General features: G+C 35.4%; 1 long non-coding RNA gene across 2 annotated transcripts; it reads right to left on the reverse strand.

The window, feature by feature from the left end:
• Window positions 1-7187: 7187 nt before the first annotated feature.
• LOC115301584 lies at window positions 7188-30914 on the reverse strand. Of its 2 annotated transcripts, none has more exons than XR_003913204.1 (4): window positions 30635-30914; window positions 22826-22949; window positions 14636-14697; window positions 7188-7456 (listed from the first exon to the last, which is right to left on the reverse strand). It is a non-coding gene; the product is annotated as an uncharacterized LOC115301584 (long non-coding RNA). The 2 variants fall into 2 exon arrangements; XR_003913194.1 differs by lacking the exon at window positions 30635-30914 and adding an exon at window positions 23462-23574.
• Between the last annotated feature and the right edge of the window lie 41175 nt (window positions 30915-72089).

Raw genomic sequence — 72089 nt, forward strand, 5'->3', positions numbered from 1 at the left:
ATAATGTGAAACAATGCTCAGCAGCATGTCTTTAGGGAAATGTGAATACAAACTGCAATGAGATACCATTCTTACCCAGAAGGAAATAAAAAAGAGAGGCCATATAGGAAGTGTTGTGAAGATGTGAAAAAAGGAACACATTGCCTTATCACTGATCGGTACATAAAATGATGCAAGTGACTGGGCAGTTCCTCAGGATGTTAAAAATAAAGTTTCTATATGGCCCATGAATTCTAATGTTAGACATATATTCAAAAGAGAATAAAAATATATGTTCACATGGAACATATACACAAATGTCCATAGCAGCATTATTCTAAATAGGCAGAAAGTATTTATCAACTAGTAAAGAAATAAACAAATGTATTTGGCAATAAAAGGGTGTTATATTGATATCTGCTACAACATGGATGAACCTTGAAAAACATCTTAAGTCAAAGAAGTCAGTCACAAAATACTAAATTGCATGATTTCATTTATATGAAATATCCAGAAAAGACAAATCCATAGTGACAGAAAGTAGGTTATTGATTGCCAAGGGCTGAGAGAAGGAAGGAATGGGATGTGACTAGTAATGAAGTGATGGTAAACACTATAGAATTACATAATGGTAATGGTTGCATACGTCTATGGATATATTTTCAAAATCACTAAATTTTTTAAAAAATTATGAAATTGTGCACTTCAAAGAAGCTAATTTTATGGTATGTGAACTTCCTTGTTGCTCCTTTCTCCTTAGTGCTGATTTCCACCTTGTTCCCATTGACTCTGCAGCCAGTAGACATAGGAAGCTAAATAATGAGGACATTCAAAGAAAGGGAGATGTTCACCTGAATCATCAATATAACATTTCAAAGATAATGCATCTGTATACAAAAAGTAAAACACATAAAGAAAGAAATCTTGGGAGCAAAGATTCAAATCTATGCATGGTCTTCATAGATTAATATCATTTTCTTCAACAATTAATCATTTCTTATTGTTGATTGATATAATTTTCTTCAAATGTTTATCATTTTTTATTGTTTAAGGATACACAGATCAAGACATTTTCTAGATTGTGTTCATTCATACATTTCTGTGATAAATATAATATTTCCTGGAATCACACTGAAAATAAGGAATCAAGACACTGAGAAAAGGAAAAGGAACTCTCCTTTGCTAAGACCAAAAGGTCACCTCATACAATCCTCTAAAGACCTATGAGGTAGGCTTTGGTATGCTAATTTCATATGGATGAATACTCTCTGACTTAGATGGTCAGAAGGCCACATGGCTAATAGCAGAACAAGAGGTCATCGTTTCTCACCCTTGAAACTAATATTTTTACAACAGCTTTACTGAGATGAGCTTTACTGAGATGTAACTCTAAAACTTTCTTGATAAGTGAAAAATATATTTGTCTAAATTGAAAAACTGATACTTTTTCTACTACACAATGATGGTTCGCTTTAGGTGAAATATGACCACAAGAAAAAAGTATATAATTGCACCAAGGACAAGTTAAAATACAGTTCATATCTTAGATGTTAAGATTCATATCAAAAGTAATGAGGAAGGCGTATAGAAATGCACCAGATTCTTTAAATTGGGCCGTCATAGGGTTAAGCCATTGTGGCTGGAGGTAAACCAGTTTCCTATGGGACCCATGCTTCACATTACCCCACATGACAAACTTCTTTACAAATTTCAGACCTCTCTCTTATTAGCTATGTGACTTGGGGCTTAACATTCCAAAGACTCCATTTCCTCATGGGACTGGTGCAAGATTTTGATTAAATGTTTATGAGGTATTTTTTTCTCTGTCAAACATATATTGGGGTCTCACTAAGGGGAATTTCTTTCCCCTCTCCTTATTTTCTTTGCTCTCCTTAAAATATAAGTACTTCTGGGAAGTATAGAGCATTAAACAAATTTTAAGATGATATGAATTCTCACATATAATACCTCTTAACAATGAGGGGTATTAACAGTATAAAGGCTTTAGCTCCCTAAATGGAGGCAGAGTGAGAGGGTGGAGGGGAGACAAAGAGACAGAGAGAGAGAGACAGAGACAGAGAAAAGGTCAAGAATTATGCAGCAGGGGCACCTGGGTGGCTCAGTCGGTTAAGCATCTGACTTCGGCCCAGGTCACAATCTCACAGTTTGTGGGTTTGAGCCCCGAGTCAGGCTCTGAGCTGTCAGATTCTGCTTCAGATTCTGTGTGTCCTTCTCTCTCTGCCCCTCCCCTGCTCATGATCTGTCTCTCTCTGTCCCTCAAAAATAAATAAGTGTTAAAAATTAAAAAAAGAAAAGAATTATGCAGCATAAATGGAGGGTAAGCTAACTAAGAAATACCTCAATTTAGAATGTGGTGTATCTGGGGATACCTCTTCTTTTGAAGGCTAATTTTAAAATGAAGCCCAGGCCTTCAAGACCTTATCAAATCTTTGTTTCTTCTTTTGTTAAAACAAGAACTAATGATGACTCTGGGAAACTAGAGATTAGAGTAAACAGTCTACCTAAAATATTGAAATTAAATATAAATAGATAACAATAACTATGCTGGTCAGGAGAGATTTGTCTGGAGAAAAGGAATTGCAGTGTGCCTTCCAGCTCCTATGTATGTCATATCCTCCGTGTTGTTTAGCCCCTAATGAGACACACACCTACGGCAATATGTAGCATTATCAGTAAGCTCACTTAGTCACTCTGTTAACTAACCATCTAGCTGATATAAAGTCCTGAGTAAGGCTGGGGTAGGTGATAATAGCAGAGAGTGAAGAGATTCATAAAATACTGTTTTTACCTTTAAGGAGCTAAAGCTCCAATAGATATAAAATACCTTATCACAACCTCTTTATGACCATTGCTGAGTCCAATTTTAGACTGAGAATTATAACCATGAAATATAGACCACATTTGTACAGGTTTTCAGTTGAGCCTAAATTCTATGACCAGATCCATACTTCAGGCTTTTAGAAATTGCTATTTCTGTTCAGTATCAAGTTGTCTATGTTCTTGGTAGTTAGGAAAAAATGTTTTCTTAATTAATAAAAGAAAAATAAAACTCAAAACATCATTTTAAGATCTTGACATGGAGTTTATGTATCTCACAAGAAGTAAAAACCTCTTCACTACAGGGGCACTGGGCGGCTCAGTCAGGTAAGCATCTGACTTTGGCTCAGGTCATGACCTCACAGCTTATGAGTTCGAGCCCCACATCGGGCTCTGTGCTGACAGCTCAGAGCCTGGGGCCTGCTTCGGATTCTGTGTCTCCCTCTCTCTGTCTCTGCCCCTCGCCAGCTTGTCCTGTCTCTCTCTCAAAAATAAACAAACATTAAAAAAATTTTAATCTTTAAAAATAAATAAAGAAAACCTCTTTGCTACAAAAGTCCTCCCCCAGCACGGAGAGAGAGCACCAGCCACGAGAATTTATTGGAAGATGGTAAGGCTTACACGTGACATGTTGGTCAAGAACTTACAGACTAAAGGTACTTGCTCCAGAAGATGCCTAAAAAGTTTTAGAGTAAAGCAAGCAAGTAAACAAGACATAAGAAAAAAAGTCTTCCTGGAAAATTCTAAGTAAATTAGAGAACAGAAGAAATTTGACCTGAGCTTCAGCATTCTCATCTGAAATAATTTTCTGAAAGGAAGATTTTGTTTTCTCTTTGGAGAAAAATCACAAGCACGGTTAAGTTATAAATAGGAAATCCTTGAGTAAAAATCTACCGACTCTTCAAGATAATTGGAAAGTTATTTCAGCCGACTTAATTTCAGAGAACTAAGTTTATAGTTTTTCCAAGATAAAAATAATTTGGTTGACCTAAGACTTTTTAGGTTAAACTGTCAGCTCTTATCAGATGAGTTTGCTACCTTTAAATTCAACCGGAGGGGTTTTCTTGTAAAATATTTGCTATTAAGCAGTTGTGGTAAAGGAGAGATGATAGAGTATATATTTTTTTCTTCTGGCAATACATTGAAAAAAGAACTAAGTAAAAGAAATCTAATGCAAAATAAAAAACAAACAAAACAGAAATTAAACAGTGTACAAGGGGCATGATTCACCACTCTTTAGTTGTAGATTAATAAATTCTTTAGGGGAACTGTTTTCAATATAAGCCCTTTTATGATAAAATATTAAAATTTTAAAGAAACTTTCCAAGGTACCATGAATTTTCATTAAAATCTTTCAAACTGATGAAATATATTAAGCTATCTATACACAAACACTAATGCTGTTTAAAACAAAACCTAGCAATTATCTTTAAACCTTCAGAGTAATAAAAGGAGGGGAAAAAAGAACCATAACACAAAGCACTGCCACATTCTAAGTGCTATGAACTGAACGCAAAATAAAGATGCAGGTGCGTCTAGTGAGGATCATGCACAACTAGCCTTCACATATAGCCAAGGTACCAGCTACAGGTGATATGTTAATTTCTACCCCAGCTCCATTAACTTATTGACCAAAACTCTGCTTTCAAAACAAGCCCTTCTTCCATTTCAAGGTACAAGACAGGACGTGATGCCATGCTGCTTCATAACCTTCCCTCACCCCCTGATATCCTACCTGGCTTCTGACCCACTGAAATATTGCTCATCGGCTCCCAGTACGCTTTCATAATGCTGCTCCTTTGTCAGTGCAATTTCTCTAACTGAGAATCTATAATGTTCCTGTTTCCAGAGCAAGGAATCTCCGTCCCAAATCTTGAAACTGTAGACAGGAGCTAACAGTGAGAAAAACTTACAAATAAACTTTAAAGAGGTCATGGTTATTTACACATGCTAAAGAATAGCTCTTTGGCAGCTCTCTTTGGTGAGGAAATTAGATAAATTTGAAACCTTAATATATACATGTGAAATATTAAAGACAACTCTCATGGAATCTGCAGTCTCAATTTCAATATTGAAAAGGAAAAAATGACTCACAACAAGTAATACAATACAATTCTAAAATATCTTTAGTTTCAGATTAAAATTAAAATGAATTTGCTACAGCTATTCCATATTGCTCTAGAATTTATTTTTAATTATAAAAAATATATGTGACATGAAATTTAACATTTTTATCATTTTGAAAGTGTACTGTTCTGTGACATTAGGTCCAATCACAATTTACATCACTTCTATCCATTCCTAGAACATTTTTTTTATCTCAAACTAAAATTCTTTGTCTATTAAATAATATCTCCTTATTCCTTACTCCCTCCAGCCCCTAGTAACCTCTAGTATACTTTTTGTCTCTATTAACTGTTTTTCCTAGGTACCTGATATTAGAGGAATCATACAATATTTCTCCTTTTGTGACTGCTTTATTTTATTTAGAACAATGTTTCCAAAGTTCATTCATGTTGCAGCATGTTTCAGAATTTCATTCTTTATTAAGGCTGAATAATATTTCACTGTATGTACATATCACATGTTGCTTGTTCACTCATTTGTTGATGCACATTTCATTGTTTGCACTATGTTGCTCGAGGTAAGGCAAAAAGAGTCTATCAGCATGGTGCGATCATCTTTTTTGCTATAGCCCTACCCTCTCTTCCCACAACCCTTCCACAGAGGACCCTGGAGGAAGTACAGTCACCCTGCACATCCTAGCATAGGCCAGACTTTCATTGCAAGGTCACTTGTATGGCAACTTTATGAGTAGAACAGAGGCTTACACAACTTGCTCCTCCCCCATTTCTTCCTCTCTGCTACTAATGGATGGGCCTACTTCCTGCTTCTAACCTGCTTCTTAGAAAACATTTCCACCAACGTTGTTCAACAGATTCAACTTAAGTCTTGCATCCTTCTTCTAAATTTTGACTCGGTAAGGTCAATCTTTTATTTAATGTTCTTTCAATCATATAAAGGATCTTAGCTAACTTCTGACCTTTAATAAAATTGAAAAAAATGGAACTTGCTATGCCTAAGTTAATTACATTTGCTCTAGCTCCAATTGCTGATCAAAAGAAAATGAAGTTCTGTATTTTGCTGCACTACACACTAAGAAAATATAATTCTGACGTAAGTAGTGAGACCTATCTTCCCCTATTCATAATATAAATGAAGGTTAAGAAATTTTCATTTTAACTTTTCCCTTATTCACCAAAAAGACCTCTCTCTAATCCATTTTCAGATGCAGGATTTCTAAAGTACAGCAGCTGTAACTCTGAATACCTAAGTTCTAAATTGTGTCTGTCCATCTTGACACTGTGCCCATACACTTCAATTCTGCAACGGTAGTTTACTTAGAGAATGGGGAATATGTTGTTTGTGATCTAAAGTCTCTCATAAGAATTATCTCTTTGGGCATTGGTCAAGTTGATTGTCTGAACGTCCCTTAAGATCTTTTCTCCTTCCCTCCTTTGTAATATTTCAAATTAATTAACTAAATAGAGCTCTATAAAAATATACAAGTTATTCTCACAGACCTAAAAACATCTTTCTGAATCCATGATGACCCAAGTTACTGAGATTTATCATAATTTTTGTAAGCTCTTTTTTTTTTTTTAATTGGGAGAGAGAGAGAAAGAGAGCACGTGAGGGAGAGGCAAAGAGAGAATCTTGATGCAGGGCTCCATCTCACAAACTGCAAGATCGTGACCTGAGCCAAGACCAAGATTCAGACACTTAACCAACTGAGCCACCCAGGTGCCCCCTGATATTTATTATCTACATAGTTGATTATCTACATAGTTGTCATACAACTGCTCACAAACACACCCACTATAATGTTGACCAAGTATCTAGAAACTCTGTGACACAGTCGAGTGGACACATAAGATGAATCATCACAGACCGAGTATGTCGGAAGTGCAGGATCTGTTCTGGGGATATTCGGTGTGTCTGAGAAGAACAGATGTGGGAAAACTCCTGCCTCAGCTGGGAGATGAACACAAGGAGTCAGTGCTGGGGGCGGAGATGTTTTTGGTTTAAGGTTTTTTTTGTTTGTTTGTTCTTAAAATGCTAGAGCCAACTGATGAAGAAAGATCAGTAAAATAGAACCCTATAGAAGAATACTGAAAGCCAACTTTGTGGCTGTTTAATGTCATTTGTACCGCATAAGGGCAGGAGAAAGGAAAAAAACAAAGCCATAAACAAAGGCAAAACTGAAATAGAGTGGGAAATAGAACTAAGTGTATATATGTAAATATTTTATTCTCTGTACATATATTTTATCATACTTTAGATTCACAGGAAATAAAATAGCTTAGCCATTCACATAGAACTCTTTCATAAAACAATAAATATGGTTCAAAACTACAACCAACCAAAAGACAAAACTGACTCGTTATGAGGCTGATGTAATCACTGTTGTGAGCTTCACTATCCTGCTCAACAGGGAATCCTGGGGACTCAAGTTCTGACTGCTTCCTGCTTTGAAATACGGCTTTTCTGGGGTTTTTTTTTCTATTGAGACCTTGCTGTTCCCTCCAAATCTCTCCTCATCCCCAACTCCCTTCTTCTCGGAAGACAAAACTTCAGCCTGAAGAGAGACAGAAAGGAAGCCAATTGTCAATTGCATTACATCCAAATTTGCATTACTCCTAAGCGTGTAACAACAGGATTTTCCTATCCTAAATAAATACTTCACACACACACACACACACACACACACACACACACACAATGTATTTAAAAACAGGAAAAATATTTATTTTTGTCCTTTATACTCAAAGATGTTTGAATCTTTAAGTGAATTCACATATCACAACTCCATCTTTCCTTTTGTAAAATGAAAGGATACCAACACAAATGTAGTTTTTCTCAAGCCAGTCATTTGAAAGCTGTTGTGGTTCAATCATTTCTGAAGAAAAGATATTAGCGTTTGCTTTAGTCAATATTCATGGTAATGATCAAAGACCTCATTTTATTCAAAATAAGCCATGTATTCCATATGATCAACTTTCAGGAAATATTCACTGATTTATTTAAGTGAGTGCAGGGCTTCTACTAAATAAAAGCAATATTTTCAAGCATCCTTTATAGCTTCATAGCAAGAATTATGAATGTACCCTCAATCCATGTGGAATATAGTAGTTTAAGAATTGCAGTTATTATCAGAGATTCCCTCTGAGAAGCAGTAAAATATTGTGGTTAGGTGCTCTAGACTATAGAACAAGACTGAATGCCAATTTTAACCTCTTGGCCTCAACTTCCTCACTTTTAAAATGTGGATAAGTATCTATTCTGAGGGAGGTTGCAAGTATTAAAAGATATATATATATATGGATATATTGCTATATATAAGGTTTTATATTTATATACTTTATTGCTAAACGTTCTATATGTAGCCTTAATACTTACAATAGAATGCATACAATCTGTGTAACGGTCACTGTTACATTTCTGCTAGGAGAACATAATCAATGAATTTCTAATGAAAGTGTGTCATCTCGGGGAACCTGGGTGGCTCAGTCGGTTAACTGTCTGATTCTTGATTTCAGCTCAGGTGATGACCTCACAGTTGGTGAGCTTGAGCCCCACATCCGGCTCTGCACTGACAGCATGAAGCCTGATGGGTATTCTCTCTCTCCCTCTCTCTCTGCCCCTCCCACGCTCCTGCTCTTCTCTCTCACAAAGTAAATAAACATTAAAAATTTTTTAAAATAAGTAAAAGTATGCCATCTCTACAGCGGTCTGTCCAACAGCGCTTTCAGTGGTGATGGAGGTGTTTCGCACTGTGCGAGACAGGAGCCACTAGCGGCAGGTGGTCAGTAAGCGCTTTGAAGTGTAACTTGTACCACTGAGGGAACTGCATTTCTAAGCTTATTTCATCTTACTTATATTTTGAATTTAGCCACATGTGGCTAGTACCTACCCTGTTTGACAGTCCAGCTTTAGAGGAGTATTTAAAAAGGAAGAACATTAAGGAAAAACACTGTAGCCTAGCTCAATTATTCAGAGACTGATTAGCTGTTCTGTAGAAAACTTCACAAAGAACAGACTGTGTCAGTCTTAAAACAGATTCTTGGACATTTTATTCATTTTCGTGACCTTTAGTATATGACAAGTTTTCTAAAATGCTGTGAGGAAAACAATTAGGCATTAGTAAAGCTTAACTATTGAAAAAACCCAAAATGTTATATAATAACCTCAAAATACTGATTTTTTTTCAAAATATGTATCCATAAATTTTTTAAATCAGTTTTACAGATAACGCAGAAACATCTGTGATAGGAATTATGTATTACTGGAGACTTCTTTCAATCTACATATATACTATTTCCTAACTGCTTCAGTATCTATTTTGATATCTGAAAGAAAATATATCTTTATCCTATGGCTATTATTACTAAGAAACTAGGCAAAAGCTAATTAAGAAAACCTAGTGGATATTAGGCCATTGGAAAACTCATATATTTCCATCACTGGCTAGTTCTTAAGGTGCTGCAATAGTATTTTACTTTTAATTTATCACCTAGAGGAAAATTAAGGTCAACAACATTTTCAACAGTTAGGGTAAATAAGATGACTGTCTAGAAATGTAGGTTACTGTTTGATATTGCATAATAGAAACTGTTTCTCTAATACAGAAATGAAAATCCCAGGATTCATAGACTGAAATATATTTACATACAGTCTACAAGTAAGGGCTTAGTTTTTACCCCCTGGTTAATTTTACCATATAGATCTGACAGTGCTACAACACTTGTTTCTTTCCTACCTAGTTTTTACCATTGATTAGAGTAAATAGTAGAAAACAAATGCATCATTGCAAAAAACAAATGCTGGTATGTTCTCAGAATTTTTTAGCTTGTATTGATACAATAAACAAAAGATATAAAAGTTCATGTGCATAATTGGTCAGAGTTTACTGACTGAGTTGATGTTAGTCACAAGAACATTCTTTGTTTCACAATATACGCACCTTGATAGTAATCACTTTCCCACTGTTCATACAACCTATCTAACTACAGAATGCCAACTGAAAGCAATCATAAGGAGTAAGAGAAGCTAAAGAAATAAAAAAATTAATTAAAACTATTTGTTAAATAAATAATAAGAGAGACTATCTAAAAAAGAAATAAAAATTTCAGTGATACAGCACACTCAAACAATGGAAGCCTAAAGAAAGTTACATATTCAACATGCTGAAAATAAATGACTGCTCTATAATTTTATATATACTTAAAAGATTATTAATGAATGAGAATTAAAATGTTTTCAGATTGAAAGTAAAAGATAATATTTTTTACCTAAAACAGTTTCTCATTACTCATATTTGAAAAGATCATTTTGTTAGTTAAAAAGTTGGATCCAAAGATAGAAATAGAGTTTCCAAAATATATTATTTTCAAGCAATATGAAAAATGTACCTATATTAATCATGGATCATTCTATAACCTTAAGGTTAGAGAAAATCTAATAATCTCCAAACATTTGAAATCATACAGACTGTATTTCTTTTTTTTAAAGTTTAAAAATTTTTTCTGTGTTTATTTATTATTCAGACAGAGAGAAACAGAACATGAGTAGGGGAGGGACAAAAAGAGGGAGACACAGAATCTAAAGCAGGCTCCAGGCTATCAGCACAGAGCCCAATGCAGGGCTTGAACCCACCAACCATGAGATCATGACCTGAGCTTAAGTCAGATGCTTAATGGACTGAGCCATCCAGGTGACCACCTTTTTTCAAACTTTTTAATGTTAGATTCTTTTTTGTGAGAGAGACAGACAGACATAGTGTGAATGGGTGAGGAGCAGAGAGAGGGAGACACAGAATCCTATACAGGCTCCAGGCTCTGAGCTGTCAGCACAGAGCCCAATGCAGGGTTCTAACCCATGAACTGCAATATCATGACCTGAGCTGAAGTCGGACCCTTAAGAGACTGAGCCACCCAGGCACCCCCCAAACTGTATTTCTCTATCACGGTATAAATTTATTGGAAATCATCATCAATGGAAATATAACTTTGAAAATGTTATATGCTTAAAAATTTTATGAAATAAACTTCTGAGTACACTGGGAGACAGAAAAAAATATTAGGCAAACTAGTAAATACTTAAAATTGCCATCAAGTACATTTAGAGAAAATTAGAAAATGACTGTTAGAAATTTTAGTCTCAAAATTGGTTTGAGCATGTAATCAAATAATTAGGGAAAGAGCTTAGTAAATAAACAAAAAATTGAAATAATAATGGGAAGAATAGTAATTAATGCACAAAACAAACAAGACAAAGATAATGCAGAGAACTTCAATGAGTCAAAGATGACTTTTTGAGAAGACGAATGAAAGAGAAAAACCTCTGGGAAGACCCTCAGTTCACTTTACTGATGACATGCGTGTTATTTTATTGGTATTAAAACTAAATAGATACTAGAGTATAAAGAAAAATGAAGTTCAGCCTTATTACTGAACATATATGAAAAAATTCTAAAGCTGCTTTGGCAAACTGAATCCAGTGGTGGATTCAATAGACAAATAGAATAAATCATAATGAGGAGCACCTGGGTGGCTCAGTCAGTTGAGTGTCTGACTCTTGATTCTGGCTCAGGTCATGAACTCTAGAGTTCATGAGGTGGAGTTGTGCATTGGGCTCTGTGCTGATAGTGTGGAGCCTATATGACGTTCTCTCTCCCTCTCTCTCTCTGCTCCCTTCTCTCAAAATAATTACATAAATAAATAAATAAATAAATAAATAAATAAATAAATAAATATTTACCCAATAAAAGAATAAATCATAATGAATTACTTTCTGGAATGTAAGGAACAATTAGCATTACAAAGTCAAAAAGAATTTTTACTGACTAGAGTAGAAATGATCATTTCCATAGAAGCAAGTAAGGTATGCAATAAAATTACATCATCATAAAAAATATAATTTTAGCTAAGGAATCAAATGAGTTTTCCTTAAACTAGTACAGAGTAATAGAGCTCAGTTGTGCTAGTTATCTACCCATAGAAATATAATTATAGCTTTGCACATATCTGCCCAGCTAGATAATATTTCTCAACCATTCTGGAAGTTCAGGGTCACCATGTAACTAAGTTCTCACCAACACAATGTGAGCAGAAGTCATATATTTCACTTCCTAGTTGGGCATTTACATATTTGTTGGGCCGCTTCTATACTCTCAATCTTTTTTTAAGAAGCTTTAATGAGACATATTGATTTTCAAAAAACTGCACACATGTAAGGTATGCAATTTGATGAGTTTGGGCACACACCCATGAAACCATCATCACATTCAAGGTACAGCATATCCACTACCTCTGAAAGTTTTCTTGGGTCCCTTTGTTGTTTTTTGTTTGGTTTGGTTTGGTTTGGTTGGTTTGGTTTTGTGTATGGTAAGATAACATGGGATCTACTCTCTTCACATTTTCTAAGTGCATAATACATTACTTTTTTTTCAATTTTTAAAGTTTTTATTTATTTTTGAGAGAGAGAAAGACAGACAAAGTGAGAGCAGGGGAGGGGCCGAGAGAGAGGCAGACACAGAATCTGAAGCAGGGTCCAGGCTCTGAGCTGTCAGCACAGAACCAGATGTGGGGTTGAACCCATGAATCGCAAGATCATGACCTGAGCCAAAGTTGGACGCTTAACCGATTGAGCCAACCAGGATCCCCTACATTATTGTTGACTATAGGAACTATGCTGTACAGCAAATCTCTAGAATTAATTCATCTTGAGTAACTGAAACTTCATAATAATTGAACAACTCCTTATTTCCCTCTTACCCCAGTCATTCAAATTGTCAAAAGGTATATTAAAAGGTGCTCATCATCACTGATCATCAGGAAAATGCAAATCAAAACCAACATGAGATATCATCTCACACCAAGTATCATGGCTATTATAATTTTTAAAATGTCAGTGAGTATGTGGAGAAATTGGAGCCCTTTTACACTGCCAAGAACAGAAAATGATTCAGTTGATATGAAAAATCATATGGAGGCTCTTCAAAAATTTAAAACTAGAAATATAATTAAAACTTGAACCTTGTGATCCATCAATACAACTTCTGGGTATATGCTCAAATAAGGATCTCAAGAAGATTTACGTGCTATCATGTTTATTGCAGCACTATTCACAGTAGCCATCCCCAGAAGAGTGGATAAAGAAAATACAGTGTATACATATATTTTTAAAAAGAAAAAAATATGCCATTAGCAACAACTTGAATGTACCTTGAGGACATTATGCTAAGTGAAATAATGAAAAGATTTCATAAATAAGATTCTTAAACACAAACAATAATATTCCTAATGAATCTTGTCATATTAAGATGAAAATTCATTTTCTCAAGTAACAAAATACGGAGTGAAATATGGACCAAAGATTCAAACTAAGACCTTTGTAATACATAAAACATAGGACTTAATTAGTATTTATGATAAATAAGTCATTCATATAAATCAATGAGAAAAGCACAAATAAAAAAGAATTCACAGAAGAAAACTGAATATCCAATAAACATGAAAATATGTTCAATTTCACTAATAGTCAAGAAAAATGTCCATTAAAATAAGAACAATGATGGAGTGTCTGGATGGCTCAGTCAGTTAAAGCAGCTGACTTCACCTCAGGTCATGATCTCATAGTTCATGGGATTTGGGCTGAAAGGTTGGAGCCTGCTTTGGATTCTGTGTCTCCCTCTCTCTGCCCCTGCTCTCTCTCTCTCTCACCCTCTCTCTCTCTCTCTCTCTCTCAAAAATAAATAAACATTAAAAAAAAAAGAATCAGACACTTAACCAACTGAGCCACCCAGGTGCCCAGGCATTGGTGTTATTATTGAAAGAACAGATTCTGAAATCAGATTACCTGAGTCCACTGTGTCTTTAACACTTACTACCTGAAGGAACATAAGCAAGTTAGTAACAGCTCCGTGCTTCACATCCCTCATTTTTAAATTGAAATATTAACTCAGTAGGTCTCTATGAGGATTAAATACTATGGTTATATTACATATTATATGATAGAACATTGATGAACAAAATAATACATACAAAATTAAAGAAAAACAAAGACCATGGGATGTGCCATCAGAGAGATCTAATCTGATCTTTGTTATATGGAAATCTAGTCCCAGATAAATCAATCTATAAACATCTAGAGAGATATGAAGAAGTTGAAAGGGATCCAAAAATTAAAATACAAATAAAAGGGATAAAGGAACCAAGAACATAATGAAAAAAGGATGGGCATAGAAAAATAGTCCCTCAAGACAATTAAGGACTTATTTACTAGGAGGTAGAAAAATTAAAAAGCCAAGAAAATATGTTAATTCTGGTAAGGAAACAATGGATCAGATTTCTTTAAGACCAGAGATAACTAAGAAAATTAATTCATATTAGAGCAAAAATGATTAAGATTGGAAACATTACTATCATCATCATTATTATTCACTGAGCACCTATTAGGTTAGAACATATTGAAGGAGGCTTTAAACGCAAAAAGAAGTATGAAAGACAGAGGCCTCCCGGGTGGTTCAGTCACTTAAGCATTTGACGTTGGCTCTGGTCATGATCTTGCAGCTTGTGAGTTCAAGCCTGACATCAGGCTCTGTGCTGACAACTCAGCGTCAGACTCTGTGTCTTCCTCTCCGCCTGTCTTTGCCCCGTTCGTGCTCTCTCTGTCTCTCAAAGACACACACACACACACACACACACACACACACACACACACACACACATTAGAAGTATGAATCATAGTCACTGACCTCAAGTATGTCTCACCAAGCGAGGACTTGTTGCTTGTCTGATGGTTTTAGAACAGAAAATCCTGTATAATGGGAGGGAGAATAAAGAATAAAGAACAGCAAAAGTCTCCTTCAATTCTATTGTATTTGTCTTTGTTTCTCTCTCTTGCATACACAGCCTATAGTTTGAAAGCCAAGGTTTTAAAACGTTATCTATATAAACATCAGTTGAAAAATTGCAGAAAATGCTGATATTTTAGCCTCCCAACCCCAGAGATTCTGATTCAGAATTGGGTTAGAAGGAATGCTGAGCAGTGGATTTTCAATGAGGAACAATGAATTAACAAATCCTAGAGACTGGGAGACTGGGAGACTGGAAGGAGAGTGTTAATAACTTCTACCATAGGCATCTCCATTTGCAATTGTTTATTAAGAATCCATCTGCTTATGATTTTGTCTTTAGTTTTGCATGAACATGTTAAATTTGTTATGTCAAATATATATGGATACAGGAAATACTTTTAAGAAACAATTAACTTCTTTCCCAAAGAGTTTGTGAGCAATGGCAAAGAGTATTTTTTTAAACTTTTTTCTTGATGTCTTTTAGCTTCAAAATGAAGTTTTTCTTACTAAAAAGAAATTGGTATGTTCTGGGCTTGAATCCTCAATAATTTGGAGGGCCTGTATGCTCAATTCTAAATTATTTAAGGTCATCATATTCCCCAAATAGGATGCATCACATAGGTCTCATAAAAGCACAGAACTTCTCTGCCCTAGGCTGGGTGATTATCATTCTCCGTGTCTTGCTCACTGATGGACACAGTGGTAGGGACTCAAGGGAACATCCCTTACCCTCTCCCACCCCAGTGTCCTGTCCATGCTGCTTCCACATCCTCAACCATCTCTGTATTTCTGTGCTCTTATTTATGTGTTATTTATTTTTCAAGACTCACCCTGACTGATCTCTTCAAGTGCTTGTCTCTTTAATAAAACCCTCCACCTCCTATTAAACTATCATCATTTTCATATCATCCCTCACTAATTTGGAAGTTCCTCAAAGGTGGGACTTTATAATATTCATGTATGTAACCTCAATATTAAGTTTAGTAGGTTCTCGGCATTTACTTAGATGAACGAGTTAAAGTTGGAAGGGAACAGTGATGCTATTTAAATACAACAGTGAATCCTCCATGTAACCATTTACTAACTGACTCATCAAATAGTTGCTAAGCCTCAGAGCCTGGAGCCTGCTTCAGATTCTGTGTTCCGTCTCTTTCTGCCCTTCCCCCACATGTGCTCTGTTTCTCTCTCAAAAATAAACATGAAAAAAATAAAAAAATAAATAGCTGCTGAACAACTATATGTGCCAGACACTATTCTAACCACTAGTGGTCTAACCATAAACAAAGTGAAGAAAAATATCTAGCTCCCTGGAATTCACTTTCAAGTGGAAAGAGATAACCAATAAACAAATGAATAAGTAAAATACCTAATATGGTAGACAGCAATAAGTGCCGTGGAAAAACAAAGTAGGGAAAAGGGACAGAAAGTTTAAAAGTAATATAATCAGAGATGGTCTCACAAAAGGAATTGTATTTGAGTAGAAAATTGAAAAAAGTGAAGAAGTCTACCTATTGAAAAAGACAGTAACACAAAGACCCTATTTCAAGATTGCCACTCGTGTTTGTGGTGTCAGCTAGGAGGGTGGTGAATTGGAACAGAGTAGAAAACAAGAAACGTCAAAGAAGATGACCTTTAAGCTAATCTACAGAAATTTGGGAGAACTTTTAAGTTTCATTCTGAATAATATGTAAAGCCCTTAAAGTGTTTAGGGCAAGAGAATAATATAAGTTGACTTCTTACCACGGTTACTCTGTCTTCTCTACTGAGAAAAGATCCAAGGGAGAAAAGTCACTGACCAGATTAAGCAAGAAGAAATCATTACAAATATCCAGGAAAAAGAAGACAGTGGCTGAGGCTAAGAATGATAAATATGGGTGTAGGTTGGTTTGTTTCTGAACTGGATGTGGGGAGTAAGAGAAAAAGTGAGAGATGAAATCAAAGAGTTTTACCCAAGCAACTAGAAAACAGTGTTGACATTTACTGAGCTGGGCAAGGCACAGGGCCAACCAATCAGTTTTAGGGGGGAGTTCAGTTTGGCATCCATATTGAAGTTGGATGCCGAATAAACAGAGTCACCAGTCTTGGCAGATAATATACCTTTGGGAGTCATTGGCATATCAATATTACTTAAAAACATGAGATCAAAACTTAGAAATGAGTCTAACTAGAATGGGAAACTTAAGAACTGAACCCTATAATCGAACCAGCATTAATAGGTTTGGTAGATGAGAAGAAGGCAGCAACGATGCCTGGGGAAGTAAGAAGTAACCAGGAAAGTGTGATGTCCTAAACCAAGAAGAGAGATCACCTATGTCCAAAGACACTGAAGGATTAAGTACACTGCGGTCTGAAAAGCACAAGGTGTAAGCAGTGGGCAATCCTTGAAGACTTAGACAAGAGCAGTTATCACAGAGAAGCAGGACCAAAAATGTGACTAAGGAAGACTTCAAAGAAAATGGGAGGAGAAACTGAGGACAACAAGTAGACACTACTTCTGGGAAGAGTTTTGCTATAAACCAGTAGTTAGAATAACTAATGAGTAAACACTTTTGGTTTTGTTTGTTTTGTTTTAATAAGGGAGGTAAGTAGTATATACATATATATGATGACAAAAATATAACATAGAGAGAAAAATGATGATGCATCAGAGAGAAAAAAGAACTGCTGCTACAGTGTTCTTAAGTAGGCGAACAGGAAAGGATGTGATTCACAGATGGAGGTGCTGCCCTGTTCTAGAAGGGCAGACAGTAGATTCACTGCAAAAGGAGGGAAGGAAGAGCAAATGTGCCCAGATGCAGTACATGGGTAGATGTAATAGAATGAGCTTATGTATGATCTCTGATTGCTTCTTGTTTCTCAGTGAAATAGAAATTAAGCTCATCAACTCTGAGAGTGAGGATGATGAAAGAGGCGTTGAAGATTTCAGAAGAGAAGAGAAACTATAAAATAGCTAATTAGAAGAGTTTAAGAGTGAACATAGCAGATTATAGCAAGACGGTGGCAGAGCCTAAGGGGTTCACCAGAGATTAATGATGAGAAATTTAAAGTAAGCCTCGTTATCATGAATATGTGTTTTTCCTCTCACAGTGGTCACCTGTGTGAATGGAGGTGCAGGGTAGATGGAGGGTTGAATTTAACAGCAGTGAAGTCATTACAATGAAACAGAAGAGGGGAAACAGAATACTGTGTGTATGCAAGTGAGTTCATCATTAGCCCCAACCATTTAATATGCTGGCTGGAACCTACAAAACTTGTTGAAAAACGCAAATTCAGAAACTGTGTTCACCTTTTATATCTTCATTTAGAATACATTATATAGAGCTACGATTTACTTTTTACTTTGTCTAGTCCAAAGGGATTTCTTTGCATATCCTTATTCAGAAACAAGTGCTAATAAAAGAAGATTGTGCTTTGTTGTTATATAAGAACAGAGATACATAATGCAAAACAGTAATTGTTAAAATTTGAAGCAGAAGCAAGAGAAATAAAGATCAGTGGAGGTACATTTTTTAAAATACAACCCAAAACAGACTCCTGAGATCATGCAAAGAAAATAAAGGATTGATATTTAGTATTTATTTAAAATTGAGGGACGCCTGGTGGCTCAGTCAGTTGAGCGTCTGACTTTGGCTCAGGTCATGATCTCACAGTTCGTGAGTTCGAACCCCACCTCAGGCTCTGTGCTGACAGCTCAAAGCCTGGAGCCTGCTTCCAGTTCTGTGTCTCCCTCTCTATCTGCCCCTCCTCCCCTGCTCATGATCTGTCTCTCTCTGTCTCTCAAAAATAAATAAATGTTTAAAAAATTTTTAAAAAATAATAAAATTGAAGAGGATATCTGCAAATAAGATAGTATAAACTATTATAATGCAATTGTGTTGTATAATCAGCAAACTGCTATAATTAAGATTGACTTAAAATTCACAGAAGAATCCACATTTAAATATTGTTATTTTCCAGGAAAGAATGCCATTAAAATGGTGTAAAATTAAACACATAACATCCAGAAAGAAATTGTTCTGTCACATAAAGATACAAGCTCTTCATCACCATCATTAAAATGTGTTAATACCATCTGTTCATTCAGACAATCATGAAAATTTACATAATATGATGAAACAATGCTTGAATCTACATGTGATTTTATAATCAATGCCTAGGAATGAAAAAAACCAAAAAATAGCTGGTTCAGTATGTGAATATTTGTACAATATTTATTAATATTAGTTTGTAATTTGATACTTGTTTCTATGACAGTTGGTAATAAGACTTGGAAGGATCCTGTAGCCGACCACATTTACCTTCATGGTTCTAGTATTCCCACAATCCCCCCTTCACCACTATGCTCATCTCACCTCCCGCCCTGTCAAAATTAACATATATGTCACCTAATTGTATGTTTCTTGAGCAAATGGTAAAAGTATATTTTTTACATTTTTGTAACTTCTGGTGGTCTAGCCTAGTTTCTTTCTTTCTTTTTTTTAATTTTTAAAGTTTATTTATTTTGAAAGAGAAAGATAGTGGTGGGGGGAGCAAAGAGAGAGAGGGAGAGAGAATCGCAAGCAGGTTCTGCGTTGTCAGCACAAGATATGGGGCTTGAACCCACAAACTGCGAGACCTAAGCGGAGATCAAGAGTCAGAGGCTTAGCCAACTGAGCTGCCCAAGTGTCTCACATAGTTCCTTTCATAAAAAGGGCAGCAGCCTACATCTAACATATAGCTAATCTAGCTAACCTATACCAATCAACCAACGTATACCTACATCACAAAGATCAATAAGCATGGATCCAAATTCAGAGTTAATGGTTTTATTTTCTAGTTTTCAGATGTAGGTAGGTGGTTTGTATGGACTAAATTGCAATCCCCCCAAATTCTTATGTTCAAGTCCTAGCTCCTAGTAGCTGAGGATGAGACTGTATTTGGACACTTTAAAGAGGTGAAGAAGTTAAAATGAAGTTATTACAATGGGCCCTGATCCAATACTACTAATGTCCTGAAAAGGAAAGAAAATTGGGACACCAACATGTACACAGGAAAGACTTGATTAACCATCTGGAAGCCAACAAGAGAAGCCTCAGAAGAAACCAACCTTGTTGATACCTTGTTCTTGGACTTCTGTCTTCCACAACTATGAGATAATACATTTCTGTTGCTGAAGCCACCAACTCTGACATTTTGTTACAGCAGCCCTAGCAAGCTAATACAGTTGTCAGTATAAATTTGGTTATGTTTTTGGTGTATTTATATTATTTGCAACCACTACCATAATCCAGGTTAAGAACGTTTCTAGAAAACAAAATATTTCCTCATGCTCATCTGTAGACAATATCCTCTCCCATTTTCATTGTTAGGTATATTCTAATTTTATTTCTGTTTCAGTAGATTTATCTTTTCTGGAAATTTCAAACAAGTTGAATTACACAACTTTTGTGTGGTTTTCTTTTATGAGTTTTATTATTGCACCTTTTAGATTAGGTCTATGATCTATTTATATTAAATTTGTATGTATGGGGTAAGGTGGGTAGATTCAGTGTGTGTGTGATTGTGTTTGTGTGTGTCTGTGTGTATCAGTATCTTATTGTCCCAGCACATTTGTTGAAAATCTATCATTCTCTCAACTAAATTCCATTGGTATTTTTGATGAAAATCAATTGACCAAAAATGTATAGGTTTGTTTTCGGATACTCTTTTCTATTCTCTTTATGTTTACAAATAAAAAACATGATATCATAACATCTTACTTAGCGTAATTTCTAGTAAGTTTGAATTCAAATAGTATAATTGTGTCCACCAACTTTGTTCTTTTTCAAAATTGTTCCCCATTCTAGTTCCTTTGAACTAGAGAAATACAATGCACAGGTGGGAGAGGGGCAGCGAGGGAGGGAGACACAGAAACCAAAGCAGACTCCTGACTCAGATCTGTCAGCACAGAGCCCAAAATGGGGCTTGAACTCAGGAACTGCCACCCAAGTGCCCCAGTTTATGCCTTTCTAAGAATATGCTTATTTTGTCTGTTTTCTGACTTGAAACATCAGTTTTAAACACACTTTTTCAACACAAAACTACTTATTTCCTTAAAACCATTTTGATTACCTTAAGGTCAATAGTAATGCATTCTATTTCATGCTTGATTTTGGTAACTTGTCTTCCTTATTATCTTGGTGAGCTTAATAAGAGGTTTGTCAATCTTTTTTGAAATCTAAAAAATACTTTTAGTTTTACTAATTTTCTTTATACTTCTGTTCTTATTTCACTGATTTCTGTTCTAATCTTTATTGTTCATTTTTCTCTTTTTGCGTTTTTCTTGCCTTTCTTTCTGTAGTTTATTAAGGTAGAAATTAGGTTATTAGTTTAATACGGTTTTTCTTTTCTCTTATAGGTGTTTAGAGGTATAGCTCTTTCCCTAAGCATTGTTTTGAATGTATTCCATAAATTTTCGTATGCTATGTTTTTTGTTTTAGTTTATCTCAAAATATTTTCTAATTTTCCTGTGATGTTTTCTTTGGCCTATCAATTATATAAAATTTCTAACGTTTAAAGTATATGTAAATATTTCAGCATTTCTTTAATTACTTTTTATTTGACTTCTGATTTAATTCTGTTGTGATCAGTAGACAGACTTTGTTTTATTTCAGTCCTGTTAAATTTATTAAGACTTATCTAATGGCCCAGTACATGTTTTATACTGAAGAATGTACCATGATTATTGAAAATAATGTATTCTGTGGGTGTTCAGCAGGATGTTGATATTTCAGAGACATCAGGTTGATGCTCTTGTTTCACATCTGTTGTATCTTTGTTAACTTCTAACTCTCCTACCAATTAATGAAAAATACTATTGAAATCTATTGATATATTATTTTTCTATATTTTCCATTTTCTATCAGAAATATATTTTTGCATTTTTTATACTTTTCCTTTTTTGTATTACATGTAGATTTATAATAGCTATATATTTCTAATGTATTCACTTCTTTTATGACACCATGTCCTTTTATCTCTAATAATATTGCTTGTCTTTTTTTTCCTTAATGTTTATTCATTTTTTTAATGTTTTATTTATTTTTGAAAGAGCGAGAGAGACGGTGCGAGCAGGGGAGGGTCAGAAAGAGAGGGAGATACAGAATCTGAAGCAGGCTCCAGGCTCTGAGCTGTCAGCACAGAGCCCGATGTGGGGCTGGAACCCACGAACTGTGAGATCATGACCTGAGCCGAAGCTGGACGCTCAACCGACTGAGCCACCCAGGCACCCCAATGTTTATTCATTTTTGAAAAAGAGAGAGAGAACATGAGCAGGGGAGGGGAAAGAAGAGAAAGAGAGACAGACAGAGAATCCAAAGTAGGCTTCACACTGTCACACAAAGCCCAGAGCCCAGTGTCGGGCTGGAACCCACAAACCGTGAAATCATGACCTGAGCTGCAGTTGGACACTCAACAGATTGAGCCACCCAGGCGTGCCAACATCACTTGTCTTAATATCTATTTCTCCTGATATTAGTATAACCAGACAGGTTTTCTAGTGATAAATGTTTGCATGGTGTTAACTTCTTTATCTTTATACTTTGAAACTATTTGTGCTTCTGAATCCAAGTTATGTCTGTTGTAGACAGCATATGGTCAGATTACTTTTTTACCAAGTGTGACTATTGTTGTCTTTTTACAGTGTGTATCCATTTACATTTTATACAAATTTATGTTTGACATTTGGCTATTGTGTCATATGTCATATTTCATGTCTATATTGAATTACCATATTTTATTTAGTGTCATCTTTTCTGTTAACCATTTCTATATTTTACCATTTTAATTATTGTTTTTCTAAACTTATTTTTTGAGTAACTTTCTTATTTTAGGGATTACAATATACGTGTTAACTGACCACAACCCACTTAAAGGTAATACTGACTTAATTTCAATAAAATATAGCAACTTTGTTCCAATATAACTTCCCCCCTCATTTGTGTTATTATCATCATACATATTACATGCATATATTTATATATCATAAACAGCATTAAAGTATTACAGGTTTTGCTGTATGAGTACTTGTGATTTTTTTGAAAAATTAATAGAAGAAATAAATATACCAACCAACGCAGGAGTGTAAGTTTATTTTCTTTAAGTCATTCTCCCAATTTGGTGTCATGCAGGTAAGTAGTGGTCCCAGAGGAGACTAGGTCATCACACCAAGTAAGGTGCACAGCAAAGTTCAGGCCTGAAGAGGGGCAGGAAAGGAATAGGTAGACAAGACAAATAGGGCATTAGATAAGCTGTCAGGCCATCAGTGTATTTCCAGTCTCAAAAAGAATTTGCTAAAGGATCTCAGATTGAATCTACAAGTGGAGAACTTCAGTAGACCTGGATACAAGAAGCTGGAGAAGGGACTTTTTGGAAAGACTACACAGTTAAACTTCATTTAGTAAATTATAGAAACATAGACTGTCTATTAAGCTGGAATATGTTTTTCATATAATTTTGTGCTGTAGTTTTAAACATTTATTTAAACTCTTTGAATCCTTTCTACATACAGTGTCTAAACAAAGATTTGCTTTGTAAAAGTATAAAAAGGCCAGTATGAGACTAAAGCTAAGTGGTCTGAAGGTCCGGGATTTCCCACATGTGATGAAAACCTCTTCATCAGCATGTAAGCCTTCCGGAAACAAAAATTGAAAATTAGTGATTTCAAGCAAACTTTTTCCTTAATAGATGCAGAAATCTATTTCTTACCTAGGTAGTTTTTCCAAATATAGCATTGCTAGTCAATGGAAGGCCTGAAAATATAATTCTTAAGACACAGTGTGGGGGCGCCTGGGTGGCTCAGTCGGTTAGGCCTCCGGCTTCGGCTCAGGTCAGATCTCACGTTCGTGGGTTCAGGCCCTGCATCGGGCTCTGTGCTGACAGCTAGCTCAGAGCCTGGAGCCTGCTTCGGATTCTGTGTCTCCTTCTCTCTCTGCCCCTCCCCCTCTCATGCTCTGTCTCTCTCTGTATCAAAAATAAATAAAACATTAAAAAAAAAGTTTAAAAAAATAAAAAAGACACAGTGTGTTCAATAGTTTTCAATATACTGTACCATCAATTAAACACAACACAAAATACTGACTAATAGGCATTTTTGATATTTAACATATAAAATGCATATTGGGGACAGTGGAATATCAGTGTTGCTGCGGAATTTAGTGTGAGTATAATGGTCAATAAATATCAGTAACAAAAAACATTTAGAGATTACTTTGACAAAGTACAATTAAAAAAATTTAGAAATATTTCTTGTACTTTTCTTTCAGATCTCATTTTACTACTAATGGTATTGCAGAATGAGAATTATCAAAACTACTTTATGTGATTCTATAATGCCGGAGTATATTTTTACAGGAGAAGGTTCCCGGCCATGGACAATCCATTATCTTCCTGGATGTAAGAATCTACAAGACAGGATAATTCTCACTTGTCTCTCTATCTTTGTGCCTGCTCACACATGTGACGTAAACAGGTATGCTTTTACTTATTTTATGAAACAGCTCTGTAAAAAAGGAAATATTAACATTATATACGATATGGTTTCATTTAAATGTGGAAGCTAAAAAAACAAGACAAAGAAATAAACAAAGCAGAAACAGACCCATAAATACAGAGAACAAACTGGTGGCTGCCAGAAGGAAAGGAAGTGAAGGGCAGGCAGATGGACACTGGTGATTGGAAGACACCAGCTTCCGGTAGGTCATGGGGGTGAAAGTTACAGCACAGGGAGCCAATGGTATTGTAATAGCATGTATGGTGACAGACGGTAGCTGCACTTGTGGTGAATGTAGCATAACATATAGATTTGTCCAATCACCATGTCTCACACCTGAAACTAACACTGTGTGTCCACTATGCTTCAATTAAAAGAAAAGATACTGATCCTCCTTCATTATTAAGCGAACTGATAAGCTTGAATATAAACTAAAAAATAAATAAGCTATCTTCCCAACATATGGCTGGTTGGCCTTGTGGTAAAAATGAGCATTAAGAGAAAAAAATAAAATGATTAAATGTTACTAACTAGATGGACAGCAGCAATAAACAGAAATTTGAAAAACTTCTTCTCCTGGCTCTATCATTATTTCCAGTTCTTAAAGCATAGTTTCTAAATTATGTTTTAAGTATATAAAGGTAGTATATGAAAAATTATTTTTAATATCAGTAATAAAAAGTGCATGCAAATAAAATACTTTGTTAATATTATCTTGTAAAAACCAATCCAGTCACCCAATCCATCCATCCCTTGATAGAAAGTATATATTGGCAGTATGGTAAAGAGAAATGCTTTTCTAAAATCTATATCATCTCCAGAGATGTGCATAACTTTTTAAAGTACTTCCATAATAATAACTGATGTAAATGATTATCTATAATAGTACTAAGGGAAGCTCTAAATCATGATCTGTTCTGATAAAATATTGTTCCAATCTGTTCCTATATATTTGCTAGTAACATCTTGATTATAAAATTATAAAAATGATAATGTGCTTTGACCATTTTCCATAATTCCAGCACAATTTTACATTTTAAAAATTAAAGTTAGTATTTTAGCAATGAACAATTGTCTTTGAAATACTCATGTAGAAAATCAAGTGGATAAACCATAAATTTTTGGATTCTGCTTTCAGGCTTCTGACTAAATTAGATCTAACAGAGAGGTTATGATATTCTCACAAAGGAGAAGAGGCCCTTAGGGTTTATTTGTTCACATTCTTGTTTTCCCAAATGAAGTAAATACTGTCACAGTTTGTCACTTTACCATAAGATTCTTTTGAAATGGAACATATAAGCTATTCTTTGAAAATACACAAAGAAAATTGAAAGTAAAAGCAAAGGACTTTTCTAAATGTTCTTGCAAAGTTCCTGCTGGTAGAGAAATGATTTTCATAATATGTATGAAGTTTATATTTCTCTTAGGGATATTCTGCATTGGAGAGAGTAAAAGAAATCATATCAGTGAAAAATTACAAAATAAAAACTGGTTGGAAATATCCAGGAGAAATAGCAATAGTCTTAAATTCTACCAAAATTAAAGTTTAAGGATTTTGTTTCCTTCCTTTCTTCCCTTCCTCCTTTCTTTCTTCCCTTCATCCTTCCTTCCTTCCTTCCTTCCTTCTTGGCATTCTTTTACTTTTAAATTTGTACCACAAGATCAAAATATCATACAGGATGAACTACAAGTAACTCAATTTAAAAATGTAAGGTTTAAAAGAAAAATAAGCTACCATTTATAATAGACTTGAGCAGGAGACATATTGCAGTTAAGAAAATGTTACAATTTTTCATGTCAAAATAACAAAGGGAGATAACACCTTATGGATTTTATTGTAAAAGTGAATTACATATAAAATTGAATTATGACAGGCACACACAGGTCTGTCATTAAAGTATATAAAATAATCACACAAGTATAACTAAGCACTGATCACTATTTGTCTTAGAAAGATTAGAAATACCACTTGGAAACCTAAGCGTGAAATGTATAAATGCATAACTAAAAGAAATTTCTTGGAAGTCAAACTGTCCTATGGACTTATATAATTATGTCAGAAATAATTATCTGGTTTCTACAATTTTTTTCCTGTGAGTTTCTGTTCTTTAGACACATAATAATACCAATCATTATTACTAAATTAAGTTACAATAAATTCATAAATTACTTACATATACTTATTTCAAAGAGAGCAACTTCCTAAGTACTCATTTGTAAATTTCTTCAAAATGTAAATTTTCTTCAAAAATTTTTGAAATAGAGACTGAATAGGAGGAACCAAGATGGTGGAGAGGAAGGGAGCTCTGTAAACTTCGTCTGCCCCATCGATCGAACTGAGAAGGTCATTACTCTCATCTGCAAGAGCAGAAGGAGAAAATACGGACTCCAGAAGGAAGAGAATCTCAAGGATACCTGAATATATTCTCCTATATCTCATCCCTACCTCTCCCCTCAACTGGTCATACACTTTTAGACTGTCCACTGTCCTTTGTTGTCTCTGACCTCCTTTATTTTTTTTCTCTTTTTTTCTTTTTTTTTCTTTTCTTCTCTTCTTTTTGTCTCTTTCCTCTCCACTTTCTTTCTTTTCTTTCCCCCTTTTAATGTGTTTGTTTGTTTGATTTGTCTGTGCATTTGTGTGCTACTGTTCCTCTGTGTTGGTCTGACTGTTTTCCTTCTTAGGGCTACACCAAGAAACAAACCAAAGTGTGCATGACAGCAAGTCCCAAATATTGCTGAGTAGGGAAATAAAATATTCAAAGGCACAACAAGAGAAACTGAGAGACACCATTAAAAGAATATTTCCTGAAATGACAGGCCCTGGACAGCCAATAAGCCTCCTTTAACAGAGAAATACTAACAGGTGCACAGTGCACAACGAGCCTTCTAAAGGTGACGAGACAGAAAACTAGCAAAAATGACAAAACCAAGGAACTCTCCCCTGAAGAACCTCCAGGAGGAAGTCACAGCCACAGAACTGCTCAAGGCAGATCTAGACAATATACTGGATCAAGAATTTAAAAAAATTGTTATAAAATTAATCGCTGGGGTTGAAAAATTTTTGAAATAAAAACCATTCAAAAGCAATAAGTTCCCTGATCATTTCGGATAAATAAATAAAAGATCTTTCCCTTTTGAGCTTTCATAACAATTTATCTGTATCTTCCTAATGGTCCTTAATAGTATCTTATTCAATTATATATATAAAATTTATTTAATTTATTAATTTATTAAATATATATTCAATTACATATGTATATATAGTTTATTTAATTTAAGAGAGAAAGAGAGTGTATGCATAGTGGGGCAGAGAGAGAGAGAGAGAAAGAGAGAGAGAGATTGAGAGAGAATCCCAAGAAGTCCTCACGCTGTGAGTGCAGAACCCAAAGCGGGGCTTGATTTCATGAACTGTGAGATCATGACCTGAGCCAAAAGCAAAATCAGATGATCAACGGACTGAGCCACCTAGGTGCCCCTGAGTTACATGTTTTTAATATGCTTTAACTCTTCAAACATACTGTATGAACTAATTAAGACAGAGACCATGTAATTTTAAAGCATTTCTCCCATATTAGAAAAGAAATCTAAAAAGTATTTGCGATTGACTGCCTTCTAATTTATTGGATCTGAAATTATGATTTTTTCAATATTGTCATATTTTGGACATTCATTAAAAAATAAATTATTAGGGATGCCTGGGTGACTTAGTCAGTTGAGGGTTAGACTCTTGATTTCAGATCAGGGCTTAATCTCAGAGTCATGAGTTTAAGCCCCATGTCAGGCTCCATGCTGTGAAGCCTATTTAAAAAAAAATAAAAATAAAAAAATAATTTTATGAAATAAAATGCATTATAAAATTTATTGTCCAACTTTATCAATTTATAGAATAAAACACTTCCCACCTGTTCTTAATTTCAGGAAAGGTAGCAGAAGAAAAGAAAAAAGTTATGAAATTTGATATTTCAGAGGAACCCAAGGAAATTTATCTTAGCAAATGAAATAAGCAAATAAATTAATATTATAAAAGCCATAAAAGGTAATTTGGTAAATGTATATCTTCTCTATCTTCAATGGCTTTTAGTCTTCTAGGAATAATATTCTAGATTTATATTTTACATGATAATTTAAAAAATTTAAGATACAATAGTTTCTAAATATTAGTGACAGTTTGGCTCACAGATACAGAATAATTACCTTGTTTTAAAGATTCATAATCTAAAACCTGAATGGTTTTATGTTATTATACAAATCCTCACCTGACATATTGCATTTCTTGAAACTACAAACTGAATCATATTATTTAATGGGTAACCTTTCTCCAACTTTGAATATTTCTGAAGTCTAGAGGTATATTTGGGTAAATACAGAAACAAATTAAAGCACTTATTCCTGAAGTCTTGGTCACATTTTAATAAATTATATCACCAGGGAGATTCTGCATTGAAAATTCAGCAGTATTGACTATTGCAGTCCACATTAGTGCATGTTTCTTGGTGGAAATTACTGTTGCAAAAGAAAAGAGACAAAGATGATATATTCTCCCATATGCTCGGATACTCCAGGAGATGCTGTAATAGATGCTGTTGTGTGTCTTCCAGATTCACTCATTCACTATCTGTGACTAATGTTGCTTGTTCGGGTCACAGACAGCCCCTTCTCTGAGACAACACTGTTGGCTTACGAGATCGCCTATTCATAGAAGATTATTTTCCCTTCCTCTCCCCATGTATAGCCCACAGCAAAGACTGACAAGGTACTATAAAAGACTGGCACCCTATGGGGTGATTTATGTGCATCAGACCAAATCCAGACTTCCCCTGAAATCACATTCTTGCTGGGCTCTCTCCAGTTCTCTACTATGCGTCTTCTTCTCCTTATATAGGGAGGAAAAAAACAAAACAAAAAGCCTTAATTGAAGTCTATGTCAAGCTCTGTTTCTGGGGAATCTGACCTAAAACAGCTGTCATTTGAGAAGCCATTCTCTGTGAATTTTCCCCTCACCAGCCTTACATAGCTCTAACACCCTCAGGATCCACTTCAGCACATGCTCCCTAGGTCCTTCCATATTCGTCAGGTCCTCTAATTCTTTATGGGTTATTTCTTCCTAGATTTGGGCCTGTAATTTCCTTTTGACAGTGTTGACTTTTGACTCTAATTGTCAGGTTGGAGAAAAGGGCTCATATGGTAAGAAGGGGCTGCTTCTGGTGAAAAGTAGAATTCAAGATAATTTGGGGGTCCAAGATTCTGAGATTTGTCATCCTAATGTGTCCATCTCAGATTGTGGGTCTTATTCTTCAGCCATCATGGCTCTGATCTGGCACAGAAGATCTGAGAAGTCAGCAAATTTTAGTCTTGTTTGCAGATTTGCCCCCCTTATAGTCAGACCATCGCCCAGATTTTCAGCAAAGTCTGCCAGAAGCTGTCAAAAATAAGAGGTTGTCTAAAGCTGCCAGAAGGCATCTGACTTCCAGAAACTGTCCTGAGTTGGAAACAGACTCTCCCAAGCCTAGCGTTCTTTTTTTGTAATTTCTTGATTAGCACCAAAGGTGTTCATCTTATTTTACAATTCTTATCATTGCCTCATGTTAATGAAGTGCCACAGCCATTTGACCTCCCTATACTTGCTTTCTATTTGCACTTACTCTCAGTGAAACAGAGGTGAAAGTTCATGTAATGGTGGTGCAGCTGATTTCCAAGAGCTGTGGTTCCGCTTTACCACCCACAATGAGTGATTTCAAAAAGGGAGCGATCCAACTCCCAAACCCACCCTTCTTGAGGGTTTGTTTTCTAGAACCATCATACATAATAATTTTACTAACCCTGGTTTTCTGAGTTAAAAACAGAACTTGAGGTAAGAATTAAAATTCTGATACTCAATTTGGGAAGTGCAGGTCTGAAAAGAAACCACACAGTGAAACAATAAAAAAAGTGAATCAAAGCAATGTATTACTACATTGCAGTGTATTACTACATTGACTACCACATAACCATCAACTGCATGACCAACGGCCGTTAAGAGAAATAAATACATACAGTCACTAACAAGATGAGTTCTCTAGGGGCACCGGGGTGGCTCAGTCAGTTAAGCATCAGGTTTGGGCTCAGCTCATGATCTCACCATTCCTGAGTTCCAGCACCATGTCAGACGCTGTGCTGACAGCTCGGAGCCTGGAGCCTGCTTCAGATTCTGTGACTCCTCTCTGCCCCTCTCCCACTCATTATGTCGCTCTCTCTCTCACATAAACATTAAAAAATTTAAAAAAAGAAAAAAGATGAGTTCTCTCCACACCTGAGTCATCTCTAGAAGGATATCTGGTAGGATTCAAGTGTACTACTCTCTAAGTGTCTTTCTGCCAAAGAGAAAAGGCATTCGGAATACATCTGCTCACCCCCCTCTTAGTTCGCATTATCCAAGTTTCACTCAAGGGTGCAGACTGCTCTGCATTGGACACAGCATCTGTCCTCTTCAGGGGCAGCTCCAGAAGCTCCAGAAGCTCAATCAGGGACATCACAGAGGAGAGAGAGAAAACTATTAGTATGTGATTTGGCTCAAAACTTTTATTAACAAAGGTTTTGATATGTTAACTTTTGATAGAATTTTCAGTTACAATGAACAAATTATATTTTTGTAAAATGTACATATTGAAAGTGATAATTTTTTTAATTAAAAAAATTTTAATGTGTTTTTTTTTTTGAGAGAGAGAGAGACAGAGTGGGGGGAAGGGGCAGATGGAAAGGGAGACACAGAATCCAAAGCAGCCTCCAGGCTCCAAGCTGTCAGCACAGAGCCCCACACAGCGCTCAAACCCACGAACGGGAAGATCATGACTTGAGCAAAAGTAGGACGCTTGACCAATTGAACCCCCCAGGAGCCCCCTCAGAGATTTTTTTTTAGAAATGAATGTCACCCATCCATGAAAAGCTCTATGTTTACTTTATTCATGCTAAATATTCTCCATGGCATTTAGGAACCAGAAGATTAACAGATTCACTTCAGAAAAATTGGCAAATTTGTCAGTTTACTTAGTTATGTATAGCACCTGTGTATTTTGCTTATCTTACAAACTTGGACTCTGAAGTATTTAGGCCACTAAGATTAATTAGAAATGTCTCCTGACATCAAGTAAAATATTGTCTAATGGCAAATCTCCCAGCATAGAGATAAAATCAAGAATTAAATTTTACAGAATGCTAAAGCATTAAAGATAGATGACAGAGCTAAGCTAAGAACTTCATACCTAAACATGTCTTCTTCTTAATTTTTAAATTAAAAATGAAATACAATGTAGGGGCACCTGGGTGGCTCAGGTGGTTAAGTGTCTGACTTGGGCTCAGGTCATGAGCTCACGTCCATGAGTTCGAGCTCACATCCAGCTCTGTGCTGACAGCTCAGAGCCTGGAACCTGCTTCGGATTCTGTGTCTTCCTCTCGCACTGTCACCAACTCTTCTTGTGCTCTGTCTCTGTCTGTCAATAATGAATAAATGGGGGCACCTGGGTGGCTCAGTTGGTTAAGCATCCGACTTCAACTCAGGTCATGATCTCGCGATTCATGGGTTCGAGCCCCGTGTCTGGTTCTGTGCTGACAGCTAGCTCAGAGCCTGGAGCCTGCTTCAGATTCTGTGTCTCCCTCTCTCTCTGACCCTACCCTGCTCATGCTGTCTCTCTCTATCTCTCAAAAATAAATAAAACACATAAAAAATTTAAAAATAAAAAAATAATGAATAAATGTTAAAATCTATTTAAAAAAGAATAAGATACAATGTAGTAAAGATTTAAAATAATTACACATAATTACATTATAAAAAAACCTACTTCTATTTTTGCATTTTATCTCCAAGATTTAGAATGAATATATATTTATTTGTTATCATTGAATGATTGTTATTTTGTATTCAGTTTCTTCATGTCATATCATAAAGTCTTTCATAATTTCTGAGCATTATATTAATCATATTTATTGGTTTTCTATTGCTTCTTTATATTGGTTTGCCATAATTTAATTTGTATTTTTCATTGCTACTAAAGTAATATATGTTTACCATAACTGTTTCTTCTTTTGGGAAATGCACTTTGTCCACTTATCTTGTGGGAACATGGATTTCTTATAAATGTCACTGAATTGTTTAAATTGTCTAGGACTACTTCACTTACTTAAATATTTGATATAATATTGCCCAAATGCTATTATTCTTTTAAAAAGCATCCAGGAATTTCACTTACAAATGTTGGAGATTCTTGTAATGTTATTTAAAACTAATTTTGTAAAATATTGATTTAATATAAATTTCACTATGTCAGTCTTTGTGACTGTGCTATAGCTTCAATATAATTACATGATAATTATAAATTTATTATTCTTTTCTTAATTTGATCAACAGGCTAACACTGAGTTATTAAACATATATTTCCCACTTTTATTATTATTATTATAATCATCATCTTCGTTGCAAAATTAGGAACCAACTTATTTTTTAAATTGCTTTTAATTAAAAACCCAAAGCTTGATTAATAAGGACCAAAGAAATAAGATACACAAATACAGTATATACAAACCATATAATATAGTCACTAAAAAGAAAAGAAATAGATCTAATTATGTTGCTGTAAAAAGATTTCCAACAATCTGAGTAACATAGCAATATATAAATTAATACAATATGATATTTTATTTTAAAATTTTAAAACATTGATGCATATTAATTTTCTGAATCATACATAAGAAATAATTAACATTACTCATCTGTGGGAAGAGAGGTTTATTCAGGGAAATAGCTGGTTAGCAGATCTTTATTTTCCATTTTGTAGACTTCTATGGTTTCATGGTGACTGCGATTAAAATTTTCTCAAATCAGTAAATGAACTAAGGATAACCAAGATCTTTACCATAATCAGTAGTCCAATTTCAGACTAGAGACATCTATTCTCCATTTATTTTACTCTCGTTGTGACTCCGTATAAATTTGTAATGTTCTTTAACCCATGAGCATAGGTTTAATAGAGGGTAAATACAGAATAAAATCTAATTTCTATAATATGCCAAAATATAAGAATTTGGAGCATACAGTCTTTGAACTTGGGTGTTCCTCAAATTGTCTACACGTTAATTCAGAAAATCTGATGTATGCTCAGAAAGATTCCCCTTTTGATGTTTTTCAACTCCTGTGTTCCCCTACTTTTACCTCTGGGCTGAGCAGTTCCTAACAACAACGAAGTTCAATCACAAGTGTTTTCCTGTGTCTCTCCCAAAGCTGCCATTCTTGTAACGACGAGAGTAGTGTTAGGTACCATACTAGTGAGGAAAGTTGATCTGTCCCCATTACGTACTGTCACCTAAGACCAGAAACAGCACTACTCGGGAAACTTTCACAAAATCGCTTGAGGGAAAAATACAGGCACTTATCATTTCTGACATCTTGTCTGTAGCGGCTCACATCAACCTCCCATACCTCTGAGTGAGTAAGTAAGCAATGCTTTACAGTTACAGGACATACCTTCGGAAAAGCACTGCCAATTAGATGGTCCTCATTTCCATTTTACCCTCTGGGGTACTTTGCCATCTAGAACATTTGCTTCTTGTTTAAGTAATTAAAGATTTCTCTTGGGTGGTTTTTCCAGTACAAGGCAATTCTCAGTATAGTGTATATAAGCCTCACATATATGGAAGCGGCTTTATCATTAAGATTTTCCAACTGAGATTTTTTTTTTCCCCAGCCAAAATTTAACTAAGATCAGCAGGATCAGCAGGTCCAGGTACCCAGAATGTGCCCCATTCAATCAGGTTCTGAAGGAAAAAAAAAGTCTTCTCAACCCTTGGCATTAGAATAAAAGCTTAGTACCTTAATCACGTTTGTAGATAGTCTATTGACTATCTTTCCAAAACTCGCTGAAGCAAACGTGGCCTTTGCACTGTTTAACTTATAAATATTTCAAACATTTATTGCTATATAATTAACATATCTTGTATTTAAAGTGAATATGACCTTTGCCCCACTATGTTTTCTGGCTCAATTTCCTTGGTCTACAGAAATAAATGCCCTTAATTTTTTTTTTAAATCAGGTTAGTAATTTTTTAAAATCAGGTTAGTTATGGAACTCATAGCTTACATTAATAGTATCAGTTTTTGACAGATTCCTTTAGTTTTCAATCCTAGGAGATAAGGCCAAAAAAAAAAAAAGGAAAGAAAAAAAACACCTATTAGTGTTCACAGTCTCTTACCCAGCCTGCTGGCCTACTAGGTCTCAGGATATTTTTGTCTTGCCTGCTCTCCTGAGACTCTAATGCTTGTAAAAACCATAAGAAAAAATCAGAATTGAAAAAAAAAAACAGAAAAGTTACATTGCTCTTCATAATTGAAATTTGACAGAGTATGCCGGAGTCCAGCTCTAACAGGTCCAGGGTTCCCCTGAAGGATGGACGGTTTTTGCAAGAGAGAGTGAGAGAGCCTCAAGTTTCTTTCTGATCACCAGGCATCTCTGGCAGGCATCTCTACCCTGTCTGGTTCTGAAGCTTTATTTGTGGGAAAAGGTACAAGGACCAGAAAGAGCAGTAAATGACTTCTCATAGATAATTTTTACAATTTTCCAGGACATGGGTTCTGCAGAAGTTACAATTCTAGTAGTAATGATTGTCATAAAAAACTTAGCTACAGACACTCATGTTGTCATAGGTACTTTTTATAAAACCTCAGGTCTAGCCTTAAGGAAGCAACCTTTAACTAAGAAGCAAACAGCATTATTTAGTAAAGATCAGTTTTTTATGAGTAAGAGTCATTAGGCTGCTTATAACTGTAAGAGAAAGTTCCCAGAAAAACAGGATTCTCAGGAGACATAATGCCTGCTCTCACAGTCCCAAAGATGATTGATACATTTTATTGCAATAGTGACTTTTACAAAGGCATACAGGCCCAGAAGGTAGTCAGTTATCAGTTAATTGCTTAGGCAAAAATTACATTTTGCATTAGGGTGTATCTAGTTTACTCATCTTTTCCCTGACCAGGTACAATCACACCTCAGGGACAGGGCAGGAGGACAGGCTGCTCCTGACACTAATCAACAAAGCACTCTGAGGTTTGGTGCCCAAGAAGAAATGAAAGTTTCAAGAGCGTAGATTTTGGGAGCTGTCTGGGGGCAAGAGACCGTGCAAACTTGCTGTACCCTCACCAGGAATTTTCACTTTACTGGTAAGTTCAGATAGTTCCCAACAAGAGTAGCTTTTGAAAAGGGGTACAAAAAGCAACATATAATTAAAGAGAAAGAAAGAAAAGAGTTTAATGAAATAGTTTATGCAGGGGCTTATCTTGATAAATAAGATTGTGAAGCAAGCCCATGATGAAGACTTTTAGGTCATTTATGCTTCCTGTGATACATGTTTAAAAGACTTCCAAACAATTTAAATTCCACTTAAGTCTGTATTTTTTCATAGTAGCATTGCATCTATTACTCGAATATATCTTATTTAATTGATTCAGTATTAATGCATATCTATTTTGTTACTAATCTTTGATATTGCAAAGAGTAAGTATTATGTATATATAATTTTTGTGTTCTTATATTTATAGAAAAATGCATAGAAGTAACATTGCTAGGTCAGAGGAGTCATTGATTTCAATTTGTTTTTAAGGTTTATTTTTGAGAGAGAGAGCAGAAGCAGGAGAAGGACAAAGGGAGTGGGGGACAGAGGATCCAAAGCAGGCTCCATGCTTACACAGGCGTGTGACTTAAACACACGAACCTTAAGATCATGACCTGAGCCAAAGTCAGACCAGACGTTCAGCCGACTGAGCCACCCAGGTGCCCCTCATTTCAATTTTGATAGAAAGTGCCAAATTGTTCTGTCTAGGAACAATTTATATGACTACCAATAATATATAAGAATGTCCGTGACCCTCCACCAATTTCATCAATAGAAAATACTTTCCATTCAAGGGTTATATCAATATGATGGGTAACAAATTTTTTTTCATAAAGGCTGAATTTTCATTTCTTTTATTATAATTAAGGATTAATATAAAATTATATCAGAAATTCATCTCTTTTCTTTCATGTGAAATGTCTGCTCATATCTTCTAAGTACTTTTCAATGAGGCTGTTGGTATTCTTATAATTTTAACTACTCCCTAAAATTTAACCTAAAGAATTAAGAAACTGTTTTCTATAAGAAAATTAATAGACCTTATGAAAATAGATACAAACTTTCTAATGAAAATGCTAACAAAGCAAATTCAACTGCATTTTTAAAAGGTCATTACATAGTATGACCCTGACATTTGTCATAGTAATGCAATGCTGGTACAACATAAGAAAGTCAATCAATGTAATATACCACATGAATAAAATTAAGAGAAAAGAAACCCACATGCTCATTTCAATTGGCAGAGACAAGGATACCTGTCTACACCAATACTATTCAACATTGTCTGGAACTTCTAGGCAAAGCAGATAGGCAAGAAAAAGAAAGACAAAAAAATCATCCAAATTGGAAAAGAGGTAAAACAATCTCTATTCAAAGATGACATGAATATATGTATCATATATAGATACCTAAAGAACCCACACAAAAACTATCAAAGCTAATAGAAAAATTCAGAAAATTTGCAGGATACAAGATTGACACACATTTCTGGTGTGCTTCTGTACACCAGAAATAAACATTTAAAAGGAAATGAATAAAATAAATCTATTTATAATAACATCCAAAAAAACAAATTGCCTGGGAATAAATTAAATCAAAGAAGTAAAAGACACTCAAAACTACAAAACATTTTTGGAAGAAATTAAATAAATTCTAAATAAATGGAAAGACATGAGGGCAATATTCCCAAAGAAATCCATACATTTATTGAAAACCCTATCTTTTTTTTGTGGCAGAAATGGAAAAGGCCAATCCTCAAATTCATAGGGACTTTGCAGAAAGCTTCAAATAGCCAAAACAATATTGCAAAAAAAGAACAAACATGAAAAACTCACATGTCTCCCTTTCAAAACTTACTGCAATTCTATAGTAGTCAAAGCATTGTAGGACCAACATAAGAACAGACATATAGACTACTGGAATAGAATTGAGAGTCCAGAAATAAACCTATTTATCTGTAGCCACATGCTTTGACAAGAAATCCAAGATTATTAAATAGAGAAAGAAGAGTCACAATTCAACAAATGAAGTGGGGGACACTGGATATCTATAGGCAAACAAATAAAACTGTCTGCCTACCATATACTATACACAAAAGTTAACTCAAAATAGATATCCAGCTTCACGTCCCCGGGGAAGATACCTTGCTGGTGGCACCACTCCACACTGGACAGGAGCTGTCAGAAAGTGTGGGGCACGTCGTTGACCATGCGGCCATGGTGTGTGCAGGCCTCATCCAGCTGGTCTCTGCTCACCTGGCGGGAGACGAGGGCAACCCTTGTGATGGCGTCCACCACCTCCATGGATGCGATGACGTCCAGCTGATGGGAAGTCTTCAGCTTCTCAGCCTCATAACAAAGGCCCTGGAGGCCAGCAGGGTCCTGCTGGGTCTTGCGGACATATTGGATGTCCCACATCCCCGGCTTCAGGGCGGTCCGGCATCCTGGAGATGCTGCCCTCTGCATGGAGAAGCTGCCCTCCCCTTGTGTCTTGGAGGGCATATCGATATGGGTCTCCCCATTGTCTGAGACAATGGGTAATAGCCCTGAAAGCATGATTGCCTCTTCTAACTACGCTAATATGCTAACCCCTGCTCCCACCCACCCACAATACTAACCAGACTAACTACTGCTAATACTAACCAGACTAATTATGTTATACTAACAATACTATGCTAACTCTACCAATGAGATAAATGATACTAACTATACTAAGACGCTAATAGGAAAGAAAGAAATAAAAAAAAAAAACACAAAGAAAATGAAGGGAAAAAAATAAAGAAAAATGGGGAAAATGAGAAACTAAAAAAGGGGGGAAAAAAGAAAAAGGAAAAAAAAAGAAAATGGAGATAAAATAAGTAGAGAAAAGGAGGAAAATGAAAATGAAAAAAAAATATATGAACCAAACGACCAAAAGAGAAACAAAAAGCAAGCTAGCTAGGGTCAGGCCAACAGGTCACCAAGGCTTCCTGTGCTATAGAGACCAAACACCCGGCCGGGCCGTGGTCTTATATAGGCAGGTTCTGGAGCTCCATCACAATGATGCTCTGTGAGGTCAGAGCAGGCAACGGGCCCATCCGCAACCACAGCATCTCCTCCCTTGTTGTACCCAAGACCTCTTTACTCAAAATAAATAAATATAATTAAATCATTCAATCAAAAAAATATCTATCTAAATATAAGAACTAAAATAATAAAACTCTTAGAAAAACAAATAGCAGTAAATTTTCCTGACTTTTGATTTGGTAGTGAGTTATCAGGAAAGTGAAAAAGAAAACCTATTGAAAGGAAGAAATACTTGCAAAAAGTTTACCTGATAAGGGTCTGTCTAGTATCCACAATATATGAAGAACTCTTACATCTCAATAAGAAAATGGCAGCCTGATTCTTAAATAGCCAAAATAGACAATAGAATAATCAAAAGGGATTCTAATAGACATTTCTCAAAAAAATACACAAAGGACCAAAAGTATATGTAAAGGTGTTCAGCATTATTAGTCATTATGGAAATGGAAATCAAAACCACAATGCAGTGCCACTCATACTAGGATGCCTAGAAGCTAATAAATGGAAAGTTACAAGTCTTGGAAAGGATGTAAATAGATTAGAAACCTCATAACTGCTGGTGGGAATGTAAAATGGTTCAGTCGTGGTGGAAAGCAGTTTGGAAATTCCTCAAAAAACTTAAAAACAGATTACTGTTTGACCCAACAATTGCATTCTTAGATATATATGCCAAAAATTAAAAATAGGTATTTAAAACAATATATGTACACACATGTTTATAGAAGCACTATTCACAATAACTAGAAGGTGGAAGCAACTCAAATGTGTATCAATGAATTAGTAGATTAATAATAGTATATACAAACAATGGTATATTACTCGCTCATGAAAAGGAATGAAACATTAATGTATGCTACATTGTGATGAACCTTGAAAACGTTATGTAAGTGAAAGAAGCCAAACACAAAATCCAGCCAGACACAGTCAATATTCTATGATGCCACTAATATGAAATATCCGCAATAGGTAAAACCATAGAAACATCACAGATTTGTGGTTACCAGAGAATGGGAGCAGGGAGGATGGGGAGGAATTTAATGAGTGTAGAATCATTTTGAAGTGATGAAAATGTTTTGGAAATAAATAGAGGTGGTAGTTACACATTTTTATGAATGCACTGAATTGTTGACTTCAAAATGGTTATATATTTTGGGGCGCCTGGGTGGCTCAGTTGGTTAAGCATCTGACTTAGGCTCAGATCATGATCTCCCAGTTGGTGAGTTCAAGCCCCACATCAGGCTCTGTGCTGACAGCTCAGAGCCTGGAGCCTGCTTCAGATTCTGTGTCTCCGTCTCTCTCTGTCCTTCCTCTGCCTCCACTCTGTCTCTCTCTTTCTCAAAAATAAATAAAGATTTTAAAAATTTTACTGGTTACATATTTTATGTAAATTTTGTCTCAATAAAAAAAAAGACTCATGATTAAAGTTCCTTCTTATAAGTATAGTAAGTAAAAACTTTTTTCTTGCTTAATCTGGCCCTAAAAAGTGCTTTTTCCTAATAAGATCTATCCCTCTACATTTATGGAATTTTGATACAATTTCATTTTTAAGAGTTCATTATATTGGTCTGAGACTAGCAATAATCTTGGCAAAAAAAAAAAAAAAGAAAGAAAAGAAAAAGAAGAAGGAAAAAACTTCACATATGCAAGTGTTAAGACTTCTTTTTCCTTCCCTCTGTTCCTCCATTAGATAATAATGAGTTGGCTGGAAAAGAAAGAAAAGTTCTAAGAATGCAAACTAAATGCTTTTTAGCTTGCTGTCACTTTGGCAGGTCTTTCTTATGATATTTCTGTTTCCCTTTCCAATAAAGGCCTTAGTTTAATTTGCTGAAAGGAAGAAAAGCCATAAAGCATTGCCTTTATTCAAAGATCTTTAAACAAACATCTTTCAATAATAATTTTAAAATCACAAAAACAACTAAAACAATAAATGATTTGTTTTCTTTGCCAATTTGGGAGAGTGAAAATGCATACAAAGATAGACCAAACTGTTAGAACATGCACCTTTTGCTTCATAATGACCAAATCTCAATGACCAGCAAGAATAATCAACTTGAAATCTGCAATTATTTTATTTTGATTTCTTTTTATTTGTGGCAGATCCAGCAATCTCTCAAAGAACAAGGATAAAGAGTAATTTGCCCTTGGTAGTTTACTATTCTTATCACTGAGGGATCTCCCATGCACTTGACCTGCATTAATTCAACTTCACAACACGAATTTTGATGTACTTTCAAGGATAATGGTTTTCTCAACAGAGGAATTCTTGGCATAGTTATCAATTGTCTTCCTGATTAATTGCAAAAAGTGGAAGCTGGCTTACCTAAGAGATTCTGTCCTGCTAACAGACCAGATTTTGGCAGATTAATATGATGGCATCCAGACTAGATTTTCAAAAACTGCATGCTATCCAACTCTCTCTGGGCTCTCCTAGCAACCATTTTCCCCCTATTTATCTATTTTTTTAATTTTCTTTTAATCTTTATTTATTTTTGAGAGAGAGAGAAAGACAGAGTGAGAGTGGGAGAAGAATAGAGAGAGAGAGGAAGGGAGACACAGAATCTGAAACAGGCCCCAGGCTCTGAGCAGTCAGCACAGTGCCCGACGCTGGGCTTGCACTCACGAACCCCAAGATCAAGACCTGAGCCATAGTAGGTAGCCCAACTGAGCCACTCAAGCACCACTTCTCCACTTATTAATGTTGCCATCTCGAGCTTAAAATATCAGGTGTTGCAAACAGTTTACTCAAACCTCCCTGCTTCTCACTTTCCTAAAACACTCTCACCTTTTCTTGTACCAGTTCCCATGCTAATCTACAATGAGTAGGAAGATCTGTGATCTTTGAACCTGAATTCCCTTTGCAACATATGCCTCTAATTTTTACATCTTGGTCTTTCTTCAGCCTCTCTTAAAGTGTTCACCCTAAGAAACTTCCTTACAAATATATTACCTTGGATCTTATCCTATCTCTCTATCTCTCTGGTCCTTATTTAATAAGATTTTTATTACAAAAGGTAAACATATGGGTTACTTCCTCTCTCTTTCTGTCTCTTCCCCATGCTCTCTCTCTTCTCTCTCTTTCAAAGAAAGAAAAACAGAAAGACAGAAAGGAAGGAAGGAAGGAAGGAAGGAAAGAACGTGAAATAAAAGTGAAATATAGTAAACTATATTTCTTTGAAACTCATCAAATTAAAAAGCAAATTCTACCTAAAATATTATTTTTACTGTACCTCATTCTTTTATGTTATGAAGTCTTCTAATGTTATTTTTAAGAAATTGTTTATTTTTTTGGCCTCAAATTATCCAAACCAAAATTTCCTTAGTCAGGATGAGCAGATTTTCTCAGATACTCTCTCTTTCCACTTGGACAGTTTTAGAAAACTCTTTTAAAATGAGAAGTAGAGAAATTATTTCACCAAAAGAAAAATTAAAAGACCAGAGGCTAGACCCAAAACTAGGAGGGGAATAGATTGGGAAAATGGAGTTGCTCAGCTTTGTCTCTCTTGTGAGGTTAGACACCTGCTGTAGAAAGGGTCCTGCTGCTTTAGTCCATCTACAGGAACCAATAGTCCAAGCTCCCTATCCTGGAGACCATTCCTGTAGGGCCACCACGTGATCCAGGGACACATGTTCTGCCTAATTTAGTTTAATAATTTCTTCTCATTTCAAAGATAACTCTGTGAGCTTGTAGAAAGAAAGAAAAAAAATTATTGTGGGTTGCTGCTTATTATCGACTTGTGTCTCAAGGCTCTCTGTTATTTCACGGGTCTACTCCAATTAAAAGCGATTCACAAGATTGGCCTGTCCATCTTCTAGCTTCTCACTCTAGCTTTTACCACAGCAATATATGTGTCATGTCTGAAACTACATTTATGCTTCTCTAGCACTGTTGATAGGGTTAAAAACTGGAACAATATAGTGGACAACTGGTAATATTTATTATACTTTAAAATGCAATTTGCCTTGACTCATTGATTTGACTTCTAAATATATTTACATAGTATCCTACAAACATATAGATGCAACTTTTTTCTCATCCTAATATTGTTCGTATGGGAAAATCTCAGAAATAGCTAAGTGTTTGTCAGTGGGATAAAGATTGCTTAATTAGAACGTATCCATAGAAAAGAATACTAAGCAGTTGTTAAAGGACACAATGTGAAAGACAAAAAAATATAACTATTATTTACTGTTAAACATTTTTAAGAGATTCAAAAAACACTGAAAAAATGATATATGTATAAATACACAAGACATGGTATATATACTCATAAAAACATTGAAAATTTCTGAAAGGCAAACTCAAAACTGGCCACAAATTGGGAATGAGTCATGGATAGGAAAGTGTGGGAGCATTTGCTCTTAAAATCCTATAGTTCTGGGCTGCCTGGGTGGCTCAGTCAGATAAACGTCCGACTTCAGCTCCGGTCATGATTTGCGGTCCATGAGTTTGAGTCCCACATTGAGTTCTGTGCAGACAGCTCAGAGCCTGGAGCTTGTTTCAGATTCTGTGTCTCCCTCTCTCTGCTCCTCCTCCACTCATGCTTTATCTCTCTGTCTCTCAAAAATAAACATTAAATTTTTTAAAATTATATTGTTCTATTTTCTATGATTTTTCTTTGCTTTTATAAACTTGTCAAAAAAGAAGAATATCTAGAGGTTAGTGTTGATTGTTCCAACTAGACTACTGTCCTTACAGTTTCCTTTGGTCAGTTATTGTCCTGCTCAGCTCCATAAGTTCACCTCGTGTGTTCCCCTTCCTTAGATGTCCTTGCTCTGCCCACACTCTAGTCAAAACTTTTTACAAAATTCAGCTTACATCTCACATCTCCTATACACTTTTCTCTAGTGAAAAACTGCCCTCCAGGAGCTATTTAATCTAAACACCCCATCCAGGATACATAACATAGACCTTATCCTAATAATATGATATGTATTGCTCACTATCACATCTTAGTTTGCCACAGGGTAGTAATTTTCCTTAGAAGAATGCCTGGATCAGCAACTTCAGTTGCCTCACACCCTGTGTAGAGTGGGTGCCCAGTAAATGTTTATGAATTCATACTTTAGGAAGTAAAATTTCTTTGACGTTTCAAGTACTTCTGTATTTCTAAGGTTCACTCTGTTGCCAGCATTTACCCTCAGACAAAAGGATGATCACTTCTCTTTCTAACATTATTTTCTCTGTTCAAAAGTGGAGGCTAAACTAGTAATTAGCTTCAAAAATTTAAGTCAATTTAATAATAATGTTCATGATATACTAATTCTTCTTTTAGCCATTTCCCCCATCTCTACACATTAAATGTACTATTAATAGAACTCATAGTATGTCTTTTCATGCTTTAAAAGGGTTTTACCCTGGTCTGAGCATTGAAGTTATTTCTTCTAGCAGTTTAAAAACTTTTCTCCTTTTTTTCCTGGTCCTCTCATCTTTTTTCCTTAAAGCCAGTATGATGGCCTCCTAAAGTGCTGCTGTGTTTATTCCAACAGTCACACAAAAACACTCAACAAGATAAAAGAAAACACATCATGTGAAACCTTAAGTTTAAAGAGTATGTCCGGGCACTCACAAAAGAAATACCCTTCCCAATGGGAAAAACACATTTATTATCTTCTTTCTAAGGCTTTGTCCCTAATGTAACTTAGAGTTTGGGCCATAGCAGTTATTCCTGTTACCATTCTGAGTCATGGCATTGCCATAAATCCTAATATATAACCAGGCCTGTGGAAATCTAAGGAGCCTATTTATTTGGGCCTAATATTCTCATATTTTCCTCCATGTATTCGGTTTTCATTGAAGGTATTTGGAGTCAATGGAAATACATACACACATTCAAAATAGAAAGACTTAAAGACTGAGCCTCTATCCATTGTAATGGAGCTAGGAACAATTATTGAAGCATGATGTTTACCAATCCATCATAACTGTTTTGCACAATTATTCCTTTGGGCTAGCACACAAAAAATATATACACAAGTTTCATAAGATTTATCAAGTAATAGAGTCAAACAAATTAAAATTTTTACCAACTAATACCATTCTCTCATCAAAATATATTAAATATATAATCTCAGAGTAAAATATAAATGCTTATGTCGAATAAATTTAACTTTAGAAAAAACTGTTTTATATTTTTGCATTAGGCCACAGACTGGTGAGCACTTCAACAGTGGTTAGCAGATCAAGATTTTAAAAACCTCTGATCTGGATCAACTCTTGCCAATAAGGAAATAAACCCAGCACTTATGAAGAACTTACTCCCAAAAGGTCATGGGATTTGTTAATGATCTGTTAAGGAATTAAACTTGGATTTCCTTTGTCAGAGGCAAAAGCACTAGCATGCATGCTAATGTCTTTTAATGTTAAGGCTCAATTTATCTTTTTCATTAATAAAAGTACTCTTTTAATGGTTAAGTAATTTTGATAGTTAAATGAATTTCCAGAGGTTGATTTTATTTCCAGAAAACCTGTGATTAAGGCTAGTGTCGCAACAAAAGATTTTGCCTTGTCAGGCAGTAAAAATCCTGTTGGCTTTTGAAATGATGAAGGTCATTTACCCTCTCTATACCTCGTGTAGCTATGACCAACACGTATTTATAAATGTCTGGAGAGACCTTCTTTTGTCATCTATCTAAACGTCACTTGGGAAAATTCTTATCATCTAAAATCAAAAGAATGGGTCACGCATCCTGTGGCTATATAATTTGTTATCACGATCCACGATACCTTGAGAGTGAAAGTGCTATTAATAATATCCCAGAATAACAGGGCAAACAGAATGATCCCACATAAACTGGGACTTAACATCACCTTAATAGCATTTTCCATGGAGTTTTCAAATTAAAATCCACATTTAAGAAAATAAATCATACTATATATTTCTGTGTCATGGGTTTGGTAAAAAGATGAGTTTATCAATAAATCACTTGACAATATGTATGATAATGGTCACTGCGGTTCTTACAATGTTCAAAAATAAAACACAAGAAATAATTTTTAAAAAATTTTTACAGTTTATTTATTTATTTTTAGAGAGAGAGAGAGGGAGAGATACCGGAGCAGTGCAGGGGCAGAGGGAAAGAGGGAGAGAGAGAATCCCAAGCAAGCTCTGTGCTGTCAGCACAGGGTCCAATGTGGGGCTTGACCTCATGAACTGTGAGATCATGACCTGAACTGAAACCAAGAGTCATATGATTAACTCCCTGAGTCATGCAGGAGCCCCATAAATAATCTTTTAAAAATTATTTTATTTACTCTATTGAGGTTGTTGGCTCATGTATGTTTTTCATAAATTCAAAGAAAAAGGTATCATTTTCACAGCATACTTTATTCAAAATTTTGTACATTAACCCATCTGATGTGTTATGTTCATATATATTTTAAAACCCTAGGCAATATGTTATTTTCTACAATGATATGTGAAATGATATAATAATGAAGTCATCACATGACACAGTGTCTTTTCCAAGGCATGTGGAAGATTAGATGAGAATAAAAAGAGATGAAAGAAGATATTGACCTAAAAACTTACATTATCATCCTTGAAGACATTTTTAAAAGAGTATAACGTTAAGAATAAAAATATTTATAAACTTAGAATTTAATGAATCCAGTAAAATACTAACTTTTGTCAGTATACTTCAATGCCTCTCTTCTCTGGAGTTGAAAAACTTAGTCACAACTTTGATATTTCTGGCTGTAACATAATTTGCAAAAAGAGTGACTACACAGGTATTTGCCTTGAGTTAAATAGTCCCAGGACCTCCTACACTTGGTATTGCATGTACCATGAAAAGCATAGAGAGAATTGGGTGACTTATTTTCATTTTTATTTTCCCTTTCTATTTTCCTTCCCTTAAATTAGGCAGTCAGGTTCTCATAGGCTACTTGGAGGCCAGCATAGAGGAAGCCAGGGCCAGCGATTTGGAAAGTCAAAGACCTGTCCTGGCAGCATCCACAAGAAGCTAGATCAAAATAGACAGGCTGAAGATGGTGGATGTCATGACAGGAATCCCTTGGCCAAATTAGAAGAAAAAGCTTGAAAACTTCCTTCCCACCCCAAGGAGTAATATTCCTCCTGCTACTTAACAACTGTTGATTAAGAAGATAGAAATCCAACCTCTCTATTTATATTGATTATTATTTTTTATGTTTTTATTTTATTTTTGAGAGAGAGAACATAAACAGGGAAGGGGCAGAGAGAAAAGGAGACACAGAATCCAAAGCGTTGGCACAAAGCCTACCACGGGGCTTGAACTCATCAACGGTGAGATTATGACCTGAGCAGAGGTTGGACACCCAATGGACTGAATCACCCAGGTGCTACCCCTCTCTCTTGTGCACTATCATATCTCAAGTGTGTGCTTTTCACTGTAATAAACTTTCTACTTGTATTGCTCATCCACTGTGTTGCATTTGTGTCCTTCAGTTCTTTCTCAAGACAAGATAAAGAATCCTTAGCTACTCCTTTTGGACAGGCTGGGTTGAGACCTCACGACCTGAGGTATCACCAGTTCAGCAACCCTTCCTCCCTCCCTTCTTTTTTCCTTCCTTCCTTTCTTCCTTCCTTCCTAGTTTTCTTTTTTAACTAAAATCATTCCCATGGAAAATTACTATATAAACAATAATTTCTGTGAAATTGTCATGTCTTCAGTGTAAGAGGCAGTTTTCAGAACACTTGCTTGAGATTCTAGTCACATACTGTGGGATCCCAATATTTGATGAAATTTCCTACTGGCAAATCACAACTGAGGTTTAAAATGTGATTCTGAGACTCTGTATAATGAATTTGGAATGTCAATTTGATGAGTCTTTCTGTCATACACCACATGAATTTTTAAATTTCCCTTTAGAAACAGAAAAAAAACCCCAGCATCTTCAATCCTAGTGCTAAATATCAGAAACTGACACAGACATGATTCATTATGTTTAACAAATACATTATGATTTGAAGCGACTGTCACCACTAAGCATGCAGTGATCCCAAATACTTAAAAGCTTAACAAAACCTGAACGCTGCCCACACCAAATTAGCATCTCACATAATCAGACAAGAAATTGCTATTTAAAATCATATTGCTTGGGGCGCCTGGGTGGCCCAATCATTTGAGCTTCTGGCTTCAGGTCAGGCCATGATCTCAGGGTTCCAGGTTCGAGCCTGGCATTGGGCTCTGTGCTGACAGCTAGCTCAAAGCCTGGAGCCTGTCTTCAGATTCTGTGTCTCCCTCTCTCTCTGGCCCTCCCCTGATCATGCTGACTCTCTCTCTTTCTCAAAAATAAATAAAACAGAAAATAATAATAATATAAAATCATTGCTATTTATTATTTAATAAACACAGGATTTATAGTTCATGAGAAAATATAGATTACTATAACATCATGTTAGGATAAGTGGTTAACCATTTGGAGAAGAAAAATGTTAGAATTACATTATGATTGTATATAAAAAATTCAAAGCATTAAGAAAAGTCTACATGAATAGGTGATGATGGAAATTTGGGTTGTGAAAGGTCTTTCTAAATATGATTACTAAATCAAAAAATATAAATTATTCAATAGAAGGTAATCCTTTTTCGTTTTTTTAAAGTTTATTTATTTATTGAGAGAGAGAGAGAGGTAGGGAGGGAGAGAATGAGCAAGGGAGGTTCAGAGAGGAAGGGAGAGAGACAATCCCAAGCAAGCTTCATGCTGAGGTGGGGTTCAAAATCACCAACTATGAAATCATGACCTGAGGAGAAATCAAGAATCACATGCTTAACTTACTGAGCCAATCAGGCATCCCTGATTCTTTCTCATGTTAATCATTAGAAAAAACATATTCCCATATGTGGGGGTATATGTGTATGTGTGTGTATATATATAACATATATAAAACCATCAGAATCACCAATCCCAATGTCAGTTTGCAAAGCAAGAAACATGTGTATGTTGTATTTATGATGCATAAAACCACAGAAACTCTGCCCCTCTAAAATACATATGTGTAATATAATACATTTACATGTACATATTATATATGTATTACATACAAATATATTTTTAAACCTATAAATTAAGTTTCTAATTTCCTCGGAAAACCTTTTCACTATTTCCTTTTTATTTCCTCCCTCTCATTATAATCTAGAATGTGGGAACTAAATCATGCATATCTTTAAATTGCATACTTTCAAAATAGGACTTGGATTTTGAAAAAATTTATGACCTATGGAAATATTGTAATGAATTCCTATATACCCTTTGGGATAGGCAGGATAATGCCCACAGTCCCAGATGTTTACACATTAATTTCCATAACCTGTAAATATGTTACCTTACATGGTAAAAGGGATGATGTAGATTAGTTAACATGAAGCTCTTGAGATGGGGAGATTATCCTGGGTCACCTGGATAGCCCAATGTAATCACAAAGGTGCCCATAAGAGGAAGACAGGAGGGTCAACCCCAGAGAGAGATTTGAAGATGATATCATTGACTCTGAAGATGGAGAAAGAGACTATCAGCCCAGGAAAGCAAGTGGCCTCTAGAAATTAGAAATGGTGGGAGAATAGATATCCCTCAGAGCCTCCAAAAGGAATGCAGCTTTGTTAACACATGATGGTTAAAAAATTACCATTTTTTGATTTCATTTAATTTTAGTTGGTATTCTCACTATAAAGCAATTTGCTTAATTGTAAAAAATAAATAAATAAAGATATAAATTGCAATTCCAGTTCTTAGTAGAAAGTAGTTTCCCCCACCAATAAGGGATTCTCTGACACCATCTAGATGTCCTACAATTCAACTCAATTCTGACACTAACTGGAGACAGCATCATATTCCAAAGGTTGAGGGCTCAGTCCCATAAGATTCTCCTCAATCCCCTCAACGTCAGACCATGAGATCATGACCTGAGCTGAAGCCGGATGCGTAACCAACTGAGCCAACCAGGCAGCCCTGCTGAATCCCCTCAACCTCAGACCCTAATTGTAAAACCATATTATCATCTGTATTTCTGACGAACTGGCTATAGATTAGAGATTCCCACACCCTTCTTCTCAGGTTCGACTATTTTCTTAGAACAGCTCACGGAACTCAGAGAAACATTTTACTTACTAGATCATGAGTGTATTATAAAGGGGTAAAACCCAAGAAAAAACAGAGAAAAGACTTGCATAAAGAAATGGGGAAAGGGCATGGAGATTTTATGTCATCTCCACAGATGCCACTGTCCTCAAAATTCCCAGAAACTCTCCTAACTGATCCTTCTGGGTTTTCATGGAGGTTTTATTAGATGGTCACAATTGATGAAATCATTGGCCATTGTCAGTCTATTCAACTTTCATCCCTTCTTTCTTTTCTGAAAGCCAAGGAGTGGACTGACCATTTCAACACTCCAATCACAGGATTTTTCATCCTGGCAATTAAATTCCCCCCTTAGGTGACCAAACTACAATACATTAACATAACAAAAGACCTGATCTCCCCCAGCAGGTAGGAAATTCCAAGGGTTTCAGAGACTCTGGACAAGAAATGGGACTGAGACCAAATATATATTATCATATAAAGTGATAGTATTTCTACAGATTTTTGAACATTTATAGATTTTTATAGTGTTAGATTTTATAGTCTGTCATTCGTTTTATGCTCAGATTTCCTTAGACTTGGCCAAAGGAAGCCTGTCAAGTTGGTCCCTGTACCATCTTGAAGTCTTCCTCTGTATTTAAGTTCTTCCCCATTTTCTGACACAACAGAATGTTGTAGGTTCAATTTGTGCTTTTTCTGTTATGGCCCTGGAATCAGACATCTCTGATAGGTTACTTTATTTTATTTTAATGGTTTTGGGTGTGGAATGTCATTTAGCAAAAAAGATCTGGATTAGTAGGTGTGCTCATTCTCATTAGCCAGGTGTTATTTCTAAGCCCTTTTAGAGGTCAGGGTTAGGAAACAGAGGGCTTTTTTTTTTTTTTTCCTATTAAGGCCTTTTCTATTGAGATGATTGTATTTATCTTTTATAATCTGTTAAATGTAGTGTATAATATTTTCAAATTTTCTGATATATACCTGCTTTTACATCCTGGATCAAAGCCAATCTGACCATTACACATTGGTTTATTTAGATACTACTGATTTTTTGGCTAACATTAAGAGTAAACATTTTTGTGTCAGTATTTGTGAATCTGAACTGTTTTGTGCTATCCTTTACAGTCCTTGTGTGTTGACATATAAAGCAATGCTAGAAGCATTTTACAAATTAGGAAAGGTTCTTTATTGTTCTAGTCTTTGAGAGACTTTCTATTAAAATGAAATTATCTTTTTTAAAGTAGTTTATTGTCAAAATAGTTTCCATACAACACTCAGTGCTCTTTCCCACAAGTGCCCTCCTCCATCACCACCACCTCTTTTCCCCCCTCCCCCTTCTCCTTCAACTCTCAGTTCGTTTTCAGTATTCAATAGTCTCTCACGTTTTGCGTCCCTCTCTCTCCCCAACTCTCTTTCCCTCTTCCTCTCCCCATGGTCCTCCATTATGTTTCTCCTGTTCTCCTGTTAGACCTATGAGTGCAAACATATGGTATCTGTCCTTCTCTGCCTGACTTATTTCACTTAGCATGACACCTTCGAGGTCCATCCACTTTCCTACAAATGGCCGTATTTCATTCTTTCTCATTGCCATGTAATACTCCATTGTATATATATAAACCACATCTTCTTGATCCACTCATCAGGTGATGGATATTTAGGCTCTTTCCATGATTTGGTTATTGTAGGAAGTGCCGCTATGAACATTGGGGTACATGTGCCCCTATGCATCAGCACTTCTGTATCCCTTGGGTGGATCCCCAGCATTGCCATTGCTGGGTCATAAGGGAATTCTATGGATAGTTTTTTGAGGAACCTCCACACTGTTTTCCAGAGTGGCTGCACCAGTTTACATTCCCACCAACAGTGTAGGAGGGCGCCCGTCTCTCCACACCCTCACCAGCATCTATAATCTCTTGATTTGTTAAAATGAAATTATCTTTTAACGGAGTATATAATAAAATTCTCTTTTTAAACCAGCTGTTTTAATTTAAGACAATTACCACCTTTAATTAAACTTTAATGGTTTTCTATTTTTTATTCTTTTGATTCAGTTTTAATTTGTTATTTTTAAAGAATGCATAATTTTGCATACATTTTCAAAAAGTTATCTATTTTACTAAACTTTTCAAAGGAAAAGGTGTGTCTTTGAGGCTCTCTTATTTTTATCTTCTATTCTATTTTATTAATATTTGTTCTTCTCTTTACTATCGACCTGTGTTTACTGATTTTATTGCTTCTTCTCAAGCCACTGAGTTGGAAGCTTAATTCTTTAACTTTTATTATTGCTTCTTTTCTATGTGATGTCAGAAATAATTTCAACTACTTCAGTCTAGATAGTGTAGTATCATGTATATCCTAATTTAAGTTCAACTCTGAGAAGAATTAAATGATTCCAATAACTAATGGGTGCCTTGCTTGTATTTATGCTTATAAAAGATACTTAAAGATATGAAATTTAATATAAAATGTTTATCACAACTAAAAAGCATACTAGAACATCATTTTGCTCTTAGACAGGTTTTATGAAAAGTTTCTATGCCTTATTGCTCTTTGAATTTGTAGCATTATTTGCTTTTAAAGTATTATTTGGTACCTCCTATTACAAAAATTGCCACATAGCAAGGTTATAAGAAAGAAACTTTTTCTACCTTTAGCTCTAAAACTTGGTATCTCCAACAACAAAAACTCATAACTGTAGATAGTCACATTGGCCAATAAAAGTTTAAAAATTAATACAAACAGTTAGACAATATACATCTAAGAATATTGAGACTTGCTTAGTACACCTGTTTCTGAGAAGGTTGTATTAAACCCCATTATTGTAGTGAATACATCTATTTTACCTTCTACTTCTATAAACTTTTTATTTACATATTTTGAAGCTGTTATTAGATGCATAAAAGCTTAATATTTTTAAGCCTTCCTATTCTTCTTATAGTTTTTATTCATGCTAATTTATTCAGATATGTTTCACCATCTTACTTTGTATTTTGTATTTGCTTTTGCTCCCCTGTATTTCTTTTCTTTACTTTTATTTTCAGCTGAGTTGATTGATTTTGTGTTTGTCTATTTCACATTTTCTGTTGTTACTGTGGTATTTACGCTTTTTATTTCTGGGCTTTAATTATATATTTTACAGATATTTTACTGAATTTTCATGTATATTTAACTTAGCCAAGTCTAAATTAGTCATCTGCTTTATATTCCTTCTTCTGACAAAATACAGCCCCAAAAAATCTTCTGATTCTGCAACTTGCTGTTTAGCTGGCTCTTAAATCAGGGCTTTTTTGTTTTTTAGAGGTTTGGTGTTTTTGTTTTTGTTTTTGTTTTCCATATATTTGTGATTCTTGATTATAAACACATGCTCTTTAGACATTTTGTATGGGAACTTTTGAAGAAAAAAAATTTTAAGAGACAGAGAGAATGTGAGTGGGGTGGAGAGAGAAGGAGAGAGAGAGAATCCCAAGCAATCTTCTCACTTAGCACAGAGCCCAATGTGGGGCTTGATTCGATGACCCTGGGATCATATTGAGCCAAAATAAAGACTGTGATGCTCCACTGACTGAGCCCCCAGATGCCCTGAAGCTAATTTTAAAGTGATTTCTTCTTTTATTTATTATTATATCTTTTTAAATCAACTCATATAAATCAAATCATTTGTATAAGAGAATGAATACTATAATGTGTTCAAACATTTCCTCCTTTATGAACATTTACGTTTCCCTAGTTTTTTACATATTACAAACAGCACTGCAAAAATAAAAAGTATGTACTATATCACTAAATATAGCACTGGTTTTAACAGATGGAGAATTACTGAACTATAATCAGAAAGAAGTAGACAATGATATCAAAATACAAGTAAACCACCAGACTTGATAATTAGCTTCATGGCTTTCAGTTATTTACTAAGACTCTTTGAACTGTCTTATGTTAATTTTAAAATTATATTTTTAAACTGTCCATGATGGCAAATCAGTTTCAATTTACCTACACAATTGCTGCCTAGGATGCCCTATTCAATGAGAGTCTGAAGTCATATTTTGCCACAGCAGGAAATGTGCTAGGAAATGAGAAAGCAGTGGCCAATGCAGTATGTATTTATCATGCAGTTCCAACCTACTATCTTATGAATATCACTTAAAGGATGGTATGAAGTCTGAATTGTTTCATGAGGATCATTTAAGGGAACTAGTAGTGTTTTGTTTTGGAAACATCATTATTTCAAATATTTTACTTGGGTTTCTCCATAAGAGGACTAAAATCAGTTGTTGGAATTGTCAGATTCTGACTTAAAAAAGGGAACGTTTTCTAGCATTGAGAGTGTTTTAATAATGAAGCCTAAGAACCTAGCTTCATAAGATGCTAGATTACCTTGAGAATGTTTTAGAAAGACGTCATGTAAGGATAATAGAAGAAATAGTATTTACTATGCGTTAGATACCTTGACAATCATTTTCAGATATGTTACAGTATAGTTGATTAGAATAAATTCTTATACATGGTAGACCCAAAATTAAGTATACCAATCACACTAAAATAAAAGAAAGACTTGATGGTCAATCTGAAGAGACTGTAGCCCTGAATTGCTTCAAACTAATCTATCCCAATGAGTAAGCCAACTTCAGTTAAGTCACATACACCTTTCAGTAAATGTTCTGTTAGAATTTCCAATGTAAAGCTTAATTTCAAAACATTGCTATACCACAAGCAGGGGTGGGGGATATGAAGTAAAACTCGTCAACCATCAGCTTCAGTACATTTCTTTTATTCTACAATTGTTTCAAGTCACTTAGTGAAAGAAACTGCACTGAAAGAAAAATACTGGGGAAAAATAATGCAAAGTGCTAAAAAGAACTTTGCAAAGTGCTAAAGTTTTGATATTTTAAAGTAAATATTATTCATATTACATAAAAACATTGGATATAATTTTTGTCACAAATACAAGGGGATCTCATCTTATGATTATTTTCTTAATACAAAATTAAGAGATTCTAAATTTCAGAAAAATATAAAAGAAACCACAAATTTTAACCTAGCCTAGAGAATTTTGACAAGATAAATAATCTTTTTACATAAACTTGAATGATTATTCTCAGGTCAAATTTTAGGAAATAGAAACTGAGTAAAAGTGTTACTCAGTCTGGAAGTATGAGGGCAGGGGCAGAAGAGTGATTAAAAAAATATTATCTTATTTCCAGCAATGTGGTAAGGTTAGAATGGAGTGATAGCTTTACTACAGTATTTTTCCAAAAACTATTTTTATCTAAGCCCTAATTGTCCTGATGATCATAATTTCTTATCATGAAGCTCACAATCACCTCATCCCTGTCTAATTTACACATAAAAAATAATCTTCTTTTGACAGTGTTTTATCTTATTGGTCCACTGATTAAAAACCAGGGTACTTCTTATTTTTGTCCTATGGAAACCAGCAGGCTGTGTATGCAGAGTGGCTATAAAAATTACTTAAATTAGAGGTGCCTGGGTGCCTCAGTTGGTTAAGCGTCTGATTCTTGGTTTCGGCTCAGGTAATAATCTCATGATTCGTGAGATTGAGCCCCTGCTCTGTCGGCAGGGAGCCTGCTTGGAATTCTCTCTCTCTTTCTGCCTTTCTCACTCAAAATAAACAAATAATTTAAAAATTTTAGATAGTAGGAAGAAAGCTTTACCTGGACAATATTATGAAGTTACGAGAGGTTATCTTTATTTTCCTTTCTTTCACTCATATTTGTCTTGTCTTTCTTTTTGTTCTTCCTTTCCTTTAATGTTTATTTACTTTTGGGAGAGACAGAGCAAGAATGCAAGAGGGGCAGAGAGAGAGGGAGACAGAGAATCTCAAGCAGGCTTAAGCCTATGAGCTGTAGGTGCAGAGTCCGATGTGGGGCTCGAATTCATGAACCATGAGATCAGGACCTGAGCTGAAGTTGGACAGTTAACCAACTGAGCCACCCAGGCACCCTTGTCTTGTCTTTGTTTTATTCTTTCCTCTTATTCCATGACATTTCAAAGCATAATAAACCCTTTCAGCTTTGTATTTCTCTTGTCTAACTGCAGTGTGATTATTAAGGAGAGAAGTTTTTAAATATTAAAAGAATGGTAATGGCTAATGTCAATTCAATGTCTTTCTTTGTCTCTCATTCCTTTGTATCAATTTGATGTGTATGTTAAAAATTTTAAGTCTCTTCTTATTCCAAATCCTATCTAGTGCTTTCCTCCACACCCCCCAATAAAGTGTACTATTTCATTTACCTTTTTTCTTCTTTACCATGAGACCAGGTTTTTTTCCTTTGTTTGCTTAGCTTTGATTTTCAATTCATGTTTAAGAGCAGACTTCTGGGTTGCCATGCCTGAGCAGCTGCATGCATTTCCTTGACCAGGACTCCTCTGAGAATCCAGACTCTGAAAGCCCCCGGGGTCTCTGCTCAGCAGTCTCTCTTGGGATAAGCAGGGGTGGGTGAACCTGTCTTTAGAAAAGTGTCCTTCAAAATACCACTTGTTTCTCTAGGGTTCTGGTATCTGCTGGCAGCAACAGTTTTCTCCGATCAATTCTTTCAGTTCCTTTAAAGAGCGGTGGTCTGGAATTGGTTTGCTTGTTGCTGGGGGAAATATTGTACTTCCTGATCTCTGTTGGCTCAGAGCTGGGGCAGCGCCAGGTCACCCGCTTTCAGGGCTTGGCTTCTTCAATGGTTCATCCATCATCTTTCCACCTTTCAGAAACTTATGGGATTATCAAATCTCCCTGCTCTCCAAGTCTTTTAATGTCCTCTTACCTGGGCATTGGGAGTGAGGAGAGGCCAGTCACCCAAGAATGTTGAATAGTAGCTATTCATATTTATATTTGTATCATATTTACAAGTATCCTCACTTTTATAAAAATGAATCGAGGAACACAGAATCTCGCTGAATCTCTGTAATCTCATCTTTTACCACAACATATAATAGGAGTAAATACATTTTCTCACTGTGCAGAAGTCAGTGTAGAAGAGCTTTGAATTCAGAGAAGATGTGATCTGAATTGTAGCCTAACCATGAACTCGTGTCTTTGGGGAAAATGTCTAATCTCTCTGAAGTAATGCTTACTTTGCACAGATGTGCAGGGATAAAAAAAAAGTCTCTGAAGCAAGTGTGATGCATCACAATGTCTGGGATAGAATAATAAGTGCTTGGCTAACACTGATACAGGTAAAAGTATAACCATGGATGTAAATAAACACAAAAATAGATATATATACTGATTTCTGAGTGCTAGTCACTGACTGTGCTAGGCCCTGAAAATAAAATAGAAAGAAAGATAGACATGTTTTCTGTCCCCAAAAACTCTCAGATAATTAGCAGGTAAGCAATTGCAGTCAAGTGTGGTACTAACATAAGACAAGTAGATGTTTGTTTTCAAAGTTTGTGCCTTAGTGTGGTGAAACCTTGTTTTCAGTAAACCTTTCCAGAAAATTCTTCCAATGCTTTTTAGCCATTTGAAAGACATCCGTCTGCCGACTTGTGAGCTGTAATATCTCATGGGGTTTATCAATTCAGCAGAGTCAGGCTGAATCATTTATTAAATTAGAAAGCTACAAAGAGAACGCCCAGTGTGAGTCAGAGAGAGCTGTTGCCAACTCCACAGTTGCCCGCTGGCTCTTTGAGGCTTTGCTGAACTCGTGTCCTGGCGTGGGAGGGCCAAGACAAAGGGGACAGACACAGGGGACGTTTAAACACTACAATTCAATTATTTTCACTTATGGGCCTCCATGGCTTTTTCTGGTGCTAAGGCCAATCTGCAGTGATGTTTCCTTCTGCCACAGAGAATGTGATGTCAAATCAAGAAATCTAAGCAAAAGAAACCAGAAGAAACTTCTCCTGCTTCCCTCACAGGGCTGGCCCTAGCACCAGAACAGGAGCTTCTCTCTTCTTCTCCTATTTTCTCAGAGTTCCCTTTTGAGGTTCGCCCTCCAAGTCTGACAATGTCTCACCTCCAAGTCTGACAATGTCTCACCTTGTGGTGTTCTTTGTGGTTCCTAACAATCTCTTCCTGAGAGATGGCTCTGATTTTGAACAGCATCTGTATATTAGGCATGTATGGAGAGCTATTGGAGAAAACTCGACATAGTCAAAATGGAGTCAGGAATTAAGATGATCGGGAGAGAATATATTTTAGAACAGCACCAAGAAAGGCAAATTTCCTGGATAGAAAACAGGGAGACTTGTCCTGCTTGAATGAATATTGAAACTAAGTAACCATAGACCTTGCTTTAAAAAAATGATTACAGTCTAAAGCAATACATAAACAGCTAGAAAGCTTTCAGTAAGAAAAAAAATAATATCAATTCAAAAAATGGCAAATTTACCTGAGAATGCTTTTTACAGATAATAAAAACACTCACAATATGGGGTTCATTCCTAAACATTTACTGTATTCTCAGGCCTGATATCTCTGGCCATTCCTGCATCTGCACGTAGAAATAGCAGCGGAAAGTGCTTGTTCACGCTGCCAATCCAATGACATCCTTCTAGAGTCCTCTGTTAGAGTCAGTGTTTTTAGTTTTGTTTAAATCTCTAAATCCAACATGATTTGAATTATTGTGATAATTTAAATCATTTTCCAATGATTTTAATAAAATAATTTGGGGGCACCTGGGTGGCTCAGTCAGTTAAGCATCTGACATGAGCTCAGGTCATGATCTCACAGTTTGTGGGTTTGAGTCCTGCATCGACCTCTGTGCTGACAGCTCAGAGCCTGGAGCCTACTTCCACTTCTGTGTCTCCCTCTCTCTGTCCCTCCTCTCTTTTCACTTTGTCTTTCTCTCAGAAATAAATAAAAATTTTTTTTAAATAAGAATTTGTTAATTTCTGTCAAAAATAGTTTTATTTTTCAATGATCAGATGCTTTGTGCATTTTTTTTGAGAACAGGATATCATATTATTACCTGTAAATTATGATCAAATTCAGCCTAGTGAGATGGCTAACTTTTGCCCTGTGCCCTGTGTCTCCTTCCCTACCATTCAGTTTTGTTTCCTTTGAGGCTGTCTGGTTTTGCAAGTGTGGTTTTCAGCTTAGAACCATCCTTGAGCAAGGGTGCCTGGGTGGCTCAGTTGGTTAGCCATCCAACTTCGACTTATGTGATGAGCTCACGGTCCAAGACTTCAAGTCCCAGGTCAGGCTCTGTGTTGACAACTTGGAGCCTGGAGCCTGCTTGAGATTTTCTCTCTCTCTTTCTCTCTCTGAAAAATAAACAAACATTAAAAAAATTAAAAACAAAAACTATCCTTGAGCAGGCTTTACATCCTTGCCTTGTAAACCTTGTTTACCTCCACGCAGCCTTTCCAGATGCTACTGAGTTGCAATAACAGCACCATTTTCGCACCAGATTCTGTCCTTCATCGAATTAGTAAGAGTACATATGGAAAAAATTGGAAGTTCCCTTTACCAGGTCCGCAAGACCAATGGTTTTATTGTCTAATAGCAATATTTTTGCATTTGATGCATAATAGTTTAGCTTTATCAATAAGAGAAGTTAATTTACTACATTGAAAACTTTATTCAACCAAAATTCCAGGGCGTCTGGCTTAGTAATGAGGGGGAAGAGTGTTTCCCATTTCTCAGAGGCTTCTAAGAGGGTCTCCAGTGAGCAAACTGAAGTATCGAAACTGTGGAAGACTATTCGCGCAGTACATGACGATTCTTCCCTTCTGCCACATTAAATCTTCCGCATGCTTGTGTGATCTGGTGTTTGGGAGATAAAGGAATGGAGAGTGACGTTTGATATGTAAATACAATATTGGGTGGAATACAGATGTCCACAATGTCTCTGAAGTAGGAGTAAAGAAAAAAAGGAAGAAATAGTTGTGGAAAGTATGGGGTGCCTGGGTGGCTCAGTCAGTCAACCCTCTGACTTTGGCTCAGGTCATGATCTCCCAGTTCATGGGTTCAAAACCTGCATAGGGCTCTGTGCTGACAGCTCAGAACCTGGAACTTGCTTTGGATTCTTTGTCTACCTCTCCCTCTGCCTCTGCCTTGCTCTGTCTCTCTCTCAGAAACAATAAATATTTTTAAAAAATGTAGAAGCTCAGTAGTACAAATGTGTACCATGGAGAATATAAGCAGTGACCCTGAGTGCTCTTGAGCTATGGATCAGAGACCCTCCAATCTAGGTCCCTTTGGCTATGTCTTCTACTACAAGTGGTCTTGAAATTATGCAGAAAGAATGGTACATGAAACAAAATCACTTTGGCCTTAGGCTTTAACATAAAAAACATATTAACATATTAGTTATATTTTATATATGTAGAATATATAAATATGTATTTAATATATTATTTATCTTATACATACACACATATATACATAAACATAAAGACCATTCACTTAAAAGATTTAGCACAACCTACTCCTCATTACAAGAGACCATGTGGGCAAAGGCAATTAAGATCTATTTTTCTTTTGTTTCTTTTATTTATTTATTTATTTTGAGAGAGAGAAAGAGTGAGAGAGCGTGCACAGGGAAGGAGGGGCAGAGAAAGATGAAGAAAGAGAATCCCAAGCAGGCTTTGCATTGCGAGAGCTCGACCTGGGGCTTAAACCCACGAACCTTGAGGTCATGACCTGAGCAGAAATCAAGAGTCCAAGGCTTAACTGGCTGAGCCACCCATGCGCCCCAAGATCCAGTTTTCTAACAATGTATCTCTCTGCGCAGAAATTGTTCATTGAGAAGGTTGGTTTTCCCCCATTTAATTAAAAGTGAGAACTGATCTTCCCATTAAGAGATCTTAGATAACATACTTGGTTTTGTTGCTTGACGTGAAGTTGCTGACAAGCGTTCATATCTCCTGTCTCCGATCTTCCCTGCCAGTCAGTTTTATGAAAGGCTCCAAAGTTCCTGGAAGTAAATACAGATGTTCTCACTTACTTTGCATCTGCTGCAGCTATCAACTTGTTTCCTTGCACTACCCTTCAATTATTCCCTACGGTCAGAAACACATCAGACACATTTTTATTCAATATTATGAGTAAAATAAGGAGATGCTTGGGGAGAATAAGGAAATGTTTTGAAGGTGGTAGAGAAGGGATTCTTGCTTTTAATCACTAATTAGAGTGGTCTATAAACATGAACTATTGAGTGTCTTGATGGAATTTGTTTAATAGCTTGAGTATTTATGCTTTTCTTGGCTACAGCAAACCCCTGGGGTATAAAAGACCCTTTGCTTTCATGCAATAAGAAAATTAGTTGTCTTATTGTTATTGAATATTAATGACAACCTTATAGATTGGATAAAGCAAATGAATGGCCTACGCTTAATTTAATATTAACCAAATAAATGTGTACCTCAGATATCTGCACTGTGCCATTGAAATTAAATCAAAAGCTCATCATAATAAACAGCGCCAGTGAAAATCAGAAAACCAGAAGGCTTTACACATAGTAAGCTTTCTCATAGATAATTTCTATTATAAGGAGACTACTTTCATAAAGCCCCAATTCTCTTTTATCCTTTGATATATAAAATGCTTCTTAATGTCACCTGGGAATTCCCAGGTTCATGAAACAAGTTTAGAAAATGATCATTGTGAAGCTGTAGGTTTGTATTAAGGTTTCTAATTTTCTGGGCACCATAAAAACATAGTTTTATGTCAGTAAATATTTAATTACTTTTTGTATAAGATGGGGCAGAAACACAAGTAATGCTTTTAAAAAATTAGAGTTTGTATTCAGAATAAGAGAGAAGGTCTTAGCTCTCTGAAAGTCTGTGGCTATTTATTTTCAGTTTCTGTATATGCCAGTTATAATCACTATTTCAAGACCACATATTGTGATTAAATCAAAGAACACCCCTGCCAAAAAATTTTTTCCCTGTTAGAAGTTGTGAATGATGGAACATAACCAATAGTTATCACTACGGAAATAAATTCAAAATTAATGGTGGTTAATCAGAAATTTCCTCAATATATGAAGGGATTAATTTATTGAAATACTACATATATCCACATATCCCTATAGATAGAGAAAGAAAGAACAGAAGTCTCTGCCAATATAAGAGGAGGAGATTGGGAATCAGAGAGAGAGATGCTTATATTAATGGCTTTTTGAATAAGGAAGAAAACATCTTTGTTCTTATTTTCAGAGAATTATGCACCTTGTGTGGCTTAGTTAAAAAAAAAACTCTGAAAACAGAAAGTGGGCATGATTGGTAGATTGTATTCAAGGTGCTTTCAGAAGGGCCAGGTTAAATCTCAATACTTTTTTTTAATTGGCTTAATAATTTTTGTTGTTAGAAGCCAGAGGGATACTTTCATTTGACACTCCAGGTCTAGGGAACCTGATGGCCCTGGTTTTCCCCTCACTCTCCGAGTATTAAACCTGCAAGTCCTACATCGTGGGAAACTCCTCAGTCCTGGGCAAAGCAGGATGGCTGGTCACTGTTCTGGAATATCTACATACTGACCTCAAATGGCAAATATGAAGTCCTCTGCTGCAGCTCAACAAGGAGCTCCAGTCAGGCACCTGGGTGTCCTCTTTTCACTCTTTACTTTGTAGGTGACCTTGGACACTTTATCTTTTTGGAGTTCAATTTCATCATCTGTAAAAGAGACACAGTACCTAAACTAGTAAGTTAAAGTAGTAATGAAATAATGTATATGAAGTTGTAGGCACATACTAGGTTTGAAATAATGGTCTTTTCATTTTCTACTTAAAGTATTGCTAAAACATAAATGATATTCTCATGAGAAGGAATGACAAAATCCGGCTTAATACAAAAGCTGTTTGAAACCCTGTTATAGCAATACATTCTCCCTCAAGTGAACACATAGGGAATAAAATCATATGGAATCGGCCTTCTTTCCCAATCACCCAGCATAATGGGAAGCATAGCAAAAACAGGATGAGTGGCTAGATCCAATAGAGTTAAGTCATGCTGATGCTCCGTGCTGATCTTTCACATCACTAGAGGGACCGTCCCTTTTACTGAGGATGTCATGTTTAAAACATAAGAACAAAATAAAGATAAATCACAACCATGCCACAGTGATTCATGCCAGTTATTCTTCTCCTCCATTTTCTTTTCATTGGGTGAGAGAGGAGAGGGAAACGGTGCAAGACAGTATGAAGCAGCCTACAGTACCTTTATCTTGATCTTTTAACTGGGATGAAAAATCCAAATATGCAGTAGAGGAATGGAGTTAAGAGGCATAGTTCCCTTTATTCTAAGAGATGCATATTAATGATTACCAGCTGGAGAGAAAGAAAGGAGCACTGGTATTTGACTTTGAGAATTAAAAAGAATGAGCTATGGTATGGCATGAAAATGATTCTACCTTCTTTATGAAGCCAGTTGTTCTCTGTGAACCCTCAGTGATAACCTATTTCCATAGAGATTGAATATTAACTAAGTTTTATGAGCGCTCTGCTCATTTTTGTCTTCATGCAATATCTGTGAATAAAAACCAAATAGCTTTTGTATTAATATGACAAGTTTGAACCTACATATGTTATGCTTTTGTACACTTTTGTTAGGAAAGTTTCAGCTGATTCCTAATGCTACAGGAATCACTACAGTCAATAAATACATGGGTGAAAAGGGTGAAGCGACTGTGTGTGGTGAAAGGGAAATCAATAGTAAAAGTAGAGAATTGTTTAGATATAATACTATGACTCTATATTTTTAAAATAGATATTAACTTCAAAAATCTGATAATAACTAGTTTTTTTATTAGTCATTCTTGAATATTTTTAACAAATGTTATTTTCTAAATCTTCATCTTCTCTTTTATTGAAAATCAGAAGAACTTCTGCACATTTCTTTCTTCAAGAAAAATATCAGTTGAGTCTGAAAATTGTCAGTTTGGTTATCTATTTAACATTTTGAGTAGGAATTGTGCCGCTACAAGGAATCTTACAAATTTTTGTGTCTTTATTCACCTATTTTGTGTCCTAGGAAAATTCTATACAAAATTACAATCTTGTGTCTAGTAATATAAAGAGAATTTATAACACAGTCCAAAAGGAGCATTATAAATTAGCTCTTAGATGGGGCACCTGGGTGACTCAGGTGGTTAAGTGTCCAACTCTTGATTTCGGCTCAGGTCATGATCTCATGGTTCTTGGGTTTGAGCCCCACATCGGGCTCTGCACTGATGGTGTGGAACCTGCTTGGAATTCTCTTTCTTCTTCTCTCTCTGCCCCTCCCCCATGCTCCCTCTTTCTCTCTGAAAAATAAATAAACAAACTTAAAAAAATAAAATAAATTAACTCTTATTATTACCAATAAGTATATTACAAGAGCTATTATAGTATCATCCCATTGCTTTACCTTGAGAACATAGTATTTATTTTATTAATCATTTATATTTTCACAAATTTCAACATTAGCCATGTTCTTGACAGTGAACATTACCTCATTTGGGGGCCTTTTTGTTACTTGAAACTCACCTTAAACTTAAATACTTGTGGTGCTTTACTGTGAATGGGGGATAAAGATAGTCCATAACTCCTTAAACATTTATATCAGTCCTACAAGGTTAACACATCTATCCCTTGAATTTTCACCATTAACAAAAATTTATTGCAGTACCTACTCAAAAGATAAAAACAAAATGGTTCTTTTCATGTGTTAAAAGATTAACACAGTAATGTGTTGTGGATTTAACAAAGTATTTCTTTTGAGTTGTAATACTTAAATGGCATAGCGCATACAAGGTTGGTCTAACAAAATTATCATACATGCCCTTATATTTTTCACAGTAAAAAAACATACTTTGAAAGACATGAGTCAGCTATTTTTTTCTAAGGAACATAGAACCAGAGCAGGAAAGTTCTGTAGATGGACGAACTCCTATCTCCTGCAGTGTTCCACAGTGGGAGAATGAATAGTACCAGGAATGGAGATGCGCAAGGTATTTGGAATAGTACGTAATATTGGCATGCTGACTCCACTCACCATATGCAAACAGTGCCTTCCAGACTCCATCCCAGAACCATCCGCTTCCTCCGCATTACACACATATATGTACATCCACATAGTCTTGGGGAACCACTGTCATTCTATCTAATATTCCATCAGAGCACTTGAAAATGCCCTTCTGGACTGTATACACTCATAGTTTGAGTTCCAGTTTTAATTCTGCTAATATCTTTTGTGGAATATATTTTGCCATCTGTGTCTTTTTTTCCTCCAATCAATAAATCTGTACTATCTCTATTCATATAGATTTGAAGTTTAAAAAAATAAATCACATAAAAATATCTCATCATTCAAATGGAGCTCTAATATGGGTCACTAATGACATATCAATTACAATGGACTACTGAAGAATAAAATAAAAACTTCTCCTCTTCTAAAGCAATACCCCTGTGTGGTTCATCTATCCTTGTAGGGCTGGAAATTTCTGAGCTACTGTGAAAGTCAAATCTGTTTCATCACTGTCAGCTATTAGTCATTCTTTTCTTAAATGACTGGACAGAATCCTCGAACTATAGCAATCTAGGGGCAAGATGATGTTTAGAGATCACCTGTTTCAAGTTCCTTGATAATAATAATAGTACAATGACCAGAGAAGTTATTAGAGAAAAAGATTTGGAAGGGAATAGGAATTCCATCAGTCCTTGAAGTTGTGATGATCCAAACTTAACATAAGGCTAACTTAGCCATATCCCATGATTTCAAGAATTACTCTGTTGGAGAGGGATTTTCAGCTACTATATAAAGAGAGATGATGTTCCTCAAAGTTTTCTCAGAATATTATCTAGAAAAGACCCAGGTCACCACAGTAAGGGTAGTGGATGGGAGGTCTTATTTAAAATACAAATTTCTGGAGTGCATGAGGCTCAGTCAGTTTAAGTCATGTGACTTTTTATTTTGCCACAGGTCATGGTCTCAGGGCCCCAAGATGGCGTCCTGTGTGGGATTCTGTTCCATCAATACAAAGCCTACTTAGGATTCCCTCTCCTTGTCTCTCTGCCCCTCCCCTACTCTCTCTCTCTCTCAAAAAAAAAAAAATATATATATATATAAGCAAATTTATGGGTCTTAGACACTGGAGCAATGATTAAAGGCTAAATTTTAACAAACACTCTGGGTAAAATCATATACACTAAGTCTTGAGAATCACTGGACTGTGATTTTGAGGACTCTTTTGAATTTATAAAATATTTGTAACTTGTCTTGAATTATGATTTTTGTTTTTTCTCCATATTTCATATCCTAATAATTAGCAGTAAAATATATTATGCTTATTTTTGTTTGTAGAGACTGATTTCTATTTGACTGCTAGTCTTAAGAGAAAATGATGAATGTTTTGAAAATGGAACATTCTGAATCCCAAAGAATCCATGAAGAAGGAATGGGAGCTGACTTGGTTACTACCTTAAGACATAACTTTAATAGCCTTGTAGCATGTAGTTCCTTGCAAGAACTGAGGCATAGTTACTCAATGAGTAAGGAAATTTGGAAAAATAGTATCATAACTGAGCAGCATGTTGAATTAAAATTTTAAAAAACAGCATTAACTTGGGGAAAGAGGTAAAACTTTCCAAATCTTTAGGCTCATTTATAAAATTAGAAGGTTGAATGAAATGATGGGCAGTTTCCTTGGATTACAAGGGAATTTAATGCATCACTCTCTGCCATCCATTCTAGAGGACCCTCAAGAAGGGCATGTCCTCTCATTAAAGAAAATATGGAATCCAAAGGACCCACAAATTGGCCATGAAGGGAGGAGCTTTACGGGAGAAGGAAGAAAACAATAAATAGAACTACTTGAGGTCAGTTGCTTTCTTCTTTTGGATCTTTCTCTGTTTTTCCTTGTGTGTGTTTCTCTTCCCCTTCTTCACATCATGGCAACTAGTTTGGTAAGTCAGAGTCCAGGGGACTCCTGGGGAAGGATCCTGGGGAGAAGGAACAATAAGGCTCAAGTCAGCTTCACACATGGCTTTAAGCTAAAATGTCCTTCATATTTTACACATGGCTCCATTCAGCAGCCCACAATAAGAAAACAAGATTAAGATTTGGAGGTAATGCCCTTAGCTAGTGATTTAAAAGTATTTTTCCCTTGAGTTGCCTGCCTCCCATACACATACTCTTAAAAACCTGTTCAGAAGGGAAAGCTAACAGTATTTGATTGATCAGGATGTGATTTGTTTTTCTCACCTATCTCATGATGAATTGACATTAAGTTCAAAACACTATCACAAAAATAACATAATTTTCTTTTTAAATTACCTTATAAATAATAATTTTGTTTTTACTCTCTGTTAATATCATTCCCTTTGGTTCAAATAATGTGACCCAGAAGATAGTCATTATATTACAATGATATTATCCCAGATCAGAAAAATTTTATTTTAATTTTGCAAATAGAAAAAGTGCCATATTCATCCCCCAAAGTCAGATGGAAATCTTATAAATGACACACTGTGAGCATTTTGTATGGGGAGAGTTTCACTCAGGTGCTAATTGCATGTGCTAATTTTTAGAGATTTTAAGACTTAATTATAGTGATTTCATAGGTTATAATAAACTTTCAACAGGTAAAATAATTTGTCCTTTTCAAAAAGGGTAAGATAAGCAGTAATTAAAATTTATCTTCAGGTATTCAAATGTGTTACATTATAAAGTGTTTCAGTCAGACTTAGAATAAATTTAACACAACTATGTGAAATAGATTTCTGTATATTAAAAAAAAAAAGCTGAGAGGCACACCTGAAAAGTCTACTCCAATCTAGAGAGTTTAAAGAACAGGAAACCTTTAATAAACCAGAACAATTCTTTCTCATCAAACCTATATCTCACTAACAGATAACTTTTGAACAATAATAGCAACAACAACAATTTTTTCTAAGTATCTGTTTTATATAAAGAACTACATTAAGTCTGTGACCTGAGAGGAGAGGTTTTGTCAAAGAATCAGAAAAAATCAATTTAACTACCCAAGACCTTTGTACACTCTCTTCTTCATTGTATTTCTAAATGCCTTAGTGTTGAAATAGCTTCCTGTCTTTTGATGACAGAATGCTGAGAAGAAAGAGAATGTTTGCTTTAATTTAAACAGAATAAGACCTAACTATCTAAACCCATTATGGAACACGTAATGCAGAGTGACACATAATTAACTCCAACTACTACTCTTGTGAAATGGGCACTTGCTCTAAAAATTAAGTTGGGGTCATCAATTAAAAAGCCAATATTCATACTAAAGCTAGGATTTAGGCAACTATGGAATAAAGCTAGCAACTGGGGAATAATTATCACTAATGTAGTTTTCTTTATTCTTCATTTTTCAAAATACAGAGCTATGCCATGATATTGAAAATGTGATTTAATTTCTGAAAATTCAGTTTACAAAAGCCATTTCCTAAATAATTTTCATCATTTTGGTGTTACTTTATGGTTGTGCCTGTTAAATGACTATTACATGCAACCTCCATGCAGCCGAGCAATTGCAATTTTGGGCACTTATCCCAGAGAAATGAAGATGCATTTACACAAAAACAAAAGTTCATGGCAGCTTTATTCATGATACCCCAAAACTGGATACAACTCATTTCATTCAGTGGGCACTGGTTAAAAACAAAAACAAAAACTGTAGTACATTCATAACCATGGGATACTATTCTGCAAGCAGAAAGACCAATTGAAACACATTTATGAATCTTCAGAGAAATAGGCTGCTCGAACAAAGCTAATCTCAAAAGACTGTGTCTCATATAATTACTTTTATTTTAAACAATAATCTCAAAACGACAAAATTATAGAAGTTTAGCACAAATTGGTAGTTTCCGGAGGTTAAGGATGAGGGTGAGGTGAGCAGGAAGGAAGTGGGTGTGGCTACAGGACAGCTGGTGGAATCCTTATGATGTATCCTGACTGTATCAATTTCAATTTCCTGGTTGTGATAATGCACTATCATTACAAAGTGCTACCATTGGGGGAAACGGGGTAAAGGGTGCATGGGAGCTCTCTGTTATTTCTTACAATTACATGTGAATCTACAATTCAACAAGATAATTTTTTAAATGTTGATAAAAACACTAAAATATTAAACATAGAGAAAATATCTTAAACGAATGCCCAAGGAATTAGATACATGTCATGTATAATTTTAAATTAACAGCATGGAGAATATCATCATTTGCTCATATTAATTCAGCTTTCAGATGAACAGTGTATGGAATTATTACATTGCTTAATGATTGTTAATGCTAGTCGAGCTTCTGATCCCTGTCTCTTGGGCCAGAACAAAAGAGAGACTTGCTCTAATTATGAAGTATTGCTAAATATTCTTTCATTGGAAGCTAATTCAAGTGAAATAGTAGTTTTCTTAATAACTCACTAGTGCATGAGACCTTTTCTAAAATTGTTGTCACCGAAAATTATGTTTAATACTGCTATGTTGGATGTGCCACTATACTAATTATTTTGTTCAGTGGGTGACATTGCAAGTTTGAGCCCCAATTAGGAAGTCCCTTTTACCAACCAAAATATAAAAAAATATTTCTCTTTTTGCTACTATAAGGTAGAGGACACTGATAAGGCATAATGTAAGTTGACAGCTGAGAATGAAATGCATCTCAATGGTCCTTAGACCCCAAAGACTCACTATAAGTCTCAGGTCCTTACAAATAGGGAAAAATCAGTTCTGAGGCAAGTGGCACACAACACAGAAATTATCAGATGAAGCAACCTTCTGAGTCCAGTCACTAAAGAGATGCAGAGACTGAACTGTACAAACTTTAATCTAAGAAAGAGACCAGCCAGCACATACCAGAACAGGGAAAGCTTGTTCATAAAGATGAAGAGCAATAGAGCAGAATTAATCTCTCCAATAGCCATGACTCACAATTTCTCAATGAAGAGAAACTAGCAGCTTATATCAGAATTCCCAGTACATCACTAGTATATAAATTATCCATATATTAATCATACATTTCCATACAACTGAGTAAGATATGTTTTTATCTTTTTTTTAAATTTTGTAAATGTTCATTTATTATTCAGAGATACAGACACACATAGAGCATGAGTTGGGAAGGGGCAGAGAAAGAGAAAGGGAGACCCAGAATCTGAAGCGGGCTCCAGGCTCTGAGCTGTCAGCACAGAGCCTTATGTGGGACTCGAACCCTTGAACAAAGATCCTTCCCTGAGCTGAAGTCAGAAACTTAACTTACTGTGCTTAACCAGACACCCCGAATATATTTTATTTCTAAAATTAAGATTTCTCAGAGCACAACACAATTTTTCTAATGTCCTCAAGGTACTGAATTAAAAGATAATACCACAGTCCAGGAGTTTGTAGACATGTGGAGCACAGGATGCCAGATAACAATCACAGTTAAGACTATGAAAAAACCAAAACTGAGTAGTGTACCTTAAGAAAGGCTTCCTTAGCACTTATTGACAACTGTTTATTCTATAGTATACACTATTAGGGTAAGAAAATGCATTAACAAAAAAGTTAGCCTTTTTAAGGAAAATCTATTCCACATTTCTCAGAAGGAATATGTATATATGTCATATCAGAAGGACTATTATATATATCATATCATATATAAAATTGCATTTATATGTACAGTTACATATAGAATTGTAAGAATATAATAGTATTATTGTATTTTATTAAAGTGATCCAATAAGCTTTGAGGCACCAAATGAGGTTCCTACATAATTAATGTCTTTTCATCAATGCTTTGTCATTTAGAATTCATAAGTCCAAAATGAAACACTCCCACATGTACCAAGCCATTCACACTCCAATGAGATGGATACATGTATTTTCTGACATTTGGGGGGGATCAGATTGATAGATAAATTAAATTGCCAATGAGGGACTACATAAATGTTGAAACAACCACATCCAAAAGATGCTAAGTTATATTCAAGTGTGAACTTGAGAAGAGTCTGCACAACACAAATCTAGAGGCAAAAGAATGATGAACTCCATATTTTTTAGATCAGTCTTATGAAAAGAAATACTGATGCTGCATTTGACTTCAGAGCATCACAATTACAATCCCGGAAAAGGAGGAGAAATGGAGTTTAAACAACCCAACGAACAAACCAAAAACAAACAAACAAACAAAAAGAAAAAGAAAAAAAAAGCAAAGATGGGATAAAAATTGAAGTAAAATGTTTAAAAATTTCTAGAGTTTTAATAATAACCTAAATAAATAACAACAATACAATAATAGTACTACCTGGCCAGAAAAATAGTTAAAGTAATCTTAGACTAAAGTAATGGGGATAAAACTCCAAAAAAAGGTAAGATTAGCTTCAGGTTTCTAAGTGTACTATATTCTATAGAAGCTATATGGGATTTTGATTTTAAGAGAAAAATGGAAGAATTGAAGAGCATTAAAAAAATTGAGGGGCTCCAAAACATCCCTTATGGATCATGATCAAAGGTGCTGATCTTAAGGAAGAGATGATGTCAGAGAGGAGAGTTTTAGGTCTTCAAAATATGAATGTTTCTCATGTACAGTGAGGCCTGGTGGGTGGTGATGACGTAGGTTCAGCATAATCTGAAAGCACTCATGGTCAGTACTTTCCAAAGAATAAATGGGTTTGTTTTGTGCGGTAAATTCTCAATTACTGTATGTTCAAGAAACCTCTAAACAATCCTATAGAGAATATATTTTACAAGTGTGTTCAAGCACTAGATGAATAGCTGTATGACACGAGACTAAGGGATCTAATAGCTTTTAATAAGCACTAGGTATGTGTCTGGTAATTGTCACTTCAAGGAACCGTATTATACACACATTTATTACGTGCATGTTCTTTGTCTCCCATAGGAATGTGAGATTCATTAGGACAAGGGCTAAACTGTTCTTACTCATCACTTAACTGCCATCCCTGAGAAATAGCTGGTACTCAGTGAATGCTGTTGAATAAATGTTGGCATTCTTTTTAGCCATCAAATATCCCTGTGGAGTAGACACTGCTCTCTTCAATTTCACAATGATGAAAATTAGATCCACTAAGCTATAATAACTTGACCGACTTGCTCAAATACAACCAGCTCTGACTCCAAAACCCAGGCTTGTTTCTACATTTGAAATTTTTAGAAAGGAAGAAAAGCAAAGGAAAAGCAATAGGTAAATAAGTGGTGTGTTGTGGTGTAGAATGTTCTCTCTACTTCCCTATGTCACTTGTTGTCATGGTTTCCTTTCTTAGCATGCCCGCCAATGGTATTTTAGCTATTGATCCGACTACTGCACTAAAATCAGGTAACATTTTCAAATAAATTAGAGCTCAGAAGGTGATCTATTTATACCTGCAGCTATATTTCTTTACTGTTTTCAATGTTGACATGCAAAAAAGGGAATAAGAACAAGACTCTACTTCAGAGTGCATTTGCCAAGCTAGCAAATGTCAGTTTTATTAACCTTGACACGTAGTGCAATACTGAGTAAATGGCAATGCCTGTGTCTTTAGAGTCAGCTTATGCAAAACACTTGATACAGTTCCATACCTTTGAATGTGAAAAAAAAAGATGAGACATTTATTCTTTTCTATTATATTCATCATTCAATATAGAGCTTTAATCCAATGGTTCAGAACCTTCAGGTCAAATAGCATAATATAATACACTAAAATAGCAAAATT

Source organism: Suricata suricatta, chromosome 1 (assembly GCF_006229205.1).
Source record: "Suricata suricatta isolate VVHF042 chromosome 1, meerkat_22Aug2017_6uvM2_HiC, whole genome shotgun sequence".
Taxonomy (NCBI): domain Eukaryota; kingdom Metazoa; phylum Chordata; class Mammalia; order Carnivora; family Herpestidae; genus Suricata; species Suricata suricatta.